Source organism: Ananas comosus, linkage group 8, assembly GCF_001540865.1.
Source record: "Ananas comosus cultivar F153 linkage group 8, ASM154086v1, whole genome shotgun sequence".
NCBI lineage: Eukaryota > Viridiplantae > Streptophyta > Magnoliopsida > Poales > Bromeliaceae > Ananas > Ananas comosus.
In genome coordinates, this window is record NC_033628.1 from 3080146 (window position 1) to 3152234 (window position 72089).

General features: G+C 35.6%; 4 protein-coding genes across 7 annotated transcripts in view; 2 read left to right on the top strand and 2 right to left on the bottom strand.

Moving 5' to 3' along the window:
* LOC109714077 (translation initiation factor IF-2-like) lies at window positions 1951–3873 on the top strand. The gene is made up of 3 exons (XM_020238491.1): window positions 1951–2049; window positions 2150–2951; window positions 3447–3873. Exons 1-3 carry the CDS (start codon window positions 1951–1953, stop codon window positions 3860–3862), a joined length of 1317 nt encoding a protein of 438 aa, XP_020094080.1. The 3' UTR covers window positions 3863–3873.
* Window positions 21822–55857, top strand: LOC109714214 (protein SHOOT GRAVITROPISM 6). Of its 3 annotated transcripts, XM_020238723.1 has the most exons (51): window positions 21823–21958; window positions 22040–22130; window positions 22211–22265; window positions 22349–22480; window positions 23254–23325; window positions 24086–24176; window positions 24273–24368; window positions 24537–24615; window positions 24698–24761; window positions 25980–26083; window positions 26255–26360; window positions 26761–26850; window positions 27392–27469; window positions 27955–28022; window positions 28111–28210; window positions 28363–28527; window positions 28615–28704; window positions 28864–28929; window positions 30927–31025; window positions 31114–31188; window positions 31796–31855; window positions 32659–32748; window positions 32979–33100; window positions 35379–35508; window positions 35587–35666; window positions 37576–37711; window positions 38325–38406; window positions 41055–41200; window positions 41843–41923; window positions 42032–42132; window positions 43824–44062; window positions 44131–44240; window positions 44352–44477; window positions 44563–44637; window positions 44721–44854; window positions 44946–45018; window positions 45137–45268; window positions 47163–47335; window positions 47730–47852; window positions 47953–48013; window positions 48097–48192; window positions 50784–50884; window positions 51406–51511; window positions 53054–53167; window positions 53273–53347; window positions 53764–53862; window positions 54443–54514; window positions 54596–54681; window positions 54773–54866; window positions 54952–55059; window positions 55368–55857. In XM_020238723.1, exons 1-51 carry the CDS (start codon window positions 21922–21924, stop codon window positions 55590–55592), a joined length of 5208 nt encoding a protein of 1735 aa, XP_020094312.1. In that variant the 5' UTR covers window positions 21823–21921; the 3' UTR covers window positions 55593–55857. The 3 variants fall into 3 exon arrangements, 2 of the variants coding, with proteins under 2 accessions (XP_020094312.1, XP_020094313.1); XR_002217263.1 differs by lacking the exons at window positions 54773–54866; window positions 54952–55059; window positions 55368–55857 and having other exon boundaries at window positions 21822–21958; window positions 53804–53862; window positions 54596–54660; XM_020238724.1 differs by lacking the exons at window positions 47163–47335; window positions 47730–47852; window positions 47953–48013.
* On the bottom strand, window positions 59482–64544 carry LOC109714078 (BTB/POZ domain-containing protein At5g41330-like). Its single transcript, XM_020238492.1, has 4 exons — window positions 64091–64544; window positions 62945–64049; window positions 61288–61396; window positions 59482–59982 (listed from the first exon to the last, which is right to left on the bottom strand). Exons 1-2 carry the CDS (start codon window positions 64427–64429, stop codon window positions 63024–63026), a joined length of 1365 nt encoding a protein of 454 aa, XP_020094081.1. The 5' UTR covers window positions 64430–64544; the 3' UTR covers window positions 59482–59982; window positions 61288–61396; window positions 62945–63023.
* Window positions 68644–72089, bottom strand: part of LOC109713681 (EKC/KEOPS complex subunit Tprkb) — a 6354-nt gene continuing 2908 nt past the window's right edge. For both annotated transcript variants that reach the window (XM_020237853.1, XM_020237854.1), the window contains exons 4-7: window positions 72079–72089; window positions 71907–71990; window positions 69053–69139; window positions 68644–68961 (exon numbers count right to left, since the gene is read on the bottom strand). The exon at window positions 72079–72089 is cut by the window's right edge and continues 112 nt beyond it. In XM_020237853.1, the coding sequence (XP_020093442.1) occupies window positions 68875–68961; window positions 69053–69139; window positions 71907–71990; window positions 72079–72089 (269 nt within the window). In that variant the 3' untranslated portion in view covers window positions 68644–68874. The remainder of the gene's footprint in view (window positions 68962–69052; window positions 69140–71906; window positions 71991–72078) is intronic.

Genomic DNA, 72089 nt, shown 5'->3' on the forward strand with positions numbered 1-72089 from the left:
AGTAATAGATTGTTCTAAAACAGATTGAGACATCCTGTTTGGAAAACATAGCATAGTTGACACCCTACTTTTATATTACAAGAATTGCAGTTCATGCTACACTGCTTTATCACGTTAAGCTATCACATACATATATATAAGCAATATTGAGCAGTCAATACTCGTTTCAAGTCCTTCTCTATCAAGAAGTTGATCGATCATTTTACGACAACCAATACAGAAGACGCATCAAAAGAATTATGCTCCTACAGCAAGGATGTGGATTATAATGAAATAGAAATACATCAAAAGCACTTAAATCACCTAACCTTTAGGTAGCTCACCTTAGAATTTAAAAGTAATTTGTTCATACGATCCAAGATGTTTGGGCATAGGTTTATATAATGTGTGTTTAGGCTTGTGTTAGGTTAGGGGTTTGATTTGGTTAAACTTTTTTGGTTTCTAATAAGGCCCATCAAGTTTGGGTTGGGTTAAGCTTATGTGCTTCAAGCTCAAGTTTGGGTTGGATTTGGAATTCGGGGTTTGGCTCAGCTTAAGGTCCGTCCAGATTAAATTCATGTTTAGGTTGGATTTATATTTTAGTTGTGGGCTATTAGGCCCTGGTTTAGTTTTAGGTTTAGGCTTGATATGGTTTGGGTTGGTTTCATACGGTTTGGTTGAGCCTCATATTCAAATTTGGGTCTGGGCTCAGTATGGGCTCATATAGTTCAACTTATTGGTTGTGGATCTAGAGTTGGACTAAATTCAAGCCCTATAGTTTGGATTTACAATCAAGCCTGGGTTTGACTTGAGCTCACATTTGGGCTTGGGCTTCACTGGCTCCGTCAGATTTCTCAATTCCCCAGATGAGAGTCAGAATGATTCGGGCTCCAAAAATGACCCTCCAAAATTTCTTTTGGGCTCCCGATTCATGTTCGGGACGTCCGAAGAGTGGTGGAAGCTCTGATTCGCAGAGTTTGAAATATGAAAGTATGAAAGTATTATTTTTGGTACTTTACTTTCAACCAGCAAATCATATCCTAAGTGAGAGGTGTATTTTGTATAAAGTGTGTTTTGTATTCTCACTAATAATTATTTAATTTCGAATATTAATCTATATTTATGTAAGGACTGAGATTTTCGACAGTGCAACTAAACTCTCTGTTGATGATGTTTATGTGTGTAATTTAATTACATAAGCACTCGTTAAATTTCAGGCGAAACCGAGCTAAAATGGAGAAGTTATGAGACCCGGAAGTTCGACTTAAGTGAATAGTAACTTCGGTTTTCCGGAGAAGCCACGAAGCAAACTTGGCCTCTGGCGCGTACAGACCTCTGAATATAGGACTCCAATAGCTCGTTTTGAACCTCTCGACTATACTGGAACCATTGGCGCTGACAGAATCGGATTCTGATGCACGGTTTTCGAGAAAAAGGAGTTTTATCAAAAAGAGGGTTTTCGTTCTTCGCTATTCTTGCGTTATGACACCCCTCGTGATCTGTGTATGTGACCAAGAGTAAGGTGAGGGATGTTATAGATACCTACTAGTGGTAGGAGATTCAAATTTGAATTTGAATCAAAGGATTTAGCGGGATTACACATTGGTATGTGTGTGTGGTTTTTGAAATTGGAGAGCGGACGGATTTCGTCGTGAATCGGAGGTCAAATCTGACGAAACAAAATGGCAGTTTTGATGCCCTCGTCGTGCTGAACGCGATGGTGCAATCCGTTCGGAAATCCGATGAACGGATTGTCCGATAATGCATGAAGTTTATTAAGAGGTCGAAAGTGGCAAAACGGAAAATCCGCGAAAAGCGCGACATTTTATGTATCGAATCGCGTGAGATCAAACATAGAGGTGTGTTAGCGCAAATCACTCACGCTGTGAAGGGCTGGGTTGCAAATAATGACTTTTGGGGGACTAGTTCGCATTTTATGCAAAATATATATTGGGTAGCTAGGTTTTCACCATGGAAACCCTAGACCAGCCGTTACCAATCCCCAACTTCGCCCTAGCCGACACCTCTGCACACCTGCCCAACCCTTGCGCGCACCCCGGCCGCCGGCAGGTGCCCCGGCCGCCGGAAAACTCGAACCCGGCCACCCCCTCCATCATTCCCTCTCAATTAACCCACCAACCTCCTCCATTCCTATACGTGGGCAACCCAGGAATGTTCTCACCCTCGGGCCCCCTCCCCTGGCCATGCCCGACCTCCGGCGACTGCCGGCGTGCCGTCGTCACTGGCCCCGCGCGCAGCCGCTGCTGCCTTGGCAGCCTGCAGCCTTGCTGGCCGAGCTCGGGCCGGGACCGAGCTGCTGCTGGCCTGCGCGCCGCCGCCACCTGGTGACGGCCGTGCCGCCTCCCTCCGGCCTCCCGCCGGCACCTCCGCGACCGGCCAGAGTGGCCGCCGCCGTCGCTCCTGCGGTCTGCGGCCAGCCGAGCGAGATCTGGCCGTGGGTGGCCAGATCTCTCTCCCCCGCATCGCCGCTGTCCAGGCTCGGCCGGGCCGCCTCCCGCCGGCCTCTGACAACCGCTCGCCGTCGCCCGGAGCTCCCCCAGCCGTTCTCGTGGCCGCCGGCCGCCGCTCCCTCTCCCTGCGGCCGCGCAAGGTTTGCGGGCCGAGCCGCACCCCACCGCCGGCGCGCCTCCCCACCACCTCTGACCGTCGCCGCCGACCTCTGGGAGGTCACCGCCGCCGCCCTGAGCCGTTCCGAGGTCGCCGTCGCCGGAGAAGCCGAACCCAAGCTCCTCTCTCCCCGCGCGGGCTCGGTTTGGTCCAGCACCGCCGCAGCCGCCTTCCGCCGTCGAACGACGTGAGCACGGGTCCCTCCTGGTCGGCCGCACTCGTCCGCCGTCGTCGCCCGCGCCGCCGGAGCTCCTCGTCGGCCGGAGCGAGCCGTGTCCTCTTCGGGTTTGGATGCCTAGGGCATCATTGGCCGTCGCCGCCGCCGCTTCCAGCCGCCAACCGAGGTGAGCACGGTACTCCTCACCTCCCCCGCACCCGTCCCTGGCCGCCGCGCATGCCGCCGTGCTGCCGGAAGCCGGCCGGAGCAACCTTGCTCCGGCCAAGCCCGAAATAGGGCTTAGTTTAGGACGGATTCGTGTTCTGAGCTTCCCGAGCCTCCCTGATCAATACGGAAGTCGGAAGGGAGCACGATGATCGTGACTCATTTCTGATCATCGTGCTCACCTTGGATTTTGCCGGGGAGACTCCGTTCCGCTGTTTCGGCAGTGTCGACCCTGTCAAGCCTGTTTGGCTGCTGTTTTTGGGTTTGCGCACGCTTATCCGGCGATCTGAGGCTGTCCTGATGCCTCCGGAGGTGAGCACGGTGATCGTGGGTCAGTGCTGATCACAGTGCTCACCTCACTTTGAATCAACAGTGTCCGGTTAGCCCTGTTTGGCGCAATCTTCCCCGACTGCGCGCTGTTCGCTGAACCTTCGGGTTGCTCCCGTGTTTCCCACAGTGACCTGTTGCGCTCCAGATCGTGAGCACGGCCTCCGGTACGTCGAGACCTATCAGTATGTGTCTCAGCAGAACTTAGAAGTCCTCGGTTTGCGTGTACGGGCTATGTTATCACCCAATTTACATGAAATATTGGGATTTTATGTAAATTCAGGGGCTTTTGTGCAATTGTGCACCTTGGGGCTACTGTGGACAGTGTGTGTGAGTGTGTTTGACCTCTGGACTGATTGTCCATGTTCTGTTAGCTTTTGCAGAAATCGAAGAGTCGATTTCGATGCGTTTTTCGGCAAAATTCGCCGAAAGAACGCGGTTTCGGTTCGGATTTCTTTCGACGTCGTTTGGTTGTTCTGTGGGTGGTCGCTAAGCCTTGTTGGCTGGTCACCATCATCACTTTGTGGGTTCGGTGATGACGGGTGAGCGACGGTGGGTTACGGTGTCGAATTTGACACTTTCGGGAACCCGTATTCGTACAATTATCCGGCGATAATTGTGTCGTGGTGTTATCTTATGTTTGCTGCCAAAACATCCAAATTGGAGTGTTTTGTGGCAGCGGGTGACTTGTAGCATGGGTTGGTGCGTTCCGGGACATTTCAGTGGTTCCGAGGAGTCCCGTTGCGATTTACGGGACTTCCGGCGAGTTACGGTAGTCGGTTTTGGGAAACTGATCTCCGTGGGTTGTTAGTGGGATTATGATGTAGTGTTTCTTAGTTGTGGGTTAGATACTAACCCGGTGGACCCTCTATAGGTCCTGTCGACTTTCTTTTGCAGTCAGGAGACAGACGCGACATCCGTACAGGTGGGTACTTCGATCCGACGTCGGTACAGTGGTGCACGCTTGGTGATGGTTTCTTACCCTTACCCTTCTGTTGTTACTATCGCATAGTATATTGAGCTTGCATCCCCGTTGTTTCTATTATACTCTACTCATATGTTTCTATGCTTAGTATTATGTGTAGGAATAGAGTAGTTTATCCATATATGATACCGGTGACCTGATTGGTCGGTTCTCGCACTTTGTTTCGGTGACCTGGTTGGTCGGTTGTTGCATTATGTAGTGGGTTGGTCTATTTCTTGACTTCTGTCGTTCGATGACCTTTGAGGTCGGTGTACCCTGAGGGGTAGGATTGTCGGCTGGTGCTGACGGTAGTTCTGGACTATATCGAATACACTCCTGTGACTTATCGGTCGGTTCTTGCGTTCGTACTTTTAGTTGACATCGAGCAGTATCTACATACTATCTTTATTTACTCTGCCTAGTTGTTCTATGTGTAGTATCCTGTATAGGGGTAGAGTAGACGGCATTCGTATATACTATACTTGTGACCTGGTTGGTTGGTTCTCCTGTTTGCATCGGTGACCTGTTTGGTCGTTCGTTACTTTCCGTATATTGACCTCTCTTGGTCGGTTCACGTTGTTACTTGATGACCTACACGGTCGATTAGCCCCAAGGGGCGGTGATTGTCGGTTGATTGCCGACGGTTGGCTATTGATCATATCCGCATTGATCGCCACAGCTCGAGTGCATTTCACGTACACCAGCGGGTTGATCCCCCGCAGGAGGGTGTTCTTTTCCGGAAAAGTGGTCGTACATCCGACCCGTGAGCCCAGCGGTGTTCTCTTTGTGCTAGGGTTACATGCCAGGTGTGAGCAGATAGTGGCTTTTGCCTGAGGTCCTTAGACCGACACGGCGGTTTAGATTGGGTACTTTTGGACTTCTCGTCCGGTTGACGCATATAGCTATAGTAGCGGTTGTTGCATATATACTTCTAGTTCTTTCTTTACAGTTGTCTTGCTACTATAGTTTTGATATCCTTGTATGCTTGCAGTTGTACATTACAGTAGCGGTAGTTGTGTTTTCATATATATATATCTCGTTCGTTCATTATCGTTGCTACTGTATTTTACTTACCCATACTGTTTGTTATCTCTTCCTGATCCGGTGAGTACTCCTCGCCTTCTTCGGCTTGCGGTACCCACTGGGAGGGGAGACATGTTTACATGTTCTCACCTCCCCCACCATTTTTCAGGTATCGCGGGTGATGAGTAGTGGGACGAGACGTGAGATACGTGTTTAGCGGTCGATAGAGCTTCCGACCCAGGTTATTTCGATTTAGTTATTATCCTTGGTATTTTGTTGATATATAGTTTAGTCGGTTTATGTGGTTCAGTAATTATTTACATTTGAAAGAGTGGATTTCTGGATTTTATAAAATAAAAGGTTTTCTACCCCTCGTGGTAGCGTTTTTAAAAGAATAAAGGTTTCTGTGTAGGGAACAGCTTTCAAAAGATTTTTATGGATTTCTGTTTAAACCTTGAATGTAAAACTGTGATGTGAATGGTGATTGTATGAATGTATAGTTATCCTTATATTCATCTGGTTGTGGTTGTATCCTGGTTGTATTGTGTATTTGATCGACGCCGTGCAAATACAGGGGAGACTCTGTCCGTGTGAATAGTGGATTCTCTGTATTTGTGGCGGATCTGGCATACCCTGGGGTCAGGTTTTCAAAAAAAATTTTAGACGCTTTTCCGCTTTGTTTTAAACTGAAAAGGGACCCCGGGGCTTGACAATTTAACTTTAAATTATAATTTTATATTTTAATTTGTATTGTTAATTCAATATTTAAATTTTACTTTTCTAACTTCAAGTTTCAATTCCAATATAAGTTTGATGTTTAAATTGAGTTCTAAATTTAAAATTTGTCTTTGGACTTAAACTTGAATTATAAATTTAATGCTAAATTCAAATTGGGTTTGAATTTAAATATTAATTATGGATTTATAAAATAATTTTTTAATTTAAATTTTAATAAAATTTTGATTCTGATTCCGATTTTGAATGAACCTAACAAATTGAAGCTTTTATAAATTTAAAGATAGCCACCGAAAAGAGACGACCTTTTATAAATAAATTGAAGGATAATTAATTATTTTGTAAGAAAAATAAATTTTTTAAATTTTAAAAAATTTCTAAAAATTATATTGCAATTTTTGCCTTATTTTTGGGAAAAAACTAATTAAAATGCAAAAGAGATAATCAAGAATAATCCAAGTACATGAAAAGGCTTAAATAAAATAGTATATTATAAATAAGCATAAAATCTCTTTCTCAAATAGAGTTACTAATTACGTTGATATTTTGATCAGACACCACATACGAAATATTGTAAAAACAACACTGATTTTTTCTGCCTTTCTTTATACACTGATTCTTTCTGCCTTTTTTTATACATTAGAATGAGAAAGTAATTTTATTTTTGAGTTTAAAGTTATAAGATTATATGCAAAATATATGAACAACATAAATAGTAACTACAATCCAAAATAGAAATTTATTAAACTATTTTATAAAATTTAGAGAGTATAATTATCAAAAATTAAAAGTGTGAAACAAACTTGTGAACAAGCTTAACAAACTTAAGTTCAGAGTATTTTTTTCTTTTATTTTTCTTTTTCCTTTAGGGCCTGATTGGTCACTTGATATTTGTATAGCAGTATTCTATGTACCATTTTGCTCTTTAGATTAAGAATGTAAAAGTATTTCATCATAATAAATTAGTCGGTATAGAATCATTTCTCTTATAAAAACTTGTTGTTTTTATTTTTTTTTAATGCCAGCATAGTTCATAATTTGTTTATGTGATGAATAACTTTTGATATATTTAATTAACTCAATTTATTTAAAAAGCTTAAAATAAAAATTTTATGCTAAAAATAAATAAGGTATAGATAAAATGCTAATAGATTTTATAATATATCTTAAATAAAAGAATTACAGTTAAAAAAACAAAGATTGAACTATGTATGCTTTATGCTAACAATAAAAATTTTATGCTTAAAATAAATAAGTCACTATATTTTGATCTATGTATGCTCTATGTTTGTAGAGTTTTACTAAAAATTTTCATTGATTCCATCATAACCAGTGGCATATGATCCCGTGCTTTTGCGGATTTTTTAATTGTGTGATTTTTTAGCTCTTAGATCAACCCCATTGATCATTTCTAACCATTGGATTAATATTATTAACCAATAGGGACCACTCAACCCTAAGGGGACCACTATCATCCTAACCATAGAATCTTTGATCCAAGGGCTAAAAAATCGAAAGCACTAACTACTTTATACTTCCGATAGCATAGTAGCTCTACACAATATATACGTATATTATAAGGATAATTGCCTATATACCCCTCATACGTATATTATAGAGATAAATATTTTTCTTCTCACGTGTAATATCCGCACCCCCAATTCTTTCGCAACATAATATTCGTGAATTTCTCAAATATCTCAACATAATTATAGGTGATTTTGAAATAAAATCCCCTTCATTATAGGTGATTTTTAATAATATAGTAAAAGATATTAATTTTTTGCCTTCTCAAAATATTTGCTTTCTCACGCGTAAATTATATTAATTATATTTAATTGGTATAATAAAAGTTAATAATAATATATTAATTTTATTTCCTAATTAATAAAAATATAAAGTAATTATAGTTATTAGTATTGATACCCTAATTATAATAAATGTAATCGAACTGTTCTCGAGCCGACCACGAGCGAGCTGACCCTACCTTGTGTTCGGCTCGCTTATTAAACGAGCTGGAAAATCCAGCTCGTGTTTAGTTCATTTATTAAACGATCTCTCTCCCTCTAGGGTTTGATGATCTATCAGTTTCTATTTTAGATGTACCTTATAATGCTGAAATTTTCACCGGTGCCTTCATTGTGGCGTCTCATTCTGTTTTTTGTCGGATCACATTTCGCCAATTTTTTTATTGTGAGAGCGAGGAGGGACCTATTGAGGGACCTGTTGAGGACTACACCAGAGTCGAGATTGTGGATGACCGGGGCAGAGGTGTTGGGGAAACAAGCGAAGTCCGCATCGACATTCCTGATGTGGACAACATGAACAACATAGAGGGAGGAGATGGTGGAGGCGACATCGAACTGGATGATCGTCTTTAGGGGTGACTCCACCTCCAACAGTACCTCCTTCATCTTTCATTATATTTACATCTCAAACGATGAAGTTGAGGAGTTCAAGAAGTTCCTATCTGTCGAGGCTTAGGCCATAATCTTTCCTTTTATATTGTTTCTGTGTGTCGTCGCCTATTTTTGCTGATGAATATTTTCAGTTGAAATGTTCGTGGTCTTATAACCAAGTAAGCGATGTCTGGTCAAGCCGGTCGTGTCTAATATTTTTTCACTTGTTGCATGTCCTCATGAGACTGTAGAGGAGTAACAAGTGCTTCTTCCTGCACACTTTCTTCAGACAGAGATCTTCTCATCACGATCATAATTCACAGTTAAATTTCAAATTTGAAAGTTTTAAATTTATATTTATAATTGAATCCCAAATTAAAACTACAATTTAAAATTTGAATGCAAAAACTAAAATTTGAAATTGAAATTTAAATTCAAAATTTAAATTTAGTTTTTGATTTTGCTGGATTCAGATTTTAGTAAGAAAGTATTATCTAATTCTGTTTTTGCTGACGTTATGGTCTCCATGAAATCAATTATGTTTTTCTCAAACCGACTTGATATTTGTATAGCAGTATTCTATTTACTATTTTGCTCTACTAGATTAAGAATGTAAATATATTCTATCATAATAAATTAGTCGGTACGGAATCATTTCTCTTATATGAATTTGTTACTTTTATTTTTTTTTAATGCCCGGATAGTTGATAATTTGTTTATGTGATGAATAATTATTGATATATTTTAGTAACTCAATTTATTTAAAAAATTAAAGTAAAAATTTTTTACAAACAATAAATAAGGTATGGATAAAATTCTAATAGATTTTAATACATCTTAAATAAAAGAATTACAGTTAAAAAAACAAAGGTTGGAATGATTTTATGCTAACAATAAAAATTTTATGCTTAAAATAAATAAGTCACTATAATTTGATGCATGTATGCTTTATGTTTGTAGAGTTTTACTAAAAACTTTCATTGATCCCATCATAACCAGTGGCATATGATCCCATGCTTTTGCGGATTTTTTAATTGTGTGATTTTTTAGCCCTTAGATCAACCTCATTGATCATTTCTAACCATTGCATTAATATTATTAACCAATAGAGACCACTCAACCCTAAGGGGACTGCTATCACCCCAACCATAGAATTTTTGATCAAAGAGCTAAAAAATCGAAAACATCAACGACTTTATGCCTCCGGTAGCATAGTCGATCTACACAATATATACATATATTATATTAATGTAAAATAAATGTAATCGAACTGTTCTCGAACCGACCACGGGCGAGCTGACCCTAGCTCGTGTTCGGCTCGCTTATTAAACGAGTTGGAAAATCTAGCTCGTGTTTAGTTCGTTTATTAAACGATCTCTCTCTAGGGTTTGGTGATCTATAAGTTTATATTTTAGATGTACCTTATAATGCTGAAACTCTCACCAGTGCCTTCATTGTGGCATCTCGTTCTGTTTTTTGTCGGATCACGTTTTGCCTTTTTTTAATTGTGCGATTTGCGCGCGAAGTTTTCTCGGAGGAGTAGGAGTGGTGGGAAGACGAGGAGAGACCTATTAAGTGACCTGCTGAGGACTACACCAGAGTGGAGATTGTGGACGACCAGGGCAGAGGTGTTGGGGAAACAAGTAAAGTCCGCATTGACATTCTTGATGTGGACAACATGAACAACGTAGAGAGAGGAGATGGTGGAGGCGACATCGAACTGGACGATCTTCTTTAGGGTTGACTCCAGCTCCAACAATACCTTCTTCATCTTTCATTACATTTACATCTCGAACGATGAAGTTGAGGAGTTCCAGAAATTCTATTTGTCGAGGCTTAGGCCCTGATCTTTCCTTTTATATTGTTTCTGTGTGTCGTCGCCTATTTTTGCTGATGAATATTTTCAGTTGGAATGTTCGTGGCCTTATGACCAAGTAAACAAAGTCTGGTCAAGCCGGTCATGTCTAATATTTTTTTCTACTGTTGCTTGTCCTCATGAGACTGCAGATTAGTAATAGGTGCTTCCTCCTGCACACTTTCTTCAGACAGAGATATTTTCATCACGATCATAATTTATAGTTAAATTTTAAATTTGAAACTTTTAAATTTAAAATTATAATTAAATTCCAAATTAAAACTATAATTTAAAATTTGAATGCAAAAAATAAAATTTGAAATTGAAATTTAAATTCAAAATTTAAATTTAGTTTTTAATTTTGTTGGATTCAGATTTTAGTAAGAAAGGATTATCTAATTCTATTTTTGCTGGCGTTATGGTCTCCATGAAATCAAATATGTTTTTCTTAAATCGACTTGATATTTGTATAGTAGTATTCTATTTACCATTTTGCTCTACTAGATTAAGAATGTAAATATATTCTATCATAATAAATTAGTCGGTGCAAAATCATTTCTCTTACAAGAACTTGTTGTTTTTAATTTTTTTTAATGCCCGCATAGTTGATAATTTATTTATGTGATGAATAACTGTTGATATATTTTATTAGCTCAATTTATTTAAAAAATTAAAATAAAAATTTTATTCTAAAAATAAAATAGCTATGGATAAAATGCTAATAGATTTTATAATATATCTTAAATAAAAAATTACAGTTAAAAAAAAAAGGTTGGAATGATTTTATGCTAATAATAAAAATTTTATGCTTAAAATAAATAAGTTATTATATTTTGATCAATGTATTTTTTATGTTTGTAGTGTTTTACTAAAAACTTTTATTGATTCAATCATCATAATCAGTGGCAATGTAAGAGCTACTGCGTCTAATACTGCTCAGCATTTTCATATGGCCCTTCTTTTTGTTCATAACCTACACCAAAATGGTCTCCATCTCGGAGCTTCGTACATTGGTACTGATCTCATCGTACTTGGACAAGACTTGCTTGAGGAATGCTGCAACTGTGAAGATGAGGATGTTTCGAACGAAGATGACGGCGGAGGGGAAGGTGGGAATGGGGATGATCCGTCGTACTCGGCCGACCTCCGCTGGGACAGAGCTGTGGTGCCCGGGCGGCACCCCTCCTTCTCTCCGGAGATCCAGATCGACCTATAAAATGAGTAACCACGGCCACGACTACGGAGAAAGATGAGGAGGAGACGGGAGGGGAGAAATCATGTGTTCCTTCCTCCTCGTCCGCTTCGACCAACTCGGATGATTGAGGTGACTCTCTGAAAAAAAAAATCTCGATTCAAAAATGGGATTCAGTATAAGAAAAAATATGCGGGAAAGAAAGGCGCGGTCCACGAGGTCCGCTCCACCTCGTGAACAGCGTGAGGAAGGTCCATGATGGACCTCGCGGCGTTGCGCACGCCTCGCAGGAGAAAAAAGGTGTGGTCCACGAGTTCTGCTCCACCTCGTGGACCGCGTGAGGAGATAGACCTCTCTCTCTAATCCTCTTAGTAAATGTCACAAATACCCTAACAAAATTAATAATATCCTATATATACTCCTACAAGTGTAAAAAAATTATCACAAATATCCTTTATTCTAACAGACGTTAAGGTTAAGTATAAATTCTAATTTAGATTTTAAATTTTTAAATTTTATGTTTCAATATTTAATATTTAATTTTTAATTTTTAATTTTTAATTTTTAATTTTAACTCTTAATTTTTAATTTTTAATTTTTAATTTTTAATTTTTAATTTTTAAATTTCAAGTTTCAAGTTTAAATTTTTAAATTTTAAGTTTCAAGTTTCAAATTTAAAATAAATTTTATGAACTTCAAATTTAGATTTTCTTTTGGGAATTTTTTTTGTTAAAAAAATTTGAAAAATAATTTATAGTTAAATTCAAATTTAAAATTTAAATTTATAAATTTTATATTTTTATTTTACATAAAATATAAATTTAAGTTTGTGCTTAAATTTAAAATTAAAAATAAAATAAAACTTCAAATCAAATTTTAAATTGTTAAATAAAATTTAGAATTTTTCTGAAAAAAATATAAATAAATAAACAGCAAATCAAGCCACGACAAGAGCTACAATGAAATTGTTATTATGAATACTGTTGATATATTTATTAGCAATTATAAAAACTAAAAAAAAATGTGCTAAAACATAAATAGATAGGATAAAATGCAAAATTTTATAAATATCTTAACTAAAAAAATTACAGTTAAAAAAGAAAGTTGGAATGATTTATGCTAATAATAAAATTATGCTAAAAAAATAGTTATTATTTTATCAATGTAACTTTTATTTGTAGTGTTTTACAAAAACTTATTGATTAACCCTCAGTAATAACATGGCAATGTAAAGCTACTGCCTAATACTGCTCAGCATTTAAATATGCGCTTCTTTTGTCATAACCTACACCAAAATGGTCTCCATCTCGACGTCTACATTGTACTGATTCAATCGACTTGGACAAGACAGCTGAGGAATGCTGCAACTGTGAAGATGAGGATGTTTGAACACGAAATTACGCGGGAGGAAACGGAATCGGATGCTCCGTCCGAACTCCGCCGACTCCCGGACATAGCTGTGGTCCGGGCGCACCTCCTCCTTCCCCGAGACCCAGATGAACCTATAAAATGATAACCACGGCCACGACACGAGAAAGATGAGGAAGGAGACGAGGTAGGAATCATGTGTTCCTCCTCCTCGTTCCGCACTCGCCGACTCGTATGACGAAGGAGAATATGGCTCCTTCCTCCTCGCTGCCTCGATAATTAGGTACTCTCTGAAAAAAAAATTTACGGTTCAAAAGCCATTAGTATAGAAAAAAATACTGGAAAAAGCGCGGTACACGAGTCGCTCCACCTCGTGAACCGCATGAAGAAGGTCCAGATGGACCTCGCGACTGCCAGCCTCGCAGAGAAAAAAGCGCGGTCCACCAGGAAGGTCCAGATGGACCTCGCGGCGTGCGCATGCCTGCAGGAGAAAAAAGGCCGGTCCAACTAGTTCCGCTCCATCTCGTGACCGCATGAAGAGATGGACCTACTCTTAATCCCTAAATAAGAAGCACAAATACGCTAAAATAATAATATCCATAAACCCCTAAAGGAAAAAAATTATCAACAATACTTTATCTAACAACGTAAGGTTAAGTTATAATCAATTAGATTTAAATTTTAAAAATTTATGCTTCAAAATTTAATTTTAATTTAAATTTCAATTTAATTCTATTTAATTAATTTAAATTCAAGTTTCAGTTTACAAAATTTTAAATTCAAATTCAATTTCAAATTACAATAAATTTATGAACTCCAAAATTTAGATTTGAATTTAAATTATATTTATAGTTAATATTCAAATTAAAATTAAATTTAAATTTTATATTTTATTTAAATTAAAATATTAAATTTTGTTTGCTTAATTTTAAAATTAAAATTAAAAATAAACTTAAATTCAAAATTCAATTATTTAAAATAAAATAGTAATTTTTCTCAAAAGAAAATAAAATAATAACAAAACATAGCCACGACAGAGCACAATGATAATTTTTAGTGTATACTTTGATATATTATTAGCTACAATTTAATTTAAAAACGCTAAAATAAAAAGTAGGCTAAAAATAAATATTATGATAAATGCTAATAGATTATAAATATATCTTAAATAAAAAAATAAGTTAAAAAAAGGTTGAATGATTTATACTAATAAAAAAATTATGCTAAAAAAATAAGTCATATATTTTGATCAAAGTATATTTTAGTTTGATGTTTATTAAAATCATTGATTCAATCAATAATCAATGCAAAGTAAAGCAACTGCTCCTAATACTGCTCCGCATTTTCATATGCCCTCTTCTGTTCTAAACCTAGTCACCAAAACGCCATCTCTCACTCTTAAGTTATTACTGTATCATCTCGTACTTGGACAAGACTGCTAGAAATCTGCATTGCGAAGATGAAGTTTGTTTTGTTTCGTAACCGAGAATACGGTGAGGGGAGGTGGAATGGGATGATCCTCGTCCTCTCCGACCTCGCCTGACAAACGCTGTAGGTGCACGGCGCGCCCCTACCTTCCCCCGGAGATCAATCGACAAATATACAATATAACCACGCGAGTCACCCATATCGACAGATAGTCTTAATGAGTAGGACATCAACAGGTACGGATACCTATTTTTTTTTAACCCAATTTGAATTGATCAAATGATTACTCTCAGTTAATCGGATGAGGAACTCCAATATTAAATAAAAACACAATTTAGATTCACATATAATTTTATCTGATTCGATACACACGAAAAACGATTTATATATAACTGTACACAAATTGAAATTGTTAAAACAAAATGATTTATAATAATGATAAATTTTGAAACATGATTAAAAAAAAAAAGGTGTTTTGAGTTCTGGTTGGTCGATTAGTTGTTGTCAGTAATATGAAGACTAAAATCATCGAATTTTCGAATTCGAAGATACGAGTTAAAAAAATCCATCCTAATCTACTCCATTGACACGCCTTGAATTGGAAGGTTGAAAAGTTAAATTGTAAAAAAATTAAATCCGTTTGATTATAAAATGGTGGCATTTTGATAAAATTCAATTTTACATAGAATATTTTATTATGAACATTGAAAAAGCAGACAAGTTTCTCAACCCAAAAGAATGGCTAACCACCAATAAAAAATTTTCAATTAAATACTAGTTTTTAAATTTTTTCTTGTCATTCAAAAATATACATTTACCCCCTTAAAATAAAAAATATACAAGATTATAATGTAACAAAATGACTAAATTACTCTCATTTTCTTCGGGATGGGCGTGGATGGAGAGGTGAGTGAGGGTGATGGTGAGGCGGCGACAGGGCGGGGGTAGGGGAGGGGGGAGGGAGGAGTATGGACAGAGAGATGGGCGAGGGCAAGTGTCGGAGGGCGAGGCGGCGCGGCCGAGGTTGGTGAAGAAGGATGAGAGTTTCAGGAGTATTTTTTGGTATAAAAAATTCTAACAGAATACTAATGACAGGATCAAAATAAATATTTTTTATTTTATAAAGGGACAAAGTGTAAAGTTTTGAATAATATGAGAGAAAGTAAAAATGCCAATATTGACAGAAAAATTTTCTGTAATTTAGCCAAAAGAAAAGTTTAAAGTTGAAGTAAGCTAATACTTCGATAATACTAATGTATTGAAAATCGAGTCAAATAGTGACTCATAAAGGTTAATTGGCCATTGGTTACTGGTTCACTCAGTGGATCAATTACTAGTAGAATCATTGACGTCTGTATAATATCATAAATATTTAATTTTATTATATAAAAAAATATATTTTTAAATTTAAATTTTATACTTAATAATAAAATACTAATTTCGAAACCAAATTAAGTAGATATAAAGTTTTAACTGTTACTTTTTACAAGTTAATTTGTGGTAATTAAAATAAAATTATCTAAGGCTTCGTTTGGGATTGCAGGGAGATTGCGTTACGTGCGGTGAGAAAATACGTTGAAAAATACCCTGTTTGTTTCCGTACGTAATATTGCGTTCCGTATATCGCGATGAAGCGGTTACGATATATTTTCTGCGGTCCCACCGAAGAACGCAGAAGCATATCCCTATATGCTTTTTCCACAACTCCATTTTATTTAATAGCGTTAGTGCGTTACATAGACCTTAATACCAAACTAAGCCTAAGTCGACTTTAAATGTTCGTTTCTAATATGACTTCACAGAAAAAAAAAAAAAAAGAAAGAATAATTTCATCAATACCCCTCTAGGAGACAATAATTATATGAATGCCCCTCCAAATTTGAAAATATCATTAACACCCTTCTAAAAACCAAACAAATACCATTTTAAGGTTAATATTCCGTCAAAAAATCCTCAAATATTCTGTAAATACCATTTTACCCCTAGCACTAATTTAACTAAGTGTAATAATTTAAGATTAATTATATGATCAAATCTTAATGTTTGAATTACATAACAACTTAACATTCTCTTTAAAATATTACCATGAAAGATCTATAGTCTATTAGGTGTAATAATTAAATTGCATTATCATTTTTCCCTTTTGAATTATACATAGTTGTAGTGCAATTGTCCATAGTAGCATTCAACATTAATTATTTCAAGATTTAATGTTTTTGATTTATTTAAATAACTCACATATGTCACACTAAAATTATTTTGATATCAAAATTCTTGATATTAGTGCTTAAAATTAATAATTTTATCAAATTCATACACGAGGGATCTCATTGAAGAAATTTAACTAAGTAAAGCCCAAATAGAAAAAGCACTAAAAGTTCAAGGGCTCTTAGCCTCCGTTTGGTTCGGGGTTAAGGAAAAAGTAGCTATTCTAGGAATAGAGTTAAGTTCGGGGTTAAAGTAGGGTTAAAGTTTTTTTGTGTTTGGTTGGGGTTGGAGTTAGTCTAGAATAATGAAAAATAGTGTTTGGTTGGAGTAGGTGGGATAAGAAGATAATGATTGATAAAAAGGATAATGATTGGTTTGGATAGGTGTGATATGAAAGATAGTGGGTTATTATGAATAGAAAATAGTGTTTGGTTGGAGTTTGGTGGGGTTAGGTGGGGTTAGCTAACCCGGAATAAATTATTTGAGGTAGGGTTAGATGGGTTAGCTAACCCCACCTATTTTTTAGAGTGTTTGGGGATAAAATGGGGGTTAAGGGGTTATTCCACCCCTTAACCCCCAACCAAACAAGGGCTTAATGTTAAAAATTTAAAGTTAGAGGGTCTATTTCAAAATGACCTATTGGTGTGGGTTTTTCATATATTTTTACCCACTAATAATTAGTGCAAAAAATGTTATTTTTAAAATATAGAATGGTACTCATGAAATTACCCCATAATTGTTTGCTGTCAAAATAACACTACAACTTTTTAAGGGTAAATTAGTCATTTTATAATTTAACTCTTATTTAACTAAACTTTAACCATGGTGAAGTAAAGGTCTGTTAGAAAAAAAAAGAATAATTGTGGTAATTTTCTGTATTTGAAAGGGTATATATGATATTTTTTTATTTTGTAAGAATGTATATGATATTTACATATTTGAGAGGCTTAACGGTGAAATTGTTCCAAAATAATAGTGACCGTTTGAATAAAACTAGAGCGGTTCACCGGTTTGATAGTTGAACCGTCGGTTTGTACAATTCAAATGATTTTTCTTAAATCTATTCGGTTGAAAGGGTTGAACAGTACTATTTTATAAACAGGGTGATTATCGGGCTGATTGAACCGACATATTGACCCAAATTTTAAATAATTGAATAAAATTCAAATAGGAAATGAATGAAGCTACAAACGGTCGGTAATTTATTCTGAATCGTTTTCCTAGTCACATTCGTTTGGTGATGAATGCTGTAGGATTAGGAGCTTGCGCATAGAAATGGGAATATTATTAATCTGACCGTCTTGTATGCTAACTTGGAAATGTCTTCGACCGTGAATGACTGGAATCAAAATAGATGATGAATTTTATTACGTAGGTTGTTATATAATCACATAGCTTAACTAAGAGCATATCTCCAGTGCATATAGACAGAACATAAATATAAAAGGAAAGTGCTATGTTCAACAACATGGCAATCAAATTGAATTCGGTAGCTTTGTTTAACAACATGGTCGGTAGATTGGATTTAGATTGCTCAGTTTATAGACATTGAGGCTAAATTGAATTTGATTTTGATTGCATCTTAGTTACACATTCTAAAATGTTGAGATTGATTTACTCTACGTATATATGTTATATAGTATTAATCAATTTAGATTTGATTGAGCTCTAAGTATATATTTTAGAGCTCAATGTATCCACCCTAGGGTGAAGAATTTAACCAAATTCAAAGTATATATATTAGGACTTTGTTGGATTTTAATTAATTAGGTAAGAGTCCAACCATATTTTAATTCACCCTATGGTGAAAGATGGTTAAATTCTAAATATGTATTAGGATTACCTGAATTTGATAGATTTCTAATTATGTATATTAGAGTATAATTTAGTTTAAGTGAACTCTAATTATATGTATTGGAGTCCAATCATATTCGATTTGATCTCACCCTAAAGTGAAAAATGGTTAAATTCTAAGTATATTTGTTATAATTAGCTGAATTTGATTTAAATTAAACTCTAATCATATGTATTAGAGTTTAATTAGTTTTATTTGACTAGGTTCTTGACATGGCAAAATCTAAACTCTTTTAATTTGATTTTATCTTCGCTATATATATTAGGGCCCGTTTGGTTCGAGTTATGTAATATTACAAAGTATCTCGACATATCCAGGTATCTTGGATTTCGGCGTGAGATTACTACTAATGCTGCATTAGAGCGTTTGGTTTAATACAGTAATGTAATACTAGATTACAGTGTTTATAGGATTAATATGTTTGGTTCAGTTTATAAAATTTAGTAATCCTGACATAAAAGTATAGTTTTTTCCAAAATTGCCCTTGGTCATTTGAATATTATTTTTTGTGGAAATGACGAATGGATGGAAGGAGATCGTGATGATTACTTGGGAGGACGACGCAATAGAAGATGATAGGTGTTCGTGCGAGAGAGAGAGAGAGAGAGAGAGAAAGCGAGAGAAAGCGGCATGCGAGAGAGAGGGCCGGGGGAAGGCGAGAGAGAGATGAAAATAATACCGTTAATTAGATTTGGGATTGTTGGAGGGTAAAATTGTCATTTTACATAATATGTAGTATTAACGGGTTTCAGTAATGTAAGATACACGACCCCCCTCCCGTTAATATTTTCGATGTAATTCTGCTCGATTTGTAATCCTACATTAACGATTAGATTACATAGCGGATTAACCAAACATAGTTATCCTGCCAGGATTGCCTGTAATCCTGCCAGGATAACTCGAACCAAACGCACCCTTAAGGTAAAAAGTTTGGCCAAATCTAAGTATCTATATCTATATCCCCACATGAATTGGAAACCCAAAAGTGCGCATGGCAGCCGCCTGCTCACTCCGGGGCCCAACTTTTCTCTCTCTCTCACACACACCCTACAAGCTTTTCTTTTCTTTTCTTTTCTTTTTTTCAATTTCTTTTTTGTTTGTGCCTATACTATATCAATTCTATTTTTTAATAATTAATATAATAAAATTAAAATTTTATACAGTATAAAAAAAATTATACACCAAGTGTATAATACATATGTTCATATATAATTTATAATTAATAAAAAATATAAACTTCAAATATCACTCATGTGTTTTCACACTTTCTCACTTTTGTACTCTATATTTTAAAGTGTATTAAATTAGTATCATGTGCTTTCATTTTTTTTTTCGTTAGCTCCTTTGTTAATATTTCGTTAATATGTATTAGAATTGATCGAGTTTGAATATAATTGCAGTTTGACTTAGGGTCAAAATGATTTGTTCTAAAGATCAGTGCAGAGAAGAGGTTGGATTGATATAGCCCCATGATCATGACTTAGGAAAAATGTTTGATTTGGATTTGGGTCACGTTCTATATGGTTTGAACTGGGTTAGATTGGAATTTTGATTTTGATTGATATGATTTGGGCTAGAGATAGCATATAGTATGGAGTTTGAGATTAGGCTTTTTAATTGGGTTTTGGTTATCCAGCATTATGGATTTGGTTTGAGGTTGATGGATTGGTTTAAGTTCAGGATTGGATTTGGTTTTAGTTATCATCATTTGGAGTTCTTGTCTGGGTTAGATTTTGATTAATATAGTTTTGGATGATACAGTTTGAGTTTGGGCATAGGTTTATACAATGTGTGCTTAGGCTTGCGTTAGGTTTGGCCTTTGATTTGGTTAAAATGGTTTCGGTTTCATATAAGGCCCATCAAGTTTGGGTTAGGTTAAGCTTATGTGATTCAAGCTCAAGTTTGGGTTAATTGGATTTGGAATTTGGAGCTTGGCTCAGCTTCGGTCAGTCCGGAATAAATTCATGTTTAGGTTGGATTTATATTTGGGTTGTGGGCTGAACTTGGGACCGTACGGAATATAATCAGAGTTTAGATTTGGGGTTAGGCTGAACTTAAGCCCTGGTTTGGTTTCAAGTTTAGGCTTGACATGGTTTGGGTTGGTTTCATACAGTTTGGCTTTTAGTTTAAGTTTGACATAGGTTGGGTTGAGCCTCATATTCAAACTTGGGTCTGGGCTTAGTACGGGCTCACATAGTTGAAGTTGAAATGTAGATTGGCTGTGAGTCTAGACTTGGACTAAATCCAAGCCCTATAGTTTGGCTTTTAGAGCCAAGCCTGGGTTAGAGTTAAGCTTACATTTGGGTTTGGGCTCAGTGGGTCTTTCCTATTTCTCAATTCCCTGGATGAGAATCTGAATGATTCGGGCTCCAAAAAGGACCCACGAAAAAAAGGACCCTCGAAAACTGATTCATGTTCAGGACGTCCAAAGAGTGGCCTGGAAGCACTGATTCGAGAGTTCGAAACCTGTTTGCATTCGAATTTATTTTATTTTGATTTGAATTCACTCTAAATTTCTCTAAACTCATTTTAATCATATATAGTATGATTTTATTTCGCACTTTATAAATTTAGTCAAAATTCGATACATGCATTCAATAATTATAGTCGGATCACTTGAAAAATAATAGCAGTTATCATTATTTTTTCATAATTTCGACAAATCATAAAATTGTCCTTCTTTGGGGCAAGGCCTCCTCCCGACGAGGTCAGACCCCATTGCCTTGGACCTTGGGGTCCGGACCATGCTAGCTCGGCTGGTATGGCCCAAGCGGGCCGTATCGTGCCTGGCTGTTCGCCTCTTCTCAGGCCGGCACGGCCGAAGCTCGTTTCGGGATTTGCCGTGCCCTGCCGGGCTGTTGAGCCCCAAGAGTGAGGCCCAGCACAACCCAAAGGTTCGGGCCGAGCTGGCTCGACACGGATGCTACAATATTTGCGCAGTGCTGTAGTCCAGTCCGAGTCGTGTCGTGTTGGCCGGCCCACGTACCACTCGGCCCGCTTTTACATTCCTGTCATGCCTACCAGGCGCGCTGTCACCGCCCCTTCCCCACCCTGAGCAAAAATTTTATGGACAAAATATATGGATGGGCGACCCGTGGCACGCGGGCCACGCGGGCCACTGTCCCAGACTATTTTTTTGGTGCATTCGGTGCACAATTTTTTAATTTTAAATTTTAATTTAGTATAAATATATATATTTATGATATTTAAAAATATATGTAAAAAATATTAAATTCTACATCTCAAATCCCTAAATTTTTTTAAATAAAATTCTAAAATATCATAATATATATTGTAAAATTTTGAAAATAAAAAATAAAATTTTAAAACGAAAAATAATGCACCGGGTGTACCAAAAAAAATCAGACTGCTTCCCTGTGTGGAGAGCAACGGGGACGATGGTCCCCGCGTGGCTCGCGTGCCACACGGCGCCCATCCGGGAGTGGCCCTAAACAAGCTTGCTTGGGGCCGATCCCCGTAAAATTTTTGTCCGCTGCCCTCTCACCGCCCCTCCCCGCTCCCTCTCTCTCTCCCCCTGTCTCTTCTTCTCTCTCGCGATCTCTCTCGTGGGATCATCCATGGCGTCCTCTTCCTCCGGCTCCGTCCCCGTCAATGGTAAAATTCTCTTCCCCCCCAATCGCCCCGTCATCATATTCATCTCCTCCTCCTCTCACTTCCTCTCTCTTCTGTCCCCAGAAGCTGTGCAGGTGCTCGTCTCCTCGCTCGCCGACGAGTCCCCCGTCGTCCGCGAGGCCTCTTTGAATGCCCTTAAGGAGATCGCTCCCTTGTAATTATTCTCGCCCGTTTGTTGCCCTAATCTTGCATTTTATTGTTTGTCCAATTGAATTGACGAGTCGAATTGTGCAGGAACCCGCTACTGGTTCTGGATTGTTGCTCTGCGATTTCCCGAGGAGGCCGTAGGGTGCGTTACGTTGTTATGTATTTGTATTAATCGGAGAGAGTTGGTAGGATCATGATTTGATTGGGGTGCTATGTGTTGCGCAGAGGTTCGGCAATTTGGCCGGGGTGTTTAGCGTGATGGCTTGCGCTGTACGAGCAATGGACCAGAAAAATGTGGAGCCCACCTACATGACAAAGCTCGCGAAGATTGCAACTGCAGAAATTGTCACTTCAAAGGTATGGGTAACTCAATTGGACAGGAAAGGAGCCCTTTTGGGCTTTTTTTTTTTTTTTCCCGAGTTAAAATGAGTTGGTTAATACTATTTTGTGTTCTGAGATAGATTAGATTTGAACCGGTCTTTGCTTGACTAATAAGCTCCGCTGATTCTTCGCCTCATTAAATTTAAGCGCTTTGAGTGGTGCAACAAGCCCTTAGACACTGGTGATGGAAACAGATAATTTGATTGTGCTAGGAAGCTAGGTCAATTTTGTAGTTGACTTGTTATAACTCATTGGATGGTGGATCAGATAATAGGCATTATTTGTGAAATAACAAAGCTTTGGTCTTTTCTCTGTTTTTCATTTCAATCTAATTTTGTTCTAGAAGCTTGAGACATGATGTCAAATGACGGTATCTACATGGCACATTTGGATGTTGGAACAATGTACACAGTGATAGTCTGTCTGAATGTTGGGTTACATTGGTGATTTTATTGTAGAGAGTTTGATTGTGGTCCATTACATGTTCTAATAAAATGACTTTCTAGGTTAGTGCATTCTGGGTACAGTTTAGATATGGGATTACTTACTTGTTGCTCAATTTTAGACATCTGTAACTGGATTCTGTCTACTGCAGTACCTTACTGTAACTGGATTCTTGATAGTTGTTTTAATGACATAATAGTTGGAATGCACTTATGACAGTTCATAAATAGAATGACATAAATCTTTATCTACAAATGTTTTTGGGACACGTGGTTCAACCAATTGATGTCTTGTGTGTTGTCCAGGATTTCAATGCTGATTGGCAAAGAGCGGCTTCTAGTCTTCTTGTTTCAATTGGATCACATGTTCCTGACTTGGTAGGTTTTCCCACTGAACATGAGCTTTTCTTTGAAACAGGTCTTTTTCCCTCTATATAGTTGACTTCTATTTGATGGCAGTGTTTATCGGAAGGAGCTAAGTAGAACTTTACATTTTAACATTTATCATGTCAAATTTTATCGTGTGTGACTTTTTAAATGTGGGCCGATTGCTTATATGAGATGTAGGATTGCAGCCTCGGGTTACCTGCTAGATCTAAGAAGTCAAATGATGTTGGAATATAACATTGACTCAAATTTAATACTATTCTTTGTCTATCTTGTTGTTTGCTAGTTTTTGGACTAGATCTATTAGTTTTTTCCTTTGTATACCACAACTGCTGTTGACATGCTCGGTTTTATAATCTAACAGAAAAGCACCTTGATTGGTTGGTTCCCCCCCATTTTCTGATCTTTCTGCTGCATGTAGTTGTTTACCTCTTTTGAGCTGACCATTCGTTTTAGAGATTATGTCACTCGTTAGGATTTTAGCTTTGCTTTCTACTTATAGAAGTGGATTTTCACGTTACAAATTAACATAAAGCTATTACAGTTCTGGCATCTTTGGGTAAACTGTGGAAAACCTAAAGCCAAAATCAAAAATAGAATTTTGTGTTTAGCCATGTTCTCCTTGAATAAGCACCATCTTCCATTCACACTCTGTGGTTGATTGGTATTAGTGTTTTGTTGCCTGCTCTTTCCGCTCTTTTCAATGTAACAGTCATGTTTTTGTTGATTCTCTGGGCCTTTTGCTTGGTAGATGATGGAGGAAGTATTTCTTCACCTATCTGGGCCTAATTCAGCTTTACCAGCCATGGTTCAAATACTTGCTGATTTTGCTTCTGCAGAAGGTTAAAAGTTAAACATTTGCCTGGTTTTTTTAACTTGTCTTCTATGTGATGGATGTGACAATTGAAATAGTTCTATTTCTGTTTGTCCATTTGAAGCTTTGCAGTTCACTCGACGGTTAAAGGATGTGCTTTTACGTGTTTTACCAATTATTGGCAATGTACGAGACTCCCAACGACCTGTTTTTGCCAATGGTAATGTCTCTTTACAACTAACTCTATACAGGAACTTTTATTTGACAACTGTTGGTAATCATGAATGTCAAGTTTGGCATAACATTTTTCTTTGGCTATCCTTATTTTCATTAATATATATTTTCGCTCTTATTTTCTGGTTCATCAATTTGGGTTATTGGCTTCCAGCTTTTAAGTGTTGGTGTCAGGCTGCATCTCAGTACCTTAGTGATTTTCCTTCGGAACCACTTCTCGACAGTGATGTAATGTAAGTTAGTTTGTTTCATCTTAAATACAAAATATATATGGTGTTCTCTTATGTTTTATATTTATATTTGAGATTTTTACAGGTCTTTCATGAATTCTGTTTTTGAACTACTGCTGAGAGCCTGGGCAAGTTCACGTGATCTGAAGGTATAGATTGCACTAGCATTTTTTTCCATAGGTTTGGTTCTTTTGTTTATAAGTTATTGCTTTTATTCAGTCATTAAATGTAAAATATCTATACTCTTATATGAATCCCCAATATCAAATGATGATGTGGCAATCTCTCATTTTTTCATTTTTTTAATTATTTTATTTTATATTTTAATTATTTCTTTCTCATCTTCTTTAACGTCTAACTCTTTACCTTCCAATAACATCATATATATTTGAAATTATACTAAATTTAACATAAACAACTTAATCTAAAATTAACATATTATTATTTAAAAAATTTTAATAAGTCACATATATATTTTAACATTTAAACCCATTCGTTAATAAATATTTTATATAAAAGATAGTCGAATAACAAATTGTTAAAATGTATGTAGATTTATTGATATTTTATTTAACTTTTTTCGATTATCTATCCCATAAATTTTTTTTTTTGTAATTTCTTTTTCATTTTTTGTTTTTTAAGGACTAATGAACTAATAGTGGTATATATATATATATATGATAGTTATCATTCAACTAATATATAGGTATGTGAGAGAAGGTGAAGACAACAGCGATGGCGACGGCGGCGTAGGTTCTAGAAGTAGAAGATGGTGGTGGCGGTAGGGGTGGTTTATGTGCTGCTTTAGACGCCTAAGATACTTGAACTGCGCTACGCTGTCACTACTTTTGCTCGCTGAAAATGCCCTCTCCCTCTCCTACTTTCTCTAAATCGTTCTCAACTTCTTGCTTCTTTTTTAATTAAAACTTAATTAATGTTATTATTATTTTTCTCTCTTCANCTCTCTTTTTTTTTCCTTTTTTTTTTCTTTCTTCATCTCCTCACTGTATTTTGTTTTTGATATATGTACAATTTCAAACTATCATCGATGATCAACAATAATAAAAAAATCGCTTCGATAATATTTGTCCGCTGCATCGTGCAGATAACTACACTAGTTTTATAATAAGTTGAAATATTGATAATTCCAATTGTTTTGCACGCCAATGTATGTTTGACATCATTACTTTGTTTTCAAATTATTTGCTTATTGCTACCAAAATATCCACTTAGGTAGACATTGGATCTTTTTTAGCTGGATATCTTTAAAAATGGAGTTCGTTTATTCATGCTATACTCTAGTTCTTAGCCCCTGTATATTGTATCATATTTTTATGGTGACCTTTTGTGCAAATCCTTTTGATCAGGTGCGACTATCTTCTGCTGAGGCCTTAGGAGAAATGGTTGGTCTAGTTACTCGCTCACAGTTGAAGGCAGCATTGCCAAGACTTATCTTGACGGTGTTGGATTTGTGAGTATTTTGCTAGTCTCTATTGTCATCATATGTTGTAAGGTAAGGTGCATGTGAAATGTTGGGAAAGTTTCCATTTAATCTCTCTTTGTTTTTTTTTTTTTTCCTTTTTTTTTTTTTTTTGTTTTTTTTTTTTTTTTTTTTTTTTTTTTGTTGGGGGGGGAGGGGCAGGTGTAAGAAGGAGCAAGAGATTGCGTTTGTTGCTGCGCGTAGCCTTCATAATATTCTGACAGCCTGTTTGTTTTCAGAAAGTGGTCCTCCTTTGCTTGATTTTGAGGCATGTAGAAATACATTTTTTTTTCTTTATTTGTTTAGTGATATGCTTTTGACACTTAGATTTCTTTAAATTAAGAAAGACTAGTGACTTAATTTGATAAATATTAATGATTCCTGGACTGTCATGATCTTTGAAATCTTCTTAAAGACTAATTAGGAAAGTTTCTTTTGTTATGAGATTAATTGTATTTACTATAACTGTAACCAAAACTGTCTCATTTTTCTTCATTTTCATCTTGGTATGTCTAGATAGATTTCAAGAAACTTTTGTTATTTAGATAATAGTGAAACTTTTGTTGATTTAATTTATTGCTTACAGCCCTACATGTTACATGTGAACACATTTGTGGAATGCGAGAATGTTTGGATCTATTTATAATATCATATTATTTGTGTTGCAGGAACTTACCATTACTTTATGCACTCTTCTTCCAGTAGCATCCATCAACAATACCAAAGATGAGCACACTGACTTTTCGATGGGACTGAAGGTGTTTCCTGTTGCCAAGCACTTTTGCTCCTTTTAATCATAGCATACTAAAGTGTTTTCCTCTTTTAAATGGACAGAAGAAAATATTGTAATATGTCCAATATTTCTGATGTGGAACTCTGGCCCTTAATTTCTTGCTTATTATTTTTTTTGTTCTTTTTGTCTTATATTATTTTCTAGTGGCTAGGGATGATATTTATGTTATTCTGTAGGCCAATTATTTAATTCAATAAGTGCATTTTAGGTGGAATTTGAAACATTGGACTGCATGTTTTCAATGACCTGTTGTAGTATACTTATAGCGTAATGTCGTATATTTATTAGTTATTAAGTTATATATCTTCTGTTTTCAGAATTTGGTTTTGATTTTTATTTCTTTTAATATATTTTTGTGATTGACTGTAGTAACTTGGTAGTTTACTTTGTAATTTTTGATGTCCACTTTGTCTATGAGCAGCTTACTCTAGCAAATCACGATGGTTTTTGGTGATTTACTATTCCGTTTCAATTAATATCTAAAAAAGTGACATTTATGCTTGCAGACATATAATGAAATTCAGCATTGCTTTTTGGTGATTGGTTCAGTGTACCCTGAAGATCTTTGTCTCTTCCTTTTGAATGTGAGTCAATAGTACAGATTCTCTTCAATTGTTTTTCTGCTGAATTTCTAACTTTTATATAGGTTATTGATAGTGAAGCATGTTTCAGCTCTTGAAGTTGTTCAAACTTAGGCCTTGCTTGGCATAGTCGCCATTTTTTTTTAAAAGAATTTCTATATAAATAATGGAGGGCATGGTGAATTGCTTGCAATCTTTACCCATCCAAGGTGGTTGTTTGGCAACAAAAATACAAAAATTTGGAGGCAACTAGTATTTTGCTTCCAAGATTTTTTTTTTCCCCTTTTAAAAGAGGTTGTCAGCTATCACTTTGTTGGGGTGCCATTACAAGCTAACAAGCCATGACAATAGGAGGAAAGTCCTTCCACCAGTATATCAAGTTATATATAATTAATGTTTAAAAAGTAAACCAGAATTGGTAATGATGCCACATGAGGCCTTACTTTCTTGCTATCTATTGTTTACATCATTTTATCTCTTGCAAACAGAAATGCAAGTCTAAAGATGAAGCATCCATAATTGGGGCACTTTGCGTGATAAAGCATTTATTGCCCAGGTCTTTTACTTCCTTTGTAATTTGACTTACTCTTTTCTTGTCAATTCAGCCTTCAAATGATCTTGATGACCAAGCTTCATTTTTGTAGGTTGTTGGAAGTTTGGCATTGTAAAAGAACTTTGCTTGTTGAAGTTGTGACGTTGCTGCTAGATGAGCATAGCTTGGGCATTCGAAAGGCACTTGCTGAGGTATTCTCCTAATATTCCCTTTAGATGCATTTGGTTGATAGAACTCCTTACATGATTATTGTCCTTGTTGCCTATTGGTGATCAACTTGTTAAGCTTTTTGTTCATTCAATATATAAAATTATATTACTTATTTTTCTTAATTCTGTATCAGTTGATTGTTGTTATGGCTTCACATTGCTACCTGAGCGGACATCCTGGAGAGTTGGCCGTTGAATTCCTCATACGACATTGTGCTATATCAAATGAGGATGTAGATGATTTCAAGACTAAAGAAGTTGCATGGAAACGTGGCCCCTTTCTATATAAGAGATTGGAGGTCTCACGCGATTAATAATTTTTTTTTTTTTTTGACTATTACTTATTTCTGGCAATTAGCATTATGGACAAATGACTTTACTGCCAGGTGATAGTAGGGCCTGTTAGTCCTGTGGAACTCAGAGCAGTCTGTGAAAAAAGTCTTCTTTTACTGGCCATCACCATTCCTGAGATGGAGGTAATGTATGTTTTTTACGAAGTTCTTAAATTCTTTTTTTAAAATATTAACACAGATTATTATTCTAATTGTTTTTTATTATATATTTTTCTTTTTGGTTTTGGAGTGTTATATGCTGATAATATTTTGGTTTTCTGTTTTCTTTGTTTTTTTCCCCAGCATATTCTCTGGCCATTTATCTTGAAGATGATCATTCCAAAGAAGTATACAGCTGCCGTGGCAACTGTAATAGATGCTTATTCATTGACTTATTTTTAATCTCCTTCGTTTGCAAATTCAGAAATTGGAGTTTGTGCAGTTATTCTGGCCGTATAAATGTGATTTAAGGACAAACAAGTAGTGAAGTTGCATTTTTCTCGGAAACAAATGGATAAATTGAAATGGCTGTCTCTTCGAATAGTACAGAGAGACAAGATTAGTCTGATTGTTATTGGAGCTTCCTAGGATAAAATTTTCCAATACAATTCTAAAATAAGGAAAATTACGATTAAATTTGAGTTGATAAGAAACAATAGATGTCACTATAATAGTCTTTTCTCTATTGAAAATAAAGGGAATAAACCATATTACCTTGAACCTGTTAGAAAGATTATGTCAATATAGTTTAGCCCTTGAACATATGAAGAAGACTAGGGGATAGGGGATTAAGGAAAATGAGAAACATGTAACCCTTCATCAAGCACACAATAATAATTATGCTCTTCTCGATTTTCTTTTAGGCTGCGTTTGGTTCAGGTATAAGTAAGAACTGCTTGTTCCAGGGATAGGTACAAGTTCAAGTATAAGCAGGAACTAGATCAATTTTGCGTTTGGATGAAAATTGAGTTGTTCCTAGGAATAAGGTAAATAGTATTTGCATGCTTAGATTGGAACTACTAATAATGATATTTATTAATAAATTATAATAATTATAAAAAATAATTAATAATTATTTATAAATAATAAATTATAAATTAATAATATTAATTAGCAAATTATTAATAATTAATTATAAATAATAATTATCTAATTAATAATAATTAATTATAAATAATAAATTAATTAATTATTTTATTATTAAGTAATAAATAATAATTTAAATATATTAATTAGATTAATTAAAAATTTACCGTCATTAAAATTAAATTTAGACTTTAATTAAGCTTGTTCTCATCCAGAAACAAGCTTGTTCCAGGAAAAAGGTGGAACAGCAGTTCCAGCCTTATACCAGCTTATTCCAGAAACCCGGGAACTACTGCTTCTGGAAGCCAAACGCGGCCTTTGGGAACAAATGGGGGAACAAGGGCTTATTCCCCCTTTTGTTCCCGAGCCAAACGCTACCTTAGGAAATAGAGGTTAAAGATGAAGCTTGCATGTGGATATTTTGAAGGCTTTGAATGCTATGGGCCTATGGTGATTGATGGGTGTAATGTGTTAGAAAATTATTTCTTTAGGGGATTCAAGCCGAGGAAAATGGGAGAGAAAAAGTGGGGAGGGAAGGCAAAACAAATGGAGAAAGAGTTTGCTGCTGTCTGTAAGAAAAGGAATAGATTGAGAAAGAAAAGAGAGAGGATGGTTGAAAAGAGAGTAGTACAAATGGGAGTATCACTTGGCTCGTTCCAGTCTGCGTTTTTCATTTTCTTCTATTTAATTAGAAATTGGGTTGTGAATTTTTGAACCTCATATTTTTATGTTTTATGATGTCGATCTGAAATGTTTTTAAGGTGGAAAAAAAAGTATTAACTACTCAAAACCTATGCTAGTGGCACATTGGATAATGTTGGCAGCCCCTCTGGACTCTGCACATTCTGTGAGCGCAAGGAAAGGCATGTGGTGTACTGGATACTTATAGCCTTGATGACATGGGTTCTGACAAATGAAACTATCTGTACAGGGGGTGTGCCTACTGTACTTAGCATTAGAATGGATATACTGCAACATATGCTATGCCGATCACAAATTGGCACGATGTGTCTTTTGGCCAGTAATCCACACTACAGAGGATATGTTAAAGCGAAACTAAACGTGAATGGTTTTTGTAGTTTTTATAAGTGTTCGAGTAATGGTGGTCATCGGTGTGAGCATGCTGTGGCAAGTAATTCAATACTACAAATAATGTGGTAGGATGAATGAAACTAAAATATATTTTGCGATTTTTTGTAGTTGTGGTCTCTTGCGTTGTGATATAATTCTATTTTTGTCATTTCTTTCGGTGATGTACAATTTTGTAAATTCTTTTGCAGGTTTGCAAAGGCATAAATGAATTGTGTAGGCATAGGTCCTCTCATACAAGTTCAACCTATTCTGAATTTAACTCCTCCAATGATGTTCCTAATCCTGAGGTAGAGTCCATGGTGAAAAGATTTATTGTTTATTACTCGGTTCTGTAGACTTTGTGACATCATTGTATGCGATTCCTTTATGATGCAGCATCTTTTTGCTCGTTTAATTGTGCTTCTGCATGATCCACTTGCTAGGGAGCAGCTGGCTACTCAGATATTGACGGTCCTTTCTCTTATCTTTATCCTTTTGTTACATTATTAGGCAACATTAAATTGCTTCCTTTGACGGTGTTCTTTTGCAATGACTCATTGATCAGAAGACTGGAGCAACTTGTAGTTTCTTGCTCTTACACATTGTTCTCTTGAGTTTAAAGCTTGTATTGCTGTCCTTTAATATTTATAATAATAATAATTTTAGAATGTCATGAATTAGCTTGCCAAAACCATATTCATGGATTTCTTTCTATTGTAAGCCAGTGAAATTTCTCTTTTCTTTCTTGTCTTCTCTCTTTTGCAAGAAGCATATTTTCTGGTACTATCAGATTTTTGTTTTTTTGTTTTTTTGTAACAATTAAAGATTTCCACTCATGGTGGGAATGAGTGACATAGGAAATCTTGTAAAAATCTCTGGCACCCTCGTGCATCTTACTTAGACCTCGTAAACACATTGTTGGCTACAGCCTAGCTACAGCCTTGCAACTATACTGTGGAATTACATATATTTCTTTTTCTTGTTTTCCTTTATCTTTTTGAAGTTGTAAAATATTTTAAAACTTTTATTTAATGGCCTCTTGTTTTAGGTTAGGAGTCTAATTGTTTATTTCATGCAGACGCTCTGCTACTTAGGCCCACTATTTCCAAGAAATCTCAGTTTACTTTGGCAAGATGAGGTATGGCAAATTTAATATATTTATCTTTTTTCTCAAGTATATTGTTCTGTTAGTGAATAATGGTATTTCATTTCTTTGAGCTTGTTGCTGTTGAGTGTGTCAGTAATGCTTATTGGAACACAATGTTTTAGCTATGATGGGATACATGTGGGCTTATTGATAATTAAGCTAGACAATTTGGTGATACATGTTACTCTTTGCACTAAAATGTCTTATTCGTTGTTTACTTTGCTAGTTGTGGGTAGCTTTAGTTACAAACTATCATTGCATAACTGCTCCCTGGTAGCGTTACTCTTTTAGATGCTAGTTGACACTGTGTTTGTGCAATTATGCTTGTAATATATCGTGCTGTGGTATTTAGGTGCCACATAACCTGTTGCAATTTAGTGCCTGCTTGGATGTCTGAAAAAGTCTCTGGTGATAATTTATGCACTAAGAAAATTTTATTCTTTCCTTACAGCCTAGAGTTTTGCTTTTAGTTCATCACTTCATTGCAAGGACTTGACAGTCATGATTTTCTTGGGTAATAAATTCCACCTACAAGGTGATTTATCTATTCCGAGAAGGTGACTTAGAGGCCATATATACTATCCCGTTGAAGACATCTAATCATACTTCTTATCTGTTAATAACTGCATTGCCCTTGAATAAATGAGAGAGATGTGCTGAACAAGATGTCCATCCATTCAAAAATGCCTTTAGTATTGAAACTTGTTTTGCATATTATTCCATTTGTTGTAACATCTTTTACCATATCTCTTCATGGAAGTAGCTTACGTAATCCTTCTTTTGGCAAGTATTAGGTCCCTAAGATGAAGGCCTACATCAGCGATCCTGATGACCTAAAGCAAGACTCCTCTTACCAGGAAACTTGGGATGACATGATAATCAATGTAAGTCTGAACTAGTGAATGTTTGAAGACTTGCAGTTACACATTTTTTTATAGTATGCATCTTTCTTTTTCCGTTGAATCTTTGGTTATATCAGGGAATTTTCTTGTAGATGTACTAAATTTATGTTAAAAAAGAAACTACAGAGTTTTCAGAGTGTGGTGGAGTTTCTTTTCGAATAATACTGCTTTTCTCCTTCTCTTCTTCATGGGGTTTACCATTTGTTTGTCAGTTTTTGGCAGAATCTCTGGATGTTGTTCGAGACAATGAGTGGGTCATGTCTTTGGGTGATGCTTTTGCTAGTCAGTATATTTTATATGATTCAGACGATGAGCATTCAGCTATGCTACACAGGCAATTCTCTTGTGCACTTGTACTTCTCTATTAATTTTACTTTGTTGACCAGTGACTAACATATGTAGCATAATTTTCTCATGAGTAATAAGTAGATCTAGTAATCAAGCAAAATTTATCAAGTTAAAATGTATTCATTGTCTAAAATCTACTCTACTCATTAGCTTATTAAATAAACCTCAAGCCAAAATTTTGCTTAAAATCTACTCTAATTATTAGCTTGTTAAAATAGGCTTTTGATGTGCCTTACATAATGCATGAATGTGTACTTTTGTTCTATTAGCTCTTTCATCTTTTCTTTTTTCATTTTTCTGATTTTCTTTACATTAGATAGTTTAGAGGGTTTTATTAGTTCAATTGATTTATCTTGTCTTCTTTATGAGTATGTCACTATAAATTGTTCGAGTCTGGCATGAGAAGCGAAAGGAAGAATTAAAATAGAATCATTCCTCCTTTTGTGTTTAAGGAGATAATGGTTGATATGGAATGATTAATTAGTATTTTGCTTATATCTAATAAATTTCAGACAAACGGATGCTAAAGAGTATAATCAGATACTGATGACAATGAGATTGTTTACAATCATGTAAGCATTTAAGGACCAAAATGTGGATACATGAGCACGCAAGAATTATTGAATAAGACAATTATGAAAACCATATTTGGAATTCTAGCCTTTGTTGAAGGCAGTTATTAATAGCCATTTAAAAAAATGATCTGTTATTTTTTGGTATTCATTCTTTTTTTACTGGTAAATTTTGCATACTATACAGCTGTCTAGTATTCTTTTCGAAAATTCAATTCTTCTTTATGGGAGGTGGTGTGGGGGGGGGGAGGGGGGGGGGGACTTTTAGCAATATTTCATGCTAGATATCTGTAAAATATTTGCTCTTGCTATCTAGATATCCTGACTATATCTCTATCTTCAATCTTTAATATTTTGTGAATTGTGAAATGATATCTGTGCTCAAATGTCATATTTTGATCCTTTTATGCTTAATGATCCTATTGATTCAATAAGGGTTTGTTTGTTTTGGTGAAAGTAGAGAGGGATGAAGTCGTTTCGGCCGTAAACGATCACTTCCGTTGTTTGTTTCACCATAATAAAGATACGGTTGAAACTCGAGTTATCTGAAATAGCGTAATTGACTTCGGCCCACCCCGGTCCGAAGTCAATTACGATGAAGAGAGGTGAAGGAAAAATAATAAAATAACACAATGAGTAATACTAGTTATATTTAAATATATTTAATTATGGCACTAATTACTCTTTTATTTAGTTTGCATATTTAAAATATGATAAAATTTGAATTAGTTAAGATTTAGTATTTTCTTTATATAGTTTGTACATTTAAAATATGATGAAAATTGATTAGTTAAGTATTTATATATTTTTTTACTTTATAATTTTGTTGTTGTATTATTATTATTTATATATATATAAATAGTTTAGTTGTTTTAGATTAATTTTTTTTAATTATATAGGAATATAATTATATTATTTTTTTATTATATTGTAATTTATTATTTATTAAGTTGTTATTTATACATAAATTATAGTTTTACATCATTCACTTTTCAAACAGCAAAATTGACGAAATTTCACTTCCATAACTATAAAACAAACAACAGGGGAGAAATAGTTTTCACCGAATTCCACTTCAACCTAAAGTCTAGTTTTGGTGAAACAAACATGTCCTAAATGATTCTACTGATTCCGTCTCAGCTAGCGGGACCTTATCACGCCTTTATATACTGGGCCTCTATATTAGGAGGATTATAGATATAACGATGGCAGTTAAGTTAAATACATCATAATTTCTATCAATGAAATGTGCCTATTTCCTTATTGACAAAAATCGTTACTCACTTCTCTTTATCAATGTTCTATATTTCCGGCAGGTGATATCCTGGCAAAAGTTTATTTGTTACATAGCAAAATTACCTATCCTTTTCAACCTCTTCTTTCTATCTCAAGTTTCTATGTGAGGAAAGTTTTAATTTACATTGATGTGTTGTAGTTAATTGTTGTCTACTCTTGTTAGACAATCTTTACCCATAGACTTTATTTAAAATCTTGGCAAATACCATTTATATTTTAATAGGATTTTGATATAGTAAGTCTATTTGTATTATGGAATAGGATTCATCTGATTGTGACTGCTTTAAATGAATAATTAAGATAGCAACCAGTCGAGAGATTTTTAATCTGATGATCAGCTGCAAGTGATGGCAAATGTGCAATTTCATTCCAACTATGCTTTATCTTTCCTTCTAGATGTCTGGGCATGCTTCTTCAGAAGGTTGATGATAGGCGCTACGTCCGTGAAAAGATAAATTGGATGTATAAACATGCAAACATCTCGATTCCTACAAATAGACTAGGTCTCGCTAAAGGCATAGGGTTGGTATGTTTGTTTACCAGATTGCTAATATTTGATCTTTTCTTTTGTCAATTCAATTTTATTTATTGATTACTTTTACAGGTTGCTGCTTCACATCTTGATACTGTATTGGAAAAGTTGAAGAACATATTGGACAGTGTTGGACAAAACAGGTTCCAAAGGTAATTTAGCTAATTAAAATTCCAAAATATAGCCCTTTTCGATTATATAGTGCTTGTTTGGTATGACTTCTAGAACACATTGTCTACCCGAGTAGCTATCCATGTTACACAGGCCCTGATACGGGACACAGGATACGGTACGACTCGGACAGCGCCAGTTGTCAATTTTAGAAAAATTAAGATATGAACACGACAAGGCCAATAATAAAATATTAATTTTTAAAATAACATTCTATATATGTTATGTAAAAAAATATTATAATATTTTAAAATTAGTAAATTAAGTAGATTTCTCGACGTTAAAAGAACTTGTGAAATCTGGATAATATTTTTTTATAAATTGAACAATGGTCCCTGCTACTTAATGTCTAAGTATTAAGTTTCTCAGAATTTTTATTTTATATATAAAGTTAAATTGGATTTAATTTTAGATCATTAATCAAATATAGATTGTGATGTATAATAGATAAAGATATACTGGGTGCAAGAAAATATATTTTCTATTATTAAAATCTATGAAACTCTTCCTACGCGGATACGGCCTGTGTGATGCACATGAGTCCCTCTCAGTATCACTATGGGACTGGCACTTCAGCGTGCCGTGCTAGGCCACACCTAGTCAACCGGCAGACTAGGCCCGCGCTATGCTGGGCCACATCTAGCCAACTGGCATACCAGCCAGCACCGTGTTGGGCAATAGGATATTGGCTCATGGCTCAGCACAGCTCGGTCCCTTTGGGCTGTCCTTAAGGGTGTCGACCCAACCTATTCTTTAATTTTTTTCTAATATAATTTCTATTTTTTTCTTTATTCTTACAAATTTTAATTTAAACTATTGAAATTGTAAATAATTTTCTTAAAAAATCACCTAAAACTTATTTATTTAGTAAAAGAATTATATACTTCTTATAAAATCAATGGTAAAAATTTTCAAAATAAATTAAGAGATAAAAAAAGAAGAAAAAAAGAAAAAAATGGGTTAGCCCATGGCCCAACACTGCCCAGCTTGGTCCGAGCTGTGGGTTGTTCTAGGCTAAAACTTGGAGAAAGGTGGCCTGGCCTGGCCTGGCCCGGATTAGAATCCTTGCCGGGCTAGCTAATCTGTGCCACACTTTGTGGCCCGAAATGGCCTGAAAAAAATGTAGGTCGGCATGGCCCACATTACACCTCTCTCTCTCTCTCTCTCTCTCTAAATCCCTAGATACTCAGTAGACACAAGGTCACATGTCTGCTATGTGTCCGACGCCGACTCATGTTGCATGCGGATGTGGCTTCCTTGGAGCTGCATCCGTGTAACCTAGACAATAGCCAGGCATGCAACTTATTTAGAGTCCGCAGAAACTCAACTCCTCTTCCTAGTTGTGGTGGATAACTATAAGAGGTGCTTTAGTGAAAAGCCTTAGGGCTTTCCTTAAAAAGTTCTAGCCAATCAGCATTTTTTGCTGTAGCTTGTGAAGCAAAATTGGCACTTGTTCTCATCTCATCATTGATGTTTGATGGACACAAGATAATGATTTGAAAGTCGAAAATTCACTCAAATTGTTAGCTCTTTATTATTCCACAGTTGTCTTTTTTGAGGACCGTTACAATATTTGAAAAGTAATCTATTCCAAACATTGTTGGTGTTTCCACGGCTTTCTCAATAATTTTTGATGAAGGCAATTACCATTTAGATCTTGAAGTTGTCTCTGATTGCAGACCTGTTACAATCTTTTGGTGGTATGAATCTGTTCAAAGCATTGTTGGTACTTCAGTATACCTTTGTCCTTACGGAATGGCCTTCTTAACTATTTTTGTGAAAGAGAATTCTCATTTCAAATTTGTTGTACATGAGTCTCAATGTGACATAGTTGCTTGATGTTTGATTCTCCTGATCACTAATATCTTTCTGGCTATTCAATCGTTGTAGATTTCTAGCCCTTTTCTCAAGTAGAGGTAAATTAGAAGATGGTGATGATACATATGCGGCCCTAGCTTTGATGTATGGTTATGCTGCAAGATATGCTCCATCAACTGTTATAGAAGCTAGAATCAATGCACTAGTGGTACGTTATTAATTTTTAGCAATAGCACTTTCCCTCATAAACCTATAGTACATACAGGTACATCTTCATCTTTCTTTTTTTTTTAATGAAATCTCTTTTGTAAGGCCTTCTTTTTTCCCCTTTCCTTTTCTTTTTTTTTTTTTTTTGGGTGTTTTCTGATAAATGCATCTGTTACTGTAAAAATTCCTTTATGATCGTGATATAGTTTCCTATCTTCAGTAGGCTTCTTAACACATGGCAATTCACATTCTTTCCTGTATGTACATGCATATTGGTGTGACATTGCGACTCATGATACCTTCAACGGCTAATTTATGCTAGTGGAAAGAAAGATTTAATTTACCATTAATAGTTGATAGCCATTGTTGAAATGATCAAGTGTGCAATATATATTTTTTTTATTTATTTTTTTTAAATTTTTTTTATGACTTTCATAGTTATGCATACATGAGATTGTTGGGCACAAAGTTATATGCATCTGAAGCACTAGCTGTTGTCTGTGCAGCTCCCTGTTCCATATTGATGATACTTGTGTTTGTGTGGGATCAGCATAAGTTTTCATGTTTTCAAGTATCATAACGAAGATGTTTATTGTCACCTGTTTTGCCTGCAGGGGACCAACATGCTTTCAAGAGTACTTCATGTTCAACATCCTACTGCAAAGCAGGCTGTCATTACTGCAATTGATCTATTAGGTGATTGTTATTGATTTTTTTTTTTTTTTTGCAATTTTTGTTTGCAAGCACTGTCTAGAGCCATCTAAGGGGCTGTTTGGTTCTACATGAAAAAAAAATTGTAGAAAAAAAAAATGGTGGAAAAAGATTTTCGGAGGAAAACAAATTTTACTCTCTTTATTGTTTGGTTTCTAGGAAAACAAAAATAGTTTTCCATCACGATTGTTTGGTTGAAAGGAAAAGAAAAATGGATGTAAAACTATTTAATATATTTTTTATTATATATATTATTTATATTTATATATAATAATTACTATACTATAATTATTATAATTTATATTTATAGATTAAATGTATTTAAAATTATAATAAACATATAACACAATATATAAGAGTTATATATTTAGTGATATTAATATATACTTACATATTTATAATTACATATTTATAAATAAAATAATATACAATAAGAATTTAGTGATATTAATATATTTAGTGATATTAATATATAATTACATATTTATAAATAAAATAATATACAATAAGAATTGAGCTCCTATGCTTTTAAAAGTACTAAGTTATTGGTGCTTGTAGATTTTTGGCCATTGGATTAAGGGATGCGGTTAGGATTATGTAGGACCCCTAGAGTTGAGTGGGTGGTTGGTTGAATAGTATGATCTAACGGGTGGAAATGATCAAAGAGGTAGATCTAACTGTAAAATATTTACAAGCACCAAGTGCTTGGTGCTTTTACAAGCACCATAGCCGGACTCTATATAATACTATCTCTATATAAAAATAAAATACTATAAATATAATAAATAAATATATATTTAGAATTGAGCTCCTATGCTTTTAAAGCACCAAGTCATTGGTGCTTGTAAGTTTTCCGCCATTGGATTAAGGGATGCGGTTAGGATGATGTGGGACCCCTAGGGTTGAGTGGGTGGTTGGTTGAATAGTGTGATCTAACGGGTGGAAATGATCAAAGGGGTAGATGTAACAGTAAAAAATTTACAAGCACCATAGCCGGACTCTATATAATAATATCTCTATATAAAAATAAAATACAATATATATAATAAATAAATATATATTTAGAATTGAGCTTCTATGCTTTTAAAAGTACCAAGTCATTGGTGCTTGTAAGTTTTCGGCCCTTGGATTAAGGGATGTGCAGTTAGGATGATGTGGGTCCCCTAGGGTTGAGTGGGTGGTTGGTTGAATAGTATAATCTAACGGGTGAAAATGATCAAAGGTGTAGATCTAACGGTAAAAAAGTTACAAGCACCGAGTTCTTGGTGCTTTTACAAGCATCATAGCCGGACTCTATATATTTATATATATAATGAGAGAGAGGTTCAGTGTGGACCTCCCTCTCAAACGGAAATGGCCTTGTGGACCGCGTTAGACCACTGCCATGAACCACGTTTTTTGCCTCCTTTGCGGTTTCCGCTGCTCTCATGGGGAAAAGAAAAAGGGAGAATTTTTCACCAAATATGTGTACTTGCTTCTTCGTGAAAATTCTTTTACGTGGAACCAAACGATGCGCAAACCATTTTTGTACTGAAAATTTTTTTTCCACCTACTTTTACATCAAAACAAACACGCCCTAACGTTCTTTTATGCTAGAGTTATGCTTGTGTCTCTCATTCCAACTATTGCAGGTCGACATGCCTGGACCATATATGGAAACCTATAATCTGCTTAGTTTTTTCATTATACTTTAATATTTTAATTGGCTTTTGCTTAATTTTTTATATCTCTATTATAATTTAGAGCATGAACTTTTGGATTTTCACAGTTGAAATGCATAATGTTAAAGGTTATGAGGCTCATCAGTGATCAAATACATGCTTTATATCAAACGAAATTTAATGTCTCATTGAAGTGCTTGGTCATTCTTTTGTTTATTAAACATGAAGGTAATTGAATGGATCATGTCAGAAACAGAAGAACCGAAACCTTGCGAAAATTCAGGGCAAATAATGCTAATCCAAGCTTATATTGTGGTCTTGGGTATTTTTATATCTCAAAAATATCAAGCATTTTGACCTGCTTTAGTTTGCACAAGAAACTCGTGATATTGCAAAATTAACTGATTTTGGCGAGATCCTAGATTCATACTGTGATTAGACTAAAAGGGGAAAAAAAAGTGCAACTGGACACTCATGGTTTTTATTGTGGTCCATACGCGCACATTTTCTTTGGTTGAGATTGAGGAGCTACGCTTCAGTTGATTATCATATATCAATGAAGTTGGGTCATGATGTAGTTCTTGTTCTAAGCGGGGTACCATATTATTATATGCTAAACTTAAAAACAAATGTTGTATGATTTGCTTTTATTAATTCTATGGACCTCATATTTCATTTGCAAACCAAATGCCATAAGAGTTAAAAAATAAATAAATTGAAGCCAAGTGAAAGCGACATGATACATCTCCTAGTTGGCACATGTGATGGAATATGGGATGGTCTAAAAGTAAGATTAACTCATTGTTTCTTGAGCTCATGCAAGCAAGTTATCGGCTACATACATGTTGACCGACTTGTTTGCACATGTAGTGTACTCCTGAATTCAGATAGATTCTAATGGCTCACGTAATATGCTGTCTGCCATCCTTTATAACACTAATTGGTTTTGATGCGAGTGCTTCTTTTGATTAGGCCGAGCTGTAATTAATGCTGCTGAAATGGGTGTCTTATTCCCCCTAAAACGAAGAGATCAATTGCTTGATTATGTACTTACTCTAATGGGTAGAGATGAAACTGATGATGTTGTGGATTCTAGCATCGAGCTTCTTCATACTCAAGTATGTGTGCGATTTGATTTTTATTTCTCTTTGGCAATGTTTTGTGAAACATGTTTGAGGCATATTTTGCCTTTTGTCTCAAGGTTAGGCTCTCCTATGATGGCTTCTTGCCTATGGTTCTCATAGAATGATGAGCACGTATCGCATAAGAACCATGCGACAAATAAAAATTTTGGAACGAATGCAAAACATCAGAAGAGACATGATAGCGTTTGCTTAATTCTTTCGCAAGTGAGAAAGAAGATATATATTCTTCGCTGTTGGTTGACATTCCTGCATGGAGACAAATGTGAAAACATAAATTGGCAGGATATATGGGGTAACCAATGGCCTCCTATATATGTAACCAACATAACAATGCCTGGTCTTTTTCAAAATTTGAGCAAGTAACCAAAGGCTTATACAACTGAAATTGTACTTCGAACAAAGCATCCCATAGACTATAAATAGTTGTAAAGATATGTGAAGCTTATGCCCTGTGACTTGAGGCCTATGCCTTACCTCATGGGCAGTCTAAGTTTTGTGTTTATGCCTCGTCCATTTTGAACATTTCTTTCTAGCTTAGTGTCTGAAGTTTTAATCCATTTACTTGATAATCTTTTAATATGTTCTGCATTTTGTTCATTTAATGATCCTTCTCAGAGTCTTGCTTTAAGTGCTTGTACTACTTTGGTTTCAATAGAGCCAAGGTTACCAATGGAAACAAGAAATCGTGTCATGAAGGTACTAGATTATTAATTACTTATGATTCTGCAGAAATGTGTGCAATCATGTTTCTTCAGCATGTTTCATGATTTCATCAAACTTAAATTTCTATTATTTTTCCGTCAGGCTACTTTAGGCTTTTTTGCTTTGCCAAATGAGCCTTCAGAAATAGTTGAACCACTAATAAGCAACCTCATCACCCTATTATGTGCAATTCTCTTAACAAGGTAATCTTTTCTGTTTGGTAACTTTAATAATTTATGGTGTAATGCCTTTCACCAGTTGTTCGACATTCTTATCTGTCATTTTAAATCTATATTTTGTTTCCATTGCACTATTGATGAATTTCTTGCCATATATCTACATTATTTAGCTTACTTTCTCATATCTTGTGAAACCTCTCAATCATGGTAGTGTGGTTCTTTTCTTGAATAATCATATTTTATTCTTATGTTAATCTTACGAGATGACAACCAAATTGTTATAAAATTAGATATTTGAAGGTAAAATTTGAGAGAGATGGTTTATAAGCAATTTAAGATATCGTTTATGCCATGAAGTATGTTAGAAAGGTTTAGGCATCATTTTTCCTAAGAAAAGCTGAAATAACTGACTAATTTTGAATACTGGGGGAACTTCTATTCAAAATTGTTGGTCAATTGATCTTATGAGCAGATCCATAAATATTGGCGATTTATTCATTTCACTGCAGTGTATCTGTCTGACAAATAGTTTATAACTAGATGGAAAATATAATTGTTGTGTGTTAACGATTAAGTTATGATTATGCCAAAACCATTTCCATCATTGACAGGTTTATCATCTTAAGCCTAAAAACATGTGCCTAAACATGTGCCTGGCTGAAGTAGGCTGGACATTGATATATTAATGTTGACACTTCGAAAATTTTAAAATGGGAGCTTTACCTAATGGACTAAAAATTGATAAATTCTTGCAGACTAGGGCCAAGCATAGGATGAACTAATCTCTTTTGCTATTAGATATGTCATACACCAAACGCACTAATATAAGTTAGCTTGTTCGGCCTAAACCACTTGGTGCAAAATGTTTAAGTCCAAAGTATATTAGTACCCTTCTACTCACATACCCAAGCAGCTTCACATTACTCTCCAATATGGGACTATTTGGCTTATGACAATCTCCCCCTGTTCAGACCATGATGTCCTCGTCAGGCTGGTACAAACACAGTTTAGGACCACTAAGCAGTGTGGGTTCTAGAGGTGACTCCTTAGGTTTGGGAGGGGGGGTTCCACCATGGTGTATTACCTTGTCCTGCATATCACTTAGTTCCAAACTTCAGTGGATAACTTGCTTTGATTCCAAATTGTCAGTTGTCGCATGCCAAACACCACCTAGTAGTACAAGTAGCTTGTTGGGCCTAAACCACTTGTGCCCAAAATGCTTAAGCCTAAGTAATTCATTCTAGCTCCCAAGTTTCTTCCCATCAATTTTCAATATATGATTATTTTAGTTTTGACAGATGGCTCTGTGAAGGTATCTTAACATCGGTGCAGGTAAATACTGAAAAAACATCTGAATGTTATGGAGGCAACGGATTTGCAAGACAGTTACTGTCTTGCAGAACAGCTTCTGAAGCCATTTTATGCTTACTAATTCTTTCTTTCTAAGGCTAGTGTCCTTCTTTATTCAGGTTTAACGTTGATGCCTGCCTATTTCTAAACTAATTTATATGACTCCTCTTAACATGTTTTATTGTTTTAAAAGTGATTTGCATTTGACCTGCTGTCACTGTGAAATATGGATGTTTTGGGTTTCGTTGCTTTGTGTCTTGTAATTATATAACCAAATGCCTATTGAATGCATCAAGCAAGTTAAATGTTTATGCTTTATACGCTTATCCTCAAATGAATCTGCTGAATGAACCTGCCTTGATCAGTGGTGAAGATGGTCGTAGTAGAGCAGAGCAGCTGTTACATATTCTTAGACAATTGGATTGCTATGTTTCCTGCCCTGTTGAGCATCAAAGAAGAAGAGGCTGTGTTGCTGCATATGAGATGCTAATGAAATTTCGTGCTCTTTGTTCTGGTGGGATATGTGGGCTTGGATGCCACTTAAGTTGCACACACAGCAAGCAAGTAGATCGAGGGGTTCAAAGAAACTTTTCAAACTTACCCTGTATGACAAATACCTATGCCCGATAAATCTAATATGATTATTATTCTGATTCATGGCTTCACCTGCAGCTGCATTCGTATTGCCAAATCGGGATTCCTTGAGTCTAGGAGAGAGAGTCATAGCTTACCTTCCGCGTTGTGCAGATACTAGTACTGAAGTTAGAAAGGTGGCAGTACAGGTCAGTGCAAAAATAATAGGAGCTAAAAATTTGTTGATTTACACTTGAATTGGCATTGTGATTGTATTACCCAAAAAATTATGTTGAATTTAAAAAATATTGGTTCTGCAGATTGTATGCCTTTTTTTCAGCATCTCCTTGTCACTTCCAAAGCTTGCATCCGGAAGTGTCATTGATCTTGAGGTGTCATATGCTGCGTTGTCCTCCCTGGAAGATGTAATCTCTATTCTCAGAAGGGTGAGTGCACTGTCTTAACAGCCGGTTGTGGTAGATTTCTCTTATAACTAGTGTGTCGATTAAATCCTTCTCTTTTTCTATATAGGATGCATCTATTGATCAGTCAGAAGTCTTTAATAGGGTTGTCTCTTCTGTCTGTGTTTTACTAACAAAAGACGAGGTAACCCTTTTCGTAAAGTTTCTATTGTGCTGAATGTCTGTCTCCGTTGATCTTAGTATCTCCCTAATATATCTGTTGAACAGCTAGTTGTCTTGTTACACTCCTGCACTACTGCCGTATGTGATAAGATTAAACAGTCAGCAGATGGTGCTATTCAAGCTGTAACTGAACTCATCACTAAAAGAGGGAAGGAGTTAAATGAATCTGATGTTGCAAGGTGCGGCCACCTGGTATATTAATAGATGTAAATATATCATTCTGAGCAATCCGTTATGCAATTTCTGATATGAATTCATTTGTTGGTATAGGACAACACAATCTTTACTCTCTGCTGCTGTCAGTGTTACGGACAAACATATTCGTCAAGAAGTTCTCTATACCGTATCCAGTGCTCATTTTTCTCTGCAGAGTTTATCATGTTATCTCATGTTCTAAATTTACCTGTGTTATGTTTTAGTGCTGACCTTATAACCTTGGTGCTTTTCCTTAATACTACCAGATATCTTGCTTGGCAGAGAGTACAAATCATAGTGTTGTCTTTACTGAAGTTCTGTTGGCTGCTGGGCGCGATCTAGTTACAAAGGATATATCAAGAATTCGTGGTGGTTGGCCAATGCTGGATGCCTTCTATGTGGGTATTTTGGCATATACATTTCTATTACATATGCATAGATATAACATAGTGCTCACTGTTTAAGTCATACAGAATATCATGCTTGCCCTTTAGGTTTAGTCAAGAGGAAGTCTATATTCCGAACATAGAATTTTGGCAGCCTTATATTTGTATGAGTTCTTCAAAAACGTTTACTAATACAGTTAGCTTAAGAGTTACTGAAGTCTGATGGTTTACGCATATGAAAGTAAAGTAAAAAACTGCTAGTTATTTGCATCTACAGACACCCACTAGAGCTGTGTGACATTTGAACTAAATGAATAATATTGTGTCCGTCGATTCTATAGCAGCAACCTATTTGGGAAAAAAGCATGATAAATTAACTAAACAATTGCTCAGCACTTCTGATGCAGCTATTTATTCTTGCAAGTAATTTGTAAGGTAGAACTACTAGCATATCCAGTTGGTTTCTTGAATCTCTAACAAACTTGTGTCGGCCTTAGCAGTGAGCAAGGAACATTTAGACAACAGAATAATTCAATAAACTGATAGGGTAGCGAACCTGCCTTCTTTAATGCTTTGAAACCCTAATCTAACTGGGAAGTCGAAACTCTTCTTACTTGTAACAAGAGCATTAACATTTTAATTCGTGATTACATATGTGATCTAGTTAGTTCTCTGTGGAGTTCATGATGAAGGAACTAGATGTTAGGAGGGTCGTCATCTGAAGATATGGATAACATTACTATTTAGCAACATATTATTGGTCCTTGCTCTCATGGGACGTGTAATAGCCAACTAGCCCACTTGTATTAAGCAACTTGTTGAGACTAAACCACTGGCGCAAAAAGTGCAAGTACCGTACTAATGTGCCGGCTCTTATATACTTAACCATTGTGTCCACACTATGCAATGTGGTATATTGGGCAATCCTGACCTGACATTTATGTGCTTTGATCCTTTTATCTTCTTTGTTCTTAAGTAGTCCATGTGTCTGGATATGTTGTTGAATATTCTTCTGCAGCTTGTAGGAACTGCAGATTGGCCAAATAGGATGCTGTAATGTTATTATTTTTTAGCTACTATCTTTTATTTCCTGATTTTTAATTGTTATTGTTTCCCACTGATTTTGCTTCTAGTTATGCAATTACTAGTAGTGGAAGCAAATGCCTATGATGCACGCTTACACAGATTTTGTATATAAAATGTGCAAATCTTCTTCCAACTATTGGAACTTTACTTTCCTTGATAAAAATTGAGAAATGTTAAATTATCTTAATGAAGCATATGATGCATTGATATATATCCATAGTCATATCAGTGTGATCTACAAAACTGTAAAAAAAAAAAACAAAAAAACATAAGCCAGGTAGCTGGAAACTGTCCTTGAATATGTGAGATGAGTACTTAAGGAGTGAGATATTGTAAATGTTATCAACAAAAGAGCAGGAAACAATCTAATGAGGCAAAATCTGTGAGAATGCAACTTAAAGCTGGGGTTAGAAGAATATTTCTCCAGTTAAGAGACCTATTTCACCATGTTTTATTATAATTTTTTCTGTCACGCTAGCTTCTTGCCTTGGTTGAAACTTCCATCTCCTTGAAAAGTTGACTGCTTCGATCTACTGGTGGTTTTGATTTAAATCTAGGGTGTCGGGAGGGGAAAGGAGATTCACTCAAAGTTGTAGTTTCATGTAAAAAAGCCAATCTTTGAGAGTTTAGATAGAATAAATTTTCTATCAAAACTTCTCTTTTTGTGATATTTTGTTTTGTTGGTCCCAACTCCGATTATATAATATTAATTTTCTTGGCATTTTTCCTCTACTAATTTTCTTTGTTCATTCTTTATTTGACTTCCCTGTTAAAAATGGGGTGTGACTCTGATGGCTTTTCTTCACATCAATGGCTTTAGGCATTCTCCCAGCATGCAGTTCTCTCAATAAAGTTTCTGGAGTATATTGTATCCGTGCTTAATAGAACACCTACTTCAAACAACGACACGGAGAAAGGAGAAGCCAGTAATGAGTCATCCAGTGATGAAAATATTCAGCAAGCAGCTATTCTTGCTGTCAATGCGTTCTTCAGGTTCCTATATGGACTCCGCAGTTATATGAAAATTATTGCTCGAAGATTTTTCCTCTTTGCATATGCTAATAAAATCTTTTGTAAAACTGTTGAATATAAATATTAAAAACGTTGTTCTCTATAAGCTTAAGCTATTGGAGAAAAGCGGTTGTTTCACATAATTTAATATGGTTTCGGAGCAGGAGGTCTTGACTTTGAATCCCACCAGGTTTCTAGCTTTATTATTTTTCTCCCATTTAATTTAAGCTCAGGTCTTAGATTTATTAAAATGTTGTGACCCAGACGTGAGGGGGAGTGTTGAATATAAATATTAAAAACGTCATTCTCTGGAAGCTTAAGCCATTGGAGAAAAGCAGTCGTTACATGATTTAACAAAAACATTCCTTTCTTACAGAGGCGGTGGTAAGATGGGGAAGAAAGCAGTTGAACATAGTTATTCCTCTGTTCTTTCTGTACTTATAATTCAACTTGGAAGCCGTCATGGTGTTTCTGGATGTGGACAACAGGAATATTATAGGTGAACTTACAATAAGCTTCCAAAATTTCATCTTGGTTGGCTTTCTAACGTGGTAGGTTTACTAATAATATGGAAATTCTTCTGTTATTGTACTCTACAGATCACTGTTGACTGCTTTTCAGTCATTTTGTGATTGCGTTGGGGATATTGAAATGGGAAAGGTTGCAGTTTCTGAATTCCTGGACATGTTGCCTTTTAATTATAGAATGCAGCTATATCATATATGATGTTTGTTCTTGTGTAGATTTTGGCTCGAGATGGAGAACAGACCGAAAAAGAGAAGTGGATCGAACTTATTCAAGAGATTGCATGCTGCACCTCGATAAAGAGGCCTAAAGAGGTAATTAGTTGAGATGTTCTGGTTTCTATTCCCTTTACATATCGTCAAGAGCTCTTTTAGGGAGCCTAACTAATAGGATCTCTTAAATGAAACTTCAAGTTTTTACTGTTTTGGTGTTTCAGGAAACTATAACAGTATAACATGTAATCATACTCGATTCTATTGAGACATATCACATACAGCATACTTTTTTGCCATTTACTTGAACCTCTTTTTAGGATATTTCGCAATTTTTTTTGAGGTTTAACATTTGGTACAGTTGAAACTGTAACATTGGCTGATGTTTTCTGCTTGAATGATATTGCACTCATAATTGCAAAAAACTTATCTGAAGTGATGACATATGGAGACCAAGGTTTAAAGTGCCGCCCTGTGCCGTACGGCACGGGGCGGCACATATGGGGGGTCTTGGACCCCCCTGCCGTGCCGCGACACAGTGTTGCATATCGCGCGACACAATGCTGCATATCGCACGAGACAGCGCGATACGCAGCATAGTGCCGAAGCACTGTGTCGTGCCGGCACTCTGTGTGTGTGTGTGTGTGTGTGTGTGTGTTTTTCCTTTTCTCTTTCTTTTTGGCTTTTTGTTTTTTTTTTCCTTTCGGGTTACCCGAGGCATCCTGGATACCCCACACCCCCCAAAGACATTGCAAATCGAAGATCTATTTGTAAGATAAGTCAAAAAATTATAATTTAATTTTTTTGTTTATTAATATACGGGCATATTTTTAATTTATGTATCTAATCCATACCACTTCCACCACAGACATCCATTTTTCTTCACAAATTATTTTATCAAAATTTGTCGCATCGCGAAATTTTTGATGAATTAGGGGAACAAAATCGAACTCAATAACAAATTTTGAGGCACATCAAACATAAACTTTTATTTTGGCGTTAGAAGATTGAAAATATTGATAAAATTAAAAGCTAAATTAAATCAATTGATACTTAAATTTATTTAATTTATTTGTCATATAATTTATTGCTTACTTTTTTTTGATAGATCTACTAATTTGTTAAAAAATTAATTAAAAAATATTTTTTCAAATACTTTTTAAAATAATTTTAAAAATTATTTAAAAATTATTTTTTTTGTATTTTATAAAAGAAAGACTATAATATAGTCAAAAGAAAGAAAGAAAGAAAGATATTTTTGCATTTTAAATTCTAACCTATAAAAATTTTTATTTTGTATTAGGTATAATTGCACTTTACATACAAAAAAACTTATATATTAATTATGAGTATAGTAAACTATACATAACAAATATTCATAATTATTTGATTAAATCTTTCAAATAATATTATAAGAGCTTATTGGAACTAAAAAAACTAAAATAAGTCCTTACCAAAGTGTGCCAGTAGGAGGTCATGCGTATCCATCGACACGTAAGTGTACCATGTGTCGGCATGGAAGCATGCCGGTACCGTACCGTGCCAGGCAGAAAGCGGCACGCCCCCGTGCCACAGCACTTTAAACCTTGATGGAGACACTCTCAACTAAGCCTTTAAAATAGATTTGCCAACTTGATTTTTTAATTGCCTGTTAATGTGTTAATGTTTGATCTTATTTGATTTCAATTATCCCAGTAAGCCTAATTAGAGCTTTGTTACGTTTATCAGTTCTGTGAGTTTAAACATTAACTTCTAACCGAACCAATAGTTCAGTTTGCTGAAAAGTGGGAAGAACTGTTAAATTTAACGGAATCAACATGAAATTTAGCAAAATCCCTATTAAGCTGGATAGAACAACTCTAAGTTAAAGCCAAGGTTTTAAGTGCCTGTCGGCACGGGCCGTATCCACCGTGCCGTACCATGCCAACAAGATACCGGCACGATACAAGACCCGGTGCCGATGGCACAGCTCAAAACCCTTTATTCTTTAAATTAGTAAGTAATTTCCTCAATAAAAAGATGTGATGAAAAGACATAATAAATAGTTAGAATATTTTGTTGCTAAAGAAAATAAATATTTCATACTATTATGTGTGGGCACACAAGAATTTTTTTGACTGGCACGCATCGGCACGGCTCGGCACGTACTGTGCCGTACCGTGCCGGCAAGTTTTTTGCACGACCCCGTGCCACGGCACTTAAATCCTTGGTTAAAGCAATCAAAAGTTGAGGGGGTTCACTTGGAACTAAATAAAGTTGGAGGGTCTATTTCACAATGGCTTATAGGAAGGCTACTTTGCATCTTGACCTTTTGTAAATTGTTTATTCTAACTTTATTATGTTATGCTCTCCGTATCGTTAAGCAGCTTCAAGATGCATTTGGTATTGTAAAATAAACAATCCTCTGAAGCGAATTGCATTGCTGCATAGAAATATCCAGAATCCATTATCCATGATATAAGTATCGTATGATCCTGTTTATTTTTCGTACTTTTCTATCTAATGTTAACTGCTTTCTATATCTCAAATGTGCTCATTTGTTTGTTTAGTTATCTTCCTTGCTGACCTTTTTTGTAGGATATGCAGTTTCTCCTATTTTCTTTTCTTTGTGTTTGGGAACATGTACCTAGTGGCCTTCATTTTTTTGAAACATGTGTATTGGTTGTCACTTTATTTGACTTAAAACTGTGTAGGTTTCACCGACCTGTACGATTTTGCGCAAAGCCCTACATAGGAATCAAATATTTCAAAGGGAGGCTGCTGCTGCAGCATTATCTGAGTTCATCCGTCACAGGTAAAATTTGGTCTGTCTTTTTTGTAATTCTCTGTTTTGAAGTACAGGTTTATCTTGCTAACATATTTTTTTTTTCTAGCTAAAGAGGCCGCAATTTAACATTTTCTTGCATTGGTTTATGGTCATAAGATCTCTGCTCTTTCTGAATCTGTTTTTGGTCCAATTTCTCTTTCTTTCTGAGTGAAGGAAAGTGGAGTACATGTTCTCATTAACTCTTTCCAAATCTTTATTTCTTATATTTATTGTTTGAAACTCTGGAATTCTCAATATTGTTTTTAAATTGCTCGAGACCGATTAGTGTATGTTGGAACTTTGAACTTTATGTTTCTGCCATTCTGTTGAGTATTACTAGTTTCATTTTTCTTATATGAACTTCCTCTGAAAATATTATCACTTTAAAACTTTCTCGCTTAATGAATCTCTAGGTATTCATAATCTGGAGGCTTTTTATACACCAATACCATTTCTTCTCCTTGCCGGTGACTTCCCCCACCCTTAAAAACAGCTTTATTTACATGCAGTAATGTCGATCCTTCCTTGCTGGAGCATATGGTAGAGGCGATGTGCCTGCATGTCTCAGATGAGTCACCAATTGTGCGGAGTCTTTGTTTGCGGGGACTAGTACAGGTTTTTAACATATTTCTTCTTGGCACATTAACTACATTCTCATTTTAGTTCATTTTGTTCTCTTGCTACATACCATATTTTTCTACGAATCACATTTTTTAAAGACAAAATTTTAGTGAACCTAAATGATAATTCAATATATTGATGTATAGAGTTCTTTTTTTGTACTGTTTGATCTTCAATTTGTTAACTTGTGCAGAACCTTATGGCTATTCTTGTGTTCAACCACTTGTTACTGTGACTTGTTGAGCAACAACTATATCCTAGAGTAGATTTTCATCTTTCATACTGGTTGCATGAGCTGGAACATACCATTTCAAGTCAGCATGGCACCATATGGCCCCGTGCCGGCTGCATGCCTCAAAAACCTCCTTCCTTCAAAAAGAGTTCCAAAATTCTTTCTAAGCACTTTTATTCTGCAATTCATGCAAATACATAATTCGATTTGGTCAAATAGTTGTTTAGTTTGGGAAAGATCGCTTTTTCAAATTTACAACCATCAGCTTCCATGAAATCAAGCAGCTTCTGTAGAGTTTACGGCATTAATGATAAAAAAACGGTTGCACGATTAAATCTTTCAGATTTGTTGAAAACATCGTCATTTGCATTAGCGATTTTAATGAAATTAAGGCTTGCTTTTGAAATTTGTTTTAGCCCCAAACTTTAATTTGTAATTTAATGAACTGTAGTATGTCAGCTTCAATTTTTTTTTCTAAATATATTTGTTTAGAAGCAATTCAATGAATTGAGTAGATTCTTGGAAAAATAGTGCCAAGATGTATTATTCAAAGGTAGCATGTCAGTAACACAGTTGGGCATGCTGCATTTCGGCATGATACATACTGCAGCAGTACTATGCAGGCAAGGTGGTTGCACACATGGATTTAAGTGCCGTGGCACAGGGTGATATCGGAAACTTGCCGGCGCGATACGTGCCGGGCCGTACCAATGCATGCCGGGGCGTGCCGATACGTGCTGGTTCCAAAAAATATGTGTGCTGACACATAATAGCATAAAATATTAATTTTCTTTTGCAACAGTATTCTAACAGTTCATTTTGCATCTTACTATCTTTATCAAATATTTTGAACTTCATTGAAAAGATTACTTACTATGTTCAAGAATAGAGGGTTTTGAGTTGTGCCATTGGCACGAAGGTTGTATCATGCCGATATCTTGTTGGCACAATACGGCACGGTAGTTACGGCCTGTGCCGATGGACACTTAAATCCTTGGTTGAACACTTAAATCCTTGGTTGTACAACAATCCTTTTATCCTAGCTTATCCTTTTTGTGAATACGACTTAAAGAGTATTCTCTTGCTAGTTGTTTGTATAATTCATCAAAATTCAGACTAAGAGAGCTACTATTGTGCCAATCAGAATTTTCTATTATTTATTTGCATATGAGCAGACAATACAAGAATATAAGATTTTTTTTTTTTTTTACTTTACTGTTAGCCAATTATATCAGCATATCAGCTATACGATGCCTTTACCATGATATGCTTAATTTTTCAAGCGCTGATATAATGCATCTCAGGTACCTGATAGTCATATGCCTAGATACATCCCACAAGTTCTTAGTGTAATAGTAGCCTTACTGGAAGATCCTGATGAATCAGTTCAATTAACTGCAGTTCAATGTTTATTAAATGTAAGTTTTTCTTTTCCTTTAATAAGACTAACTCTAGTTTCCTCTAACAAAGAAAATTATCTGATTTGAATTATGGTCTATATCTGTATACTTCTCTGCATGTAGGTTCTTAATACATCGCCAAAAGATGCTGTTGATCCCATTTTGATAAATCTCTCTGTACGGTTACGGAATATCCAGGTGATTTCTCTTTGAAAATAAAGCGATTTTCTCATGCTTGCATATACCAGTTTAAAGGTCGAAGTTTTGTATCACAAATTGAAGAAGAGAATTGAGTTTGTCTATCAAGAAATAATTGCAATTTTTGCTTCTGAAAATATCTTAAAAAAAGTGTAAATATTGGTATCCTTGCCTTATTTTATAATTATGATTCATCTTTCCATGGTATGACTGTTCTTGGCTTTATGGATGACAGAATTCATCAAAAGGGTATATAAGTCGATCCAGATGTAACTTTAGACCTAGCTATCTTTCCCTTCCGCTCCATCCACTTTTTTTAATTAAATTTTTTATTTGATTCTTTGCTGTTCCGACGTTTCTTGTATGAGGAATGAGCAGCACTTCAATGGGTTATTGATGTAATTGTTCGATGACAGATATCGATGAATACAAAATTGCGGTCTAATGCTTTTGCAGCTTATGGAGCGCTAAGTAACTATGGAGTAGGTTCACAACACCAGGCTTTTCTTGAGCAGGTATTGCATATCATCAGTCATAATCAATTAATTGCAATCTATTTGGTCAGACTAGTGTTAAGTCATTTTCTTTTTTAAATGGTGTTGTGGTCTATTGTGACTATTAAAATGGATCATTATTAACCTTGGAAAATGATAAAGCAACCTACTGTAATTTTCTAATGTTACTTTTCTATATTGGTGACATTTATTTTTTTATAGTGATGGACATAAGTTATATCACATACAGCAGTTGTCTGTAACATTGTTATTGCGGTCATTTTAACTTCCTGTGACTCCAATTAGTCTGGTCATTGTCTTTCATTTTGGGGCTTTACATTTTGATTTCTATTTGAATGAATTGAATATTTGTCTCAAAAGATCGGCAATTTTGATATGTAATCTCATGCTAGTAATGTCCTTGGTCTGGAAATTTCCTTCAAGGCCTGGAAATTTCCTTCAATTTTACATGATGGTAATGATCGTTACTGCATTTTGACCGAACTAGGCATATAAATTCTTAAAATCATTTTTCTATTGAAGGCGACAACATATATATAGCTTATGCTGCCCACCACATCTAACTATTCATGTGTTACAGGTTCATGCGACCCTTCCTCGTCTGATCCTCCATCTTCATGATGATGACCTAAATGTTCGCCTTGCATGCCGGGTAAGGATATTCACCTTGCTATCTTTTTTCATCCTATTTTAATGCAAGCATTGACAAACCTGTATGTTTTTGTTCAAACAGAATACATTTAAACAACTGGCTCCTTTGATGGAAGTAGATGGCTTGTCTTCCCTCCTCAATAAACAGTATTTCACCTCTGACCGCCGGTTTGTGTTGGAGTTTCTGATCATTCTACTTCTCAAAAATTATAAGAACTTGGAATATTAAACATGAAGAAAATTCTTTTAATGTGAACAGAAGTGACTATGAGGATTTCATTAGGGACCTTGCAAAACAACTCTGCCAACTTTCGGCTGCCAGAGTTGATAGCTATTTAGAGTCTGCAATCCAGGTTATCTTTCATTGTACCTTTTCTACTAGTATACAATTTACTAAAATACAAAAATGCTGATCGTCACTTGCAACCTCCCCGCCAGGCGTTTGATGCACCTTGGCCAGTGATAGAAGCGAATGCCATTTGCTTCTCCAGCTGCCTGTTGTCGCTTTTAGACGATCAGCCCTCATTGGCTCCTTATTTCTCCCAGGTTTGTTTCTGGCTTCTTGCAAAAATTAAACCTAGGTTACCCCCTGTAAAAATTGCAATTTTCATTGCCCCCTTGAAGTATATGGCTATATGTTGCCATTTAAACAATAATACTTCATTACTTTGCCTGCTTTCATCAGCGCTCCTTTTGCTGTTCCTTTCGCGAGGCATATCATTTTGCTTATAAGTCAATAGGATAAACCCATGTTTTATACTCCAGGGTGGCCAAGTGAAAATGACATTACTTAGCACTTTGAGCCCTTTTTATCCTGGATCATCATATAAAAAGCTGAGGTATTTATTCATCAGGTATTTGCTACTTTGGTGGGTAAAATGAGTCGGTCACCAGATGCAGTTGTCCGCGCAGCATGCTTTTCTGCATTGGGCCTTTTAGTTAAAACGGCCAATCCTCTTTCTTCATCCGCATCACAACAACTCGATAGAATCGATTCATCAAGAAATTCGCAAGATTCAGACCCGAATGCAAAGCCACCAGCTCAAGTACAGGAAGAGGAATCAGCTAAGGATCCATGAAGTGCATCAAGAAGGATACAGAACAAAACCATTTTCAGGTATTTCGGAATCCAGATTTTACTTGCTAGTGTTAACTGTGGTGTAGTCTATGTGCTTATATCCTGTATTTTGTATGTTTTTTATATGTACATGTGTATGTACAGTAGGTGTACAGCTGACACTCTTTATCTCTTCCTCTTTTCTGTTTACACATTCGTTGCTTGTAAAATGTCCCATCGAGAAAATAATCTGATGAATTAGCTGGTATAAGAGGTATATTGGCAAATCCGTGTCTTTTATGAATTCAATTCAATTGACATCATAATATACATAGCTTGCAAATTTCTTATTGGGGGAGAGCTCTACATTTTGTTTTACTTCTCCATCAATGGTGATATTACTAGATCAAGATAGTAATGGATCTTTTGATAATTTAAAACATTTGTAATAATGACATTTCATTAGTTAAAAGCTGCATATTTTTCATGTAAATTATAAGTGATTAAATTTTTGAATCATGATCGGAATCTTTGTTGATGCCTTGAACAATTGTTTGATTAAACTGTTTTCCAAATGTGATTAATCGCATCAGGATTACTAATTAAAACCTTTTGTAACAAATAATTCATTTTTTACGATTTCAAACAGGATCTAATTTTTGTAATGTTTCAAACCGTACACAACATGTTACAAGCGCCAATAAGGTACCTCATAATTTTTTCATCATCTCTTCACCCACCTTACTCCCACAATTTACTTAGTAGAAGAATATTTTACTAAACAAATATTTTTCTTAGGCTTTGGAGGACAAGAATAACGGCAATGGATGCCTTCTTTATAAAAGTGACATTTCTACTTTCCTATTGTTAATATTAGATACTTGCATTTGCTCCTTGAATGTGATGGTATAACTGTGTAAGCAACAAGTAAACGTCACACCACATTAATCAATTTCCTGATTCCTATCTTTGTTCTCCAATTGGCCTGAGATCATCAATCATCATCACATCTCTCTCTCTAAATTATTGGATGGACCGCAGTGTGCAGACAGGCTCTGCTAAAGTTAGAACCGAAGTTATTACATAAACACCAAATAATTGATATAGGCAAAGTAATATTTGCTATTGTAACAGCACAATATTTTATATCCAATCATAATTTGAACTTTTTTTACTTTGACAGTAGTAAATATTGTTCCTGCGATATTAGTTCCCAACCTTAAAAATCTAAATATAAATTTACAACATTTAAAAGAATTATATGTTACTCTGTCATTACTTTTTGTTTTCAATGTAGGCTCTATTGCACCACATGAGTGCAAGATTGCAATTATAGCTGCCGACACATTTTTTTGTGAGACTAAGAAAGGACAAGTGAAAAACTTTCTATTCGTATAGCAAATAATACATCCAATTTGGAATCCAACCATCAGATCCAAAAGAAAGAGAAAGTGTCCGACGAGGGCTTGAATTATGATGTTAAGACAAAGACATTGTATAGGAAAAAGAAAGATTATGACGGCATCCTTATTCTATTTGAGTAGGCGTTAGGTTTGAAGATAAACAAGTACAAGTCTTTAAGTTCTTCTACCTGGGGAGAGATGTTCATCTGGGTGAGAGATTAGCTAAGAGCTCAGCGTGCAAATAAAGAACTACCCAATCTACTACCTCGGACTTCTACTTTCGAAAGGGCGGCTCCGAAAGGAGGATTGCTGGACCATTATAGAAAAAATAGAGAAACGGATTGAAAGATGGCAAGCTAACCTTCTCTCACAAGGAGGCAGGCAAACTTATCCTTATGAACACCCAAATGGGTTTTACGGGACATTGAAGCCCCTATGGAGTGCCTTTTTTTTTTGAAAGGGAGGGACTGCTGTTGTTGGGGAACACTATCTGATGCGCTGGAAGTCGGCGTGTAGAAGCAGAAAGGAGGGAGGACTAGATATTAAGAAGTTAGAGAACATTAATGGTGCTTTATTAGTGCAATGATGATGGAGATTTCTCTCTGATTCAACCAATCAGTGGGGATTCCTAATTAAAAACTTATACTACGCTCGGAGGAGATTACTTAGAGAAGGGGTTTCATTCATGCCCTACTCACAATGGTGGCGGAGTATTTTAGTAACTGGAGATGAGCTATTGGGGCTACTAAGCATCTGAAACTTCTTAATTGTAAGAATAGACATAAAAACTTTTAGTTATAAAACTAGGTCTAAATGGTGAATCATCACCGCTTTCTAAAGTGGTAACTATTCTCCACTTTTACATTAGAACTTCGAAAATGTATAGTATTTAACTTTAAAGATAATTTTAATATTTTAAAGAAAAAGATAAATGATTTGCCGTAATTAGAAAGTGGTAATTCATTCACCACATAAGCCTAGCCTATTTATATAATTATAATATTTTTTAAGCCTATTAATAAAAAAAATTATTAGAGATGTTTTAAGTGTGGAAATACATACTCAGTTCAAGATGGTCATAGAGTGAGCTTTTGGTCTGATCTATGGTGCGGCTGCTCCTCTCTGCAGTCCTTGTACCCTCGCATCTTTAACGTAGTGGCGAGTAAAAATTACAAGGTCAGAGATTGTTTCCGACAGAGCGGGTGAAAGCGGCATGACATATTGACAGATTTTGTCTCGAGCTCACAGGATGATAGAGAATCATTCGTGTTGTTAAAAGGAGTCACTCTCTGATATCACATTGTACAATAGAAAGGATGAAGTCAAATGGAGATGGGCCATGTCTGAAAAGTTCTCGGTTAAATTGTTATACAACTTCCTACAAGACGGTGGAGTTAAATATAGGAGCTCCGTTCAATTGTAGAAGATCAGCATCACACTAAAAGTTAACATTTTCATCTGGTTAGTTTCAAAACGAAAGGTGTTAACAGTTGATAATCTACAGAAAAACAGGAGGCAGGAAGAGGAGGGATGTGTTCTATGTTCGGAAGAGCCTCAGACAGTTGATCACCTTTTTGCAGTATGCGAAACTACTAAACTTTTGTTGAAGGGTTTGTTACCTAATAAGAGGATCATACATAACTGCATCTTAGCTGCTAGGCTTCAGGAGTGAGCTGGCTCAAAAGCGGCACCGTAAGGGGAAGAGAGTAAAAGACAATTGCCATTACATGGTGGCTTATTTGGGTGGAGTGAATAGAAGAGTATTCGAGGAAAATAAGCACATCACGGGACAAATTGTGGGTGAAGGTCCGTTCTTGTAGGTATCTATGGATACTTACTGTGTTAAGCAGTAAGTATAAAGTGAGGCAAATGTGGGTGAAGGTCTTTTTGCCTCACTTTATAGGTAAGTTCACCTCCTAAATAATGAAGCGATAAGCCTCTTTTTGCCTCACTTTATAGCTAAGTTCACCTTCTAAATAATGAAGCAATAGCATGCTACTATTTTCTCAAAAAAGAAAAAAAAAATTGTAGGCCCTGTTTGGATGCATAAATATATTGTTCGATATATTCTCTTAAGAAATTTGTACAGTTGCAAGATTAAAAGTTCGGTCTTTTAAGTGAATCTTTAAGAATTAAGATAAATCACCTTATAGCTAAAATATATTATCCTATTAAATTATGAACAGACCTTTCAGCTCTTTTTAGATGGACGGAATATTTTGTTAGGTATATCTTTTTAATTTATTTGAACATTTGATTGATAAGGAGTATGATCAAATATTTAATTTGGATATTATATTCGCTCTTCAAGTGTTTTATTTTAGATAAGATAAATCACTTCGTAAGTGAAGTATATTATTTTATCAAATCATAAATAGCAAGACTTTTGAAGGAGCAAAAATTAAATTTTTTACTTACAATCATACTAGAAAATCCTTATAATTTATTCTGACATTCAAACAAAATTTTCAAGAAGTAAAAAATCAATTTCCTAGTTACAATCATATTAAAAAATTCTTATACCGAATAGATAACTTATTCCGACATCCAAACAGAGCGATAATAAGTTATAGATTTTTTTGACAACAATCGCACACAATATTTCATATTAAGATTTTCAGATTTGTACGAAAGTTTGAGTTCGGAAACTCTACTTGTAAACTCCATTTGAAATTTTTATATTAAAAAGAGAAAGTGTCTAGCTTTTGAATGAATAAAGTATACAATTTAAACTTACTCTTTAGGTTTAGAGATAGCATTGCTCCTCTGAGCTACTTTATTATCTCCCGGAAGTACCCCAAAGAGGAACATAAAGCAAATGGCGTCCTTGGAGTAACACACTTGGGACATCCAAATATGCCGAGAATAAAGTTGTGGCTTCAGCATAATGTTTGTGCTCGCCGCATATGCTTAGAAGATACCATCTCGCTCCTCCCTCTTCCTCTCTCTCTCTCTCTCTCTCTAGAATTTGCCAGCACTCGGAGCATAAATAAACTCCGTACACCATACCTATTATTTGATGATTAATATCTTAAATTTAAAATCTAAAGACACTTAGCAAGAATTATTATTCTGAAAGTCGACTACCTAAATATAATAGTAGTTCCAAAAATCAACAATAAAGAGCCATTTTATGTCCAAAGTTTATAGTTTTTAATGTATGGTTTAATTTTCCTTATGTCATAGAACACATCCAATAAACTAGATATTGATCTTAAAACCTCAATCATAGGATTTTATGGATGCCATCAATAAGATGCCGCTATACACTAGGTGCAGGCAATAATTTCCTTCTCTCTTCTCTCTTTACTTTTGGTGACAACACAAAAGTTTCAAAGTTCCCCCATGACTTAAAAGACACAAATATACCAATAAAACCACCCAATGAGGCTTACTCTTTTCCCCTCTTAAACCCATGTAAACTTAGCGCTCCTTTCGCTATGCGAACTTTCCCCAACTCCTTCATGGGGGGTTGGTCTCGCTCTTTGCTTCTATCTGGCGAAGAGCTCGAGGAATGGGAGTAAGTGGGTGTTTACCTCTTAAAACAGAGGAAACAATAATTGTCTCGTCTCTCTTTCTCTCTATCTATAAATGGTGGGGCAACTTGTATCCTTTGGCATTTGTAGCTTCCTTTGTGATTTTTAAGGTTTAATTCCATAGGATCAAAGGAAGTTGAAGTGGTGGTTTGAGTCTTCTGAATATGTATTGCTCACTTCTGTTTTGCCTTTTAAATAAAGATGACTCCATATGAAGTTGTCACTGGTGGCTAGTACTCTCTCTCTCTCTCTCTCTCTCTCTCTCTCTCTCTCTCTCATTTTAAGGAATTTATAGCTTCGGCACAAGAAAGAGATTATAAAGACAAATTATACAGCTATACTACTACTTACCACATTTGAATGCCATTTATAGTGAAGAGTCAAACAGAAGACAAGCAGAATATTTGTGATCATTCTTCAAAAGTCTGCCATCGGAATATGCTAATTAAGAAAGCATTCAAATTGACAAAAAATTCACAACAAGGTGCTTGATTTAAACAAGAGATAACGTGCTAACTAGTTAAATGGGTTTAAACACTTATGGGATGTTTATTTCACCAAAAATGGAGGGGGTGAAGCTGTTTTTCGTCATAACTCCACTTTCGCAAAACATCATAACTTATTTTATCCTCGGTGGTGAACAAAATCAACTTAGACGAAACAAACCTCAGTACTTCTGAAACTAATTCTTGTGAGTTTAAGATCATGGTTGGTGCATTTTAAGGCAAGAAGAGTGGAAAAGGTAGACATTCTAGTATGAATGTGACAAAGAGAGTACCTTATTGATCGCCATAATCCATCTCCCTCTAAAAATCTGAGAGATTGCAATGGTCCATAAAGAAATATAGTTACCTCAAATACCATCAATTTTGCGCATTTGTGTACACCTGAAGGACGAAAAATAACATGTTTTCATTCAGTTCACAATATTTGGGCTTAGAACAGTAGTAGTTCATATAATACTAGCATGCTTTGCAAAGAACCATTAGCACCAGAAAAGAAATTGCTGGGTGTCAAGTATCTTCTTTAATTATTCACTAGGAAGAAAACTTCATTTGTAACATCATGTGACTATCTTAACATTTGTTCAACTAATAAAGAAAACTTAAGTTCAACTTGCAAATGAAAGCAACGAACATATGACAAAATACCAAAATGATCTCTCTACCAAATGAAAAACTATTAATCAATATAAATAGACGAGTTTTCTCCAACAGTTCACATATAGGTATTCTGAAGTTCTTTAATCAGATTCTGTAAGCCATTGAACAACCTTAACTCATGAAGATAATTTCAAATTTTTTTTAAATAAAATCCTCTACCTCAATTAGTGACTTGCCTTTTCCTCTAAACCTATAAACCTACTGTGTATTCATCATACGTCAAGCTCCGTACAACTCAGTAGTATAAGCTCTATTTACATTGCCACCTGAGAAATAACATAGGGCAATCTCCGAAATTGTGGAAGTGGAACCACTATTTAGGATTCATGAACTCGTAAAGAATGATACAGAATTACTCTATCTTACAGCAAGATCTTCTATTCATGACTCAAAATTGTTATCCTCTACACTTTTGCACTCGGAGCTCCCTTCAAGCAGGTACAATCAGTAGCAAGTTTTCACCACTGTATATCAGTGTGAATTTGATTTGTCAAAAAATGATAATACATATAAAGCCCAGGAAACAAATAAATTTGACACCCTCGAAACATATGCAGGGAAGTAATTTTCTACTGCACAAGTTTCAATTAGCAATTCTCCTTGTACGAATTATTTTATCAACAACTACATCAGAATACAAGCAAAACACTATAAGCCACATATAGTTTGTTTCCACTTCAATTCATATATCAAACATTCAAACTCCGCATTGAGATAAAAAGTAACAAGATATAGTTCCAATTTGGCTCAAATAAACACAGTCACTTTGTCTTCAACTTGGGCTATTACACAAGTTCGATTACAAGTATGAACCATTTTCTTAAAATAGTTGAGCTGCCACTTAACATTAAACTTGACGGTTACACAGAAGATCATTCATCGAAGTGCTCGGCAACAACAGAAACCCTAGCACATTTCTTTTGCTAACTTGACTACAAAAAGCAGGGATAAAGTAAAATATCAAGTCCTCCTTAACAACAATTAGTCTAACTACAAAATGATACAACCACCGCAATGTTTCATCACAATCTTTTTGCCGAGATAATAATCTCTACATCCTACACTCCTAATAGACATCCCATAAAAGCACAACTGGATACTTTATCCACATATATACAGTTTGCTATAACAAGGTATTGACAGGAGAACCACTACAAAAATGCATTCATTAATCACTGTAAACTGATCAGAACAGTGAACAACAGACAGTCATCATCTCCTGAACTGATGGTTTTCATGCATTTGAAGCGAAGTTCAGAAAAAGGCAATCACCTGTGAGGAAAAAATACACCCAATGCAAAAGCGAAGGAACGAATCCATACAAGTCTTTTTTCACCAATGAACCATATCATCAAATGCCTCTCGTGCAACTCTCCCACACCTCCACGGACTGCTCATCCTTCCTCGCCAACACCATCCTGCTCCCCCCAAATGCTAAATGTGTTATCTTCTTCCCACCCCTATCTTTGGCCCTCCCCATCCAATTCTTTCTCATCACTCTCTCTTCTTCCAAAAAGCCTTCCCTTCTCCCCCCGAATACCACTTCAGTCCAGAACTCGACTTCGCCTCCCCTGGTACAAAACACATGTTGCCCATAGCATTCAATCAAGCACCCGCTGCCTTCTCTTTTCCCAGTTTCCACCTTTCTCCGATCTCCGAGACACACCCAGGGCTCCTCCGCACCCAATTTCCGGAGATCCGCCATGAAGACCTCTCCCGAGTTCACCCCAACCTTGAACATGGCACGCAGGCCGTCGGAGACCGCCACGTCGGCGAAGCAATCAATGCTCTTCTCCGTGATTTCCCAAGCTGCTTTATTGGATCTGATATCCCATAACGCGATGTTTCCGGAGAGCCCGGATGGGCCGGCGTGGGATCCGGCGGCCATGAGGAGGCCGAATTCCGCGACCCACCGCAGCTTGGTGGCGGGGATCGCCGAGTCCAACTCGGCGCCGAAGATCTCCTTGCGGCCGACTTCTAGAACGGGGTCGAAGGAGTTGAGATCGTAGGCGAGGACGGCGCTGGCGTTGCGGCGGGAGGACTCGAAGGAGACGAAGAGGGCGTCGGGGGAGGCGGCGACGGCCAGGACGGTGGAGTTGGTGGAGGGGTTGGGGAGCCAGTGGAGGACGCGGAGAGGGGGGGAGGGGGGGAGTGGTGGGGGAGGAGGGGAAGGAGGTGGAGGCCGGGAAAGTCGTGGCGCCGGCGGCGGCGAGGGAGGGGAAGGGCGAGGAGGAGTCGACGGCGGGGGGGGCGAGGGCGGCGCGGGTGGCGGCGGAGGAGGAGGAGGGGGTCGAAGGAGGAGACGACGCCGCCGTGGCGACGCGAGGGCGCGGAGGTGGCGGAGATGGCGGAGGGGGGAGGCGGCCGGGGAGGGGAGGGAGAGGAGGGCGAGGGCGGCGGGGAGAGGAAGGTGGAGGAGGAGGAGGAGAGGAGGGAGAGGAGGTCGGGGGGGAGGGAGAAGAAGCGGGCCTCGGAGAGGAGGTCGTCGAGGTCGGAGGCGGAGGCGGCGGAGGGGGCGCGGCGGAGGCGGAGGAAGGAGAGGAGGAGGGAGAAGATGCGAGGGTCGCGGTCGAGGAAGGGGACGGCGGCGGAGGAGGAGAGCGAGGAGAGGGAAGAGGCGGGGCCGGCGAGGGCGAGCGTCTCGGCGGTGGTTTGGAAGAGCTCGCCGCCGACGTTGATCGTCACGACGCTGTTCGCGGGGCTGGGCTTAGGGTTAGGGTTAGGGTTAGGGTTCGGGGGGTCGGTGGGAGGAGGCATTTGAGGAAGGGAGAGGCTGGAGGGGCTCGTTAATTGCTATGGTTGGTGGTGGTGGTGGAATGGAGGACGAGCGTTCCAGTAGTAGTAATATGTAGTTTGTTGAAGTCAAAGATGGAGTTGGGAGAGTGATTTATATAAGCGGACGGCTTTCTGGACTCGAGTCGTTTCAACTGTACATTGTTGCCGGGCTTCTTTTTCACTTTAGAAAAGTTTAAAACTTTAAACTACTGCGGCTTAGTGGACTGCCGTACGAATTAAAAGAAAAAATAATTATGTTTCTCGTAAGGGTGTTTGGTCTCGACTAGAATGCTATCAATAGTCCCAAGTTACTGATATTATTAATTTTTTAGTCATTAAATTGAGAAATGTACGGATAAAATGATATAAGCTTTCTATAGTTGAGTAGGTGGTTAAATAGTATAATCTAATAGATAAAAATAATCAAACGGTGGAAAACTCGATAGCACAATCCTTGGTGCTATCGATAGTATCTAAGCCGAACTCCTACAAAAATAATTTCTACAGAATTAATTTTGATTTAAAATTTTAATTTTGATTAAAGCTGTAGAGTGATTTTTGTAGAATTAATTTTGGTTTGAAGAATTAATTTTGATTAAAATCTGTATAGATAGGTTGAATTTAGATAAAAGCATTTTTTAAAAGTGATTTTGTAAAACTATTTAGCAATTTTTTTTTGATATTTGCATATATTAATATTTTACCAAATTTTATTTTAAAATAATTTAAATTTTAAATTTAAATTTGAATTAAAATTTTTAATTTTCAAATTTGTACAAAATTTAAAATTTGTTATTTTAATTTAAAATATAAATTTAAAAGGCCAATTTGCATAAAAAAATTCACTAGTTTTGAGTTTTTGTAAAAATATGCCATCTTTTTGAATTTTGCAGATTTAGGCCGAATTTTTAGAAATTGACCAAAATATCCTTGTTTCTTTTTATCTCTCCTTTTTTTTTTTTCTCCCGTTCTTTTTTTTTTTCTCTCCCTAGAGGGCAGCGAAGGCGGAGGCGGAGGAGGCCCGCTTCGCCTCTACCCGGTGCACCCTTACCCTCGCCTGCGCACTCCCGCCGCCTTCCTCGCCTCCGACCTTGCGAAGGCCGTGTTGCAACCCTCTTTCCTTTTTTTTTTTTCTTTCCGACCCTCCTCCATCGCCTCCTTGACTCTTTACGACAGTAAAGAGGGTAACAAAGCGTCCTCTCACTCCTGTTTTTTTAGCTCGTTCTTTTGCAAAGTTACACTATTTCTATTGCAAAGTTATACTCTTTAAACTGGCCAATTTTGCAAATTGTAATTTTTTATGCAAATTGGCCAATTTTGTTTCTGGAAGTTATATTATCCTTAATCTAGCAATTCCTAATAATCTTCTTTTATAATGTCAATTATACACCCATTTATAAATGGTCTTAAATATTCTGTGCCAAATATTAGTCAATTATATGACAAAGAATATGATGTAAGATTTGAAGCAGTTCCTGTAGCAATGTTAAAAGTATATAGTAAGAATACGTTGTAATCTTTTAAAATTTTAATTTTACTGCCAAACATTACAATTTTTTTAATTTAAATCAATCAATAATACTTTGACTTGCAAATTTAAACTAATTGCTTTAATAAATTTATAATTATAAAAATTATGTAAAACATATTAATTAAACCTANGGGAGAGGCTGGAGGGGCTCGTTAATTGCTATGGTTGGTGGTGGTGGTGGAATGGAGGACGAGCGTTCCAGTAGTAGTAATATGTAGTTTGTTGAAGTCAAAGATGGAGTTGGGAGAGTGATTTATATAAGCGGACGGCTTTCTGGACTCGAGTCGTTTCAACTGTACATTGTTGCCGGGCTTCTTTTTCACTTTAGAAAAGTTTAAACTTTAAACTACTGCGGCTTTGTGGACTGCCGTACGAATTAAAAGAAAAAATAATTTTGTTTCTCGTAAGAGTGTTTGGTCTCGACTTGAATGCTATCAATAGTCCCAAGTTATTGATGTTATTAATTTTTTAGTCATTAAATTCAGAAATATACGGATAAAATGATATGAGCTCTCTATAGTTGAATAGGTGGTTAAATAGTATAATCTAATAGATAAAAATAATCAAAAAATTAAATTTTACGGTGGAAAACTCGATAGCACAATCCTTGGTGCTATCGATAGTATCTAAGCCGAACTCCTACAAAAATGATTTCTACAGAATTGATTTTGATTTAAAAAATTAATTTTGATTAAAGCTGTAGTGTGATTTTTGTAGAATTAATTTTGGTTTGAAGAATTAATTTTGATTAAAATCTGTATAGATAGGTTGAATTTAGATAAAAGCATTTTTTAAAAGTGATTTTGTAAAACTATTTGGCAATTTTTTTTTGATATTTGCATATATTAATATTTTACCAAATTTTATTTTAAAATAATTTAAATTTTAAATTTAAATTTGAATTAAAATTTTTAAATTTTAAATTTGTACAAAATTTAAAATTTGTTATTTTAATTTAAAATATAAATTTAAAATGCCAATTTGCATAAAACAAATTCACTAGTTTTGAGTTTTTGTAAAAGTAGGCCACCTTTTTGGATTTTGCGGATTTGGGTCGAATTTTTAGAAATTGACCAAAATATCCTTATTTTCTTTTATCTCTTCTTTTTTTTTTCTCTCTCCCTAGAGGGCAGCGAAGGCGGAGGCGGAGGAGGCCCGCTTCGCCTCTACCCGGTGCACCCTTACCCTCGCCTGCGCACTCCCGCCGCCTTCCTCGCATCCGACCTTGCGAAGGCCGTGCCGCAACTCTCTTTCTTTTTTTTTTTTCTCTCCGACCCTCCTCCATCGCCTCCTCGACTCTTTACGACAGTAAAGAGGGTAACAAAGCGTCCTCTCACTCTTGTTTTTTTGGCTCGTTCTTTTGCAAAGTTACACTATTTCTATTGCAAAGTTATACTCTTTAAACTGGCCAATTTTGCAAATTGTAATTTTTTATGCAAATTGGCCAATTTTGTTTCTGGAAGTTATATTATCCTTAATCTAGCAATTCCTAATAATCTTCTTTTATAATGTCAATTATACACCCATTTATAAATGGTCTTAAATATTCTGTGCCAAATATTAGTCAATTATATGACAAAGAATATGATGTAAGATTTGAAGCAGTTCCTGTAGCAATGTTAAAAGTATATAGTAAGAATACGTTGTAATCTTTTAAAATTTTAATTTTACTGCCAAACATTACAATTTTTTTAATTTAAATCAATCAATAATACTTTGACTTGCAAATTTAAACTAATTGCTTTAATAAATTTATAATTATAAAAATTATGTAAAACATATTAATTAAACCTATAAAAATAAATAACATAAAAAATAACGTTGATCCACTCAAATTAAACAAACTGAAACTGAAATATTAGATAGTAAAATTAAAATTTCAAAAAATTAGATAGTCAACTCCAAATGCCCATAGTTTAAATAAATTCTGCACGTTTTTACCGAATCTTTTAGTCAGATTCTTCCGCCTTGCCAAGTTCGATAAAAAATACAAGTGTATAAGCAATATTTATACTAGCAATTAAGCAAAAATGAAGAAAGAATCGGTTTTAAACAGCGCATCATAGCATGTTCACACATGTTATTATGAGCCACACGAAGACAAACTGTGACGAGTTAAGCCTGCAGTAATCAATGCAAAAGATGCATCGTGACGATGCATTCTGTTTCACTGAAGAAACTCACGAACATAGCTAAATCCACACCTGATCGAAGTACATCAGAGATTTGAGTCATGCTAATAAATACACAGCCATGAACTGCAAACAAATCAAAATGAGTTATCTAGTCACCAACCAACATGATTGATCATTAAGAGAAAATAAGAATAGAGGTAAAAACGTACAAAACTCATCTTAAGTATTGACCATTTTGATTTGATTGTCCAACGTTTCAAAGTTTTGATTTTTCTACTTACCCTTTCAATTTATTTGATTTGAGTCAATCGACTGCACTTTGACTTCAAAATTTAAAAACGTTACGAAAATTACATAAAATATACTAAATAAATCTGTAAAGATAAACGATGTATTTAAATTATCAAACAAATTGAAAAGATAAGATAATAAAATCAAAATTTTGAATTATTAGATAGCCAAATTAAAATGGTTTATAGTTTAGATAAGTTCGGTACGTTTTTATCGAAAATAAAAGATAGAAAATAAGAGACACAAACACAAAAGAAAATTTTCACGACTTCAACCCATCTTCTAAGCAATAGACTAAACTTTGGGTTAAAGTTTTTGTTTAGCTCAATAATTACATCTAAACGAGCAGAATAATCCTCCGTAGACTCGGCAGATGCACGATCATAAAAAGTGTCAGTCATTTTAGCAATGCTGGTTGAGAACTAATATATATATATATGTAAAAAGAGGTCAGATGAATCTCATATTTTTCATAGAGCATCTCGAGCAGAAATCCTGCACGTGATTGCTTCAGACAGTGAAGATATTGCCAACTCCTGGGCAGGTATTTTGTAATGCTGCAAAAAGGTAGATTGAAGAATCATCATGTTATAATAAAGGTGATAAACAGATGAAGGTAGATTAAGAACACCACAACAAAATGAAGACCTTCAGAATCTGGGGTTGGTCCGCTCTCGCCTCTAGATCCGCCAAATCAATCTCTTTTCCATTGATGAGCTTCTCCACATCTTTCATCTAATAAGAAAAAAGTCTTCATTATTGATTTTGTAAGTTTAACAATGGTAGGTTCATGAAAGAATCCCATCCCACTGCCGAAGATGTTGAACTAGATGCAGCAGCAAATTTACAAGCTAGGTTTACCTTGTTGACTGCATTGGAGAGAATTGAAATGACTTGCGATCATGATAGTGTGCTAAGTGAAGTATCATAGTTGGAATTTGAAACAAGTGGTGAGATTAAATGTTAGTACAAAGAACAGAAAATACTTACGGAGAACAATGTGTTCAAATTTAAGATTTGCAAACAAATTGGTTTTCAATTGCAAATTGGTTTTCAATTGAGCTTTTATGAAATGGATAATTCCCCAAGCTACCCCTTCAGTACCTACAGCAGATCAAGATTTAACAAAGCAAGATTGACAGATACATACTAATAGATATAGCTCGTTTACCTCGAAGTAGAGATTGCAGTAACAGATTTTTTTTTTTTTTTAATGCTCACTTACTCAAATTACATGGTATGCTATGTACCAACTAAAAACAAGATGAGGCTGGTGCTGAAAAGCAACACTCTGGATCAGTCATGTGTAATAAATATTGTGCTTTGTTTTTGTCCAAGAGCTGGTTTTGCACTAAAGAAGCCATCCTAAATTTGTGGGCCAACCATTCAATGTTCCTTAACTCTTAGACAATTATATTTAATTTAAAAGTTTACATATACTACCAAATTACTTATCAGGTTCACTTTTCTTCTTTGATAGTCGAAGAAAACTAGGCTAACTTATGACACAAGTAGGCCAAAAGTCTTGCTAGTGTAGTAGACTAGCAAAGTTTTGCATATTATACTGCTGGGCCATTCATCGCCAGAACAGATTTTAAAAAAAAATCTAAGGTTCTGAAAAGTCCCAAAAGAGGCCCCCAACTAAGAGAATACAGCAACTTCCCCTTCAAAATGCTGCAACTATTTCCTCTCTTTTTGGCAAAGAAAGATAGCAACTATAACTATTGCAATCAAATGCAGTATCCCACTTCTTCCGCGGAACTCAACTATCATAAAAAACTTCTGTTGAATCCACTTGTCTTTATGGCAGGTTTGGTTATTCATAAGTCCCTAAAGTTTTTTTTTTCTCTAAAAAAGAGTCATTTTTCAACACAAAAGTGACGTTTGAATTCAGTTGTTTTGTCAGCTTTTGAGCAAAAAGTAGACAGCCATAGTTCCAGGATTTTATTTGGTTATACAATAAGTACAAAGTGTCGATTTAAACTTACATTTTGCATTAAATCTAAATTGAAATATATAAAAATAGTTTCAACATAAAATTTTAATTAAAATTTCAATTTGAATTTATAATTCAAATTCCAAAGCTACAACTGAATTAACAATTAGATTTGAAAGTTTAGATCAACTCACAATTGAAATTTTCAAAAATCAAACTCAAGTTTGAATATAAATATGAATTTAAATCTTAAAAGTTTTTACTTAAATAATTTCAATCTATATACAAATATAAATTTAAATGAACATTTTGATCTTCAAATTTGCATTTACAACTGGAATTTAAAATTTCAATTCACAATTTAAATTCAAATTATAATTTTTATTTCAATTCAAATTTGAATTCATATTTCAAATTCAAGCATATAATTGAATTCAGAATTCAACTCAAAGTTCAAGTTAAAATTCATGATTGATATCAAATTCAAAAAACAAACTTAAATTAAGACTCAAATTTGAACTTGAAAATTAAAAGTGAATTGAAATTTGAATTCAAAAGTTGGATTAAAATTAATTTTTGAATTTAAATTCGTATTTGGGTTCATACTTTAAATTCAAGCATATAATTAAATTCACATTTCAAATTAAAAGTTTCATTTGAATCTCATTGCTGAAATCAAGTGGAAAGTAAAACTGAATTTCAACAAATTTTAAACTTAGAAAGTTAAAAATTAAAATAAAGATAAACTTAATTTAAACTTGAATTTCCAGGTAGAGTAGCATCCTGCTTATGCGGCAGAGGCTGGGTTGGGCTAAGTCACAATCGAGATATGTGAGCGTTGTGTCTATACGATTTAAGTAAACTGGTTGCTCCCTTTCTAACAACTCAAGCTTTGGAAATAGCAATTAGCACCAATAATCCACAGATATGTCACTTTATGCAAGTACCACTTCTACTGCTTCACTTTGGAGCAACCAAACATCACCTTAAAAAGACTAATTATAATTTGGATATAACAAAAGTTTATATAGTACAGATCACAGTGTATAGCAGTGATCATATAGTATGAATTACGTGTGTATAGGTTTAATCAGATTGATCTACTAAATTGCTACTCTTTTGATTTAAATATACATTAAATTTTTAGAGCTTCACATTTCTGAGTAAAGTCTCTTAGAAGCCAACTCTAAAATGTAATAACTGTATTAGATGACTTGATAGAGGAACATAAACTAATGATACATCTTTTTCAATTAAGGGGTCGAGAAAATAAGTAGATGCAAAGATCAAATCTTAATCAGAAACAAATGCATACATCTACACCCCATAGATATTATATAAAGCGGAAATGTTTTTATATATATGCACTCCGGTTTAAACAATGAATTCTACAATCAGGTGCCAGCTGCGCTGCAAAGCAAAATATACTGAATAATTTTCTAATGGCACGAAAACAAGCTCCAAGCAGATAATATGAACGAGAAAAAGCAAACATGACATGTTCGCAGTTGAGAAACTTCACAAAAATACTAATAAATGAAGTAATTCAACAGTGACCAAGTGTACCTCATCATGAGAAGCATTGAAACGAGCTGCAAGGATGTAGTTTGTTTCATCCGAAATTCCACAACGCTTCAAGGACTCGGTTATCTATCATAAAATTATAATTCAGAGAACCGTAATATGTAAAAGATAAAATAAAACTTGAAGAAGAAATAGACAAATAAAATATGTGTACATGTTTAGACC

Excerpts from the sequence above, each read along its gene's own strand:
- LOC109714077 (XM_020238491.1), top strand. The coding sequence starts at position 1,951 with ATGGAAACCCTAGACCAGCCGTTACCAATCCCCAACTTCGCCCTAGCC. Across the intron at positions 2,050-2,149 it reads CGCACCCCGGCCGCCGGCAG|GAATGTTCTCACCCTCGGGC; the intron begins GTGCCCCGGCCG and ends TGGGCAACCCAG. Across the intron at positions 2,952-3,446 it reads GCTTCCAGCCGCCAACCGAG|TGACCTGTTGCGCTCCAGAT; the intron begins GTGAGCACGGTA and ends TGTTTCCCACAG.
- LOC109714214 (XM_020238723.1), top strand. The coding sequence starts at position 21,922 with ATGGCGTCCTCTTCCTCCGGCTCCGTCCCCGTCAATG. Across the intron at positions 37,712-38,324 it reads CTAGAATCAATGCACTAGTG|GGGACCAACATGCTTTCAAG; the intron begins GTACGTTATTAA and ends TTTTGCCTGCAG. Across the intron at positions 48,193-50,783 it reads CGATAAAGAGGCCTAAAGAG|GTTTCACCGACCTGTACGAT; the intron begins GTAATTAGTTGA and ends AAAACTGTGTAG.
- LOC109714078 (XM_020238492.1), bottom strand. The coding sequence starts at position 64,429 with ATGCCTCCTCCCACCGACCCCCCGAACCCTAACCCTAACCCTAACCCT. Across the intron at positions 64,050-64,090 it reads TCTCCCTCCTCTCCTCCTCC|CTCCCCTCCCCGGCCGCCTC; the intron begins TCCTCCACCTTC and ends GCCCTCCTCTCC.